Consider the following 57,115-nt stretch of genomic DNA (forward strand, 5'->3'; position numbering starts at 1 on the left):
ATCATTCATATTAATCATTTTCTGCAAATAAAATCTTAATTTTTAAAAAGTTATTTTTAGAAATCTATAATGAAAACCAAAAAAATTACCCTATTTTTTCCCTGTTTGGAAATTGCCAGCATCGTTGCTGTGAGACAGCACCTTATTCTATCTTCTGGAAAGAATCCACTGCAATATTTTGGCTTCCCCCGCATAATATTGCACAGAAAATGCCAGTTCCCTGGGTTGCTGAAAGGCTAACAGGACTTTCTCTTGCAGGGTGAGGTGGAGACCAGAAAGTAACGAATTTTTTCATACATTGTTCAGTTGGCCTAAAATCAAACTTATTCTCTTGTGCCTGAAGTTGGCTAACTAAAAGCATGTAAATGGAACATGTGTAAACTTCCAGCTTTGAAGCAGTTTCTGTTTGATGTTGGAAATAACTGTCTAGTAGTAAAAAAATCCAGTTGAGAGTATCAAATTTACTTCGATATACATATATATAGATATATACGCACAGATAAATGCACAAAGATCCTCCACAATCCTGGGAAGTTTTGAGCAAGATGGGGAGCTTTATTTGGACTGCTTTGCAATTTCCAGGTTCATGGATACCTGGGAGCTCAGGAGTGGGTGGTAGTTCAGGAGAGCACAAGTTAGGGTTCAATTAAAAATGCTAATGAAGCCAGTTCTCAGGCACTAAAAGCATACCCTGGCAAGATTTTGCTGTCCTCTCAGGGTCCCTTGGGGATTACAGGGGGTAAGACAGTATTCCTGGGATCAAAAGCCAATACAGCATGGCTAGTGCATGAAATCAGTTCTAGCACTTGCAGTAAGTGGAACACAGAACTGACCTGAAGAAACAAAAACAATAGTAGAAAAAAAAAGAAACAATAGTAGAAAGTAGAATTTCCCAAGGCTTTACCTTGCAACAGTACATGACTTTACAGCTAAAAGCTTTGCCAAAATCTGAGTGGATAAAAATGCCAGATGATTCTTACAACCTAACATTTACTACAATTACACTGAAGCCTTGCCATGTAATCCATCATCTTTAGCTATGGCTGCTGCCTGCTAAGCTGCTTCATTTTTATAGCAATCCTGTCTGGCAGGAAAGAACTAGAAAAAGAGATTTTATTGTTCCTCCAGAACTAAAAAAAAATAAAATAAAAATTCCACAAGCCATGATGAGCCCAGCTAAGATTCACCTTAACTGCACAGTGAGCCTGGATCAAAGCCTATTCCCATTAACTATCCTTCTGAAGAAGTGAATTATTCCAGATGTTTCCAACTACCGTGGCAGGAGCGAAGGTCAAGGATGCAGGAAGACCAAGCTTTATTGTGCTATACAGCCCAATCCACTTCTCCAGTGGTGGAGCTTGGCTATTGGTTTTAGGACCCAAGGTGGTGCAAATGTATATGTGGCTGTACCTGCCGGTCCATATGTCAGCAAAGTAGGAAGCAGAGATTTTTTAATGTTTATTTTTATTTTTAAACCATTTACAATGCCAGTTCCAAGCTGCTGCAAAGCCTGAGTAGGAAAGACAGCAGTCTGGAGGGACACTGGTGGATGGCAAGAAGATGCTCTGGTGACAAGGTCTAACTACACCATCTCAGGTGAACACACAGATACAATAACTCTTGAAAGATGTTGATATCAGTGGTGCAACTAGGACTAAGGGAAGCATCACCTCCCTGCTATAACCAAAGTTCTAATGATAGCTGAGTATAGCATGATACTTATTGAATGTGGAAGCTCTAAAAGCAACCTAAAAGAAGACTCTTAAGGTCCCAGGCTATTTAGCAAACATGTAACTTATGTTCATTTTTGCCCATTCACTCAAGTACAGACAGTGTTTGGTGTCTATGGGAAAGGTAATGCATCATGATACCACGACTCTTTTTGTTCCTACATACTATCAGGCCTCTCCCACTCCTCTCTTTCACTCCCCATTGGCATCTAGCTCCTGCCTTAGGAAAAACAAAATAAAAAAACCCAGACAACTAAAACTAAGAAACAACTTTATCTTGCCAGGAACTTGAGGCTCCTTATTCAGCTAGTAGTCCATAATTGCTCTCATAGCACTTCCCATGTGCTCCTATGGGAAATCCAGAAAAATTTGTGTGACTGACATTTGTCAGCTTCTGAATTTGCTCCTTTAGATGTTCTCATTGATCTCCTAATCCTCACCATTTGCTCACAACACTGATTTTCTTCAAAGCATGCACTGGATTCAAATTCTCCTTACATTTTAAACAAGTGTGTTTTCACCACTTCTCCTGGAGTCACTCCGGGTCAGAGCATCATGTGTAGACAACTTTGCATTGGACAAAGAAAAACCAAACATTTTCAGCCCATTTCCTTTATTTAGCCTCATATTTTCCCTTTGCAACTTCTCCCAGCTATCCTGTTGCTGCCCAAGGTAGACAGCTAGGCAAAACAAACACATTCCCCCAGACCCAGCAGCCACCCTGGGCATCCAGAACTCCCTGGTTCACCAGGTGCATCTGGAATGTGTGAAACAAAGGGCTGCATTATGCATGTCCCCAGCCTGCCAACAGAACAGGGATCCACAGAGCTATCAGCAACTTAAACACCTGATGTATTAGCAGGTGAATGTTCAGGTCTCCTAATGGAACCTCCCACTGGATTAACTCTACCATAAAATATTTTGCTGGTAAACTACTAAAGCAGAAACAGGCTCTGAGACAAAATGAATGGAGCCCTAGATACTGCTTTTTCTGTATGACATGGTTATCTATGTACCAACCTTGCATTTGAAGTAACTGTGAGGACAAAACATAAAAGTTGCCCTCAAATCACAGGTGCATAATCATTAAACACCAGGGTAGCAAACACAGGCCAGAAAGAAGCAGTAAGCCTATTCACAGCCCATCTGGAGAGGCCAAAGAATTGATCTCAAGTTGTCTGGGCATTTAAAAAAAAATTTTCAAGTGCAGCACTTTTCTGAGTAAGTTATACATGATAAGTAAATTTTGCTCATTTCAGAACAGCCTAGGCTCGCAAAAGTTTTAGTGAAGTAAATGACTTCTTCATTTTTGTATTATAAAAGTATATGGAAATTGTAACAAATAGAAAAAAAAATTCAAATAAAAACCCCAAACCAACCAAACCCCAACCACCATGTATATACCTATAATTTAACAATAATTCACACAATTTCACATTAGGTCACATGGTTGCTATTCTGGAATACTCCCCACTCTTCTTTCATATTCATAAGGCTAAACTATTAATTAACCATAGCACATGCTCATTTCCAAACAGCATAACACAGGTGAAACTTTGGCTTGAGCACTTCTGCATTGTGCAAACCATATGGTGCCTTAAATACTTTGGGTCCTAAGAAGCAGTCATTTCCCAGCCTTCACTTGAAGGACAATAGCAGATTCACAACAAGACCATTAATTCAAAGAAAACTCTCAGAGGTAAATTCCATTCCTATTCAGAACAAAGCCCAGTTCTCCAAGGAGTTGACCCTGCTAATGATTGCACCCTCCCCAGCCATAGAAGCCAAGCCAGCACACTGAGCACACATTTGCCATTGAACAGGGTGAGCATCACCTACCCCAAGGCAGGGGGAGGAAGCAGAGGACAGCAGATCCAGAGAACTGACTGCTGACAGCAGGGCTGCTGATGGGCACACCCAGCCCAGCACTCCTCCTACGTGGGGAAGTGCTGACAGCCACAGGCTGGATCAACAAGTTTATTCTGGCTTTCAGTACTAATGAATTCCTGTCTCAGCAGCAGAAGTCATTCAGAGTTGCCATTCTCTCTTTTTAAATGTATGAACAAGTCATTTAATCTCTGGTGCAAAAGAACTAAAGAGCCTGTGACCATCCTGCCCCAAATCCACAGTAGCAACCCCACTCTCATCTCATCTCTACACCCCCACCACCACAAACCATAGACTGCCTGATCTCCAGGCCCCAGGCAAGGCTCTCCTTGCCTCCCAAACACCAGGCACTGCCACAAAAATCACTGTCCTTAACTCCAGAACCCCATGCCCCTCTAGATGCACTCACCTGCCACACAGCTCTCAACTGGCTGATCTCTCCACAGCAACTGCCAAATTTCATCTCTGGAGGTCCTTACTGAAGCTCCCTTTTCAGCACCATTTTATGGTCAGGGAAACCTTTCCTCTTTAGCACCATACCTTATCAGCACCTTGCCCCACCCACTGCCTACTCTGGCTCAGCTGCTGCTCAGCTCCTGGGCACCTGGGTCTCCTAAACCAAACATCCTCTGGCACTATAGGGCCACGAATGTCTAATGTCCAGCATTTGCTGCTGGAGGTTATGCAAGGAGAGAGTAGTGTCACCATCAGTTCTGGGAAATGGTCTTATATTTAGGCGGCCACAACAGATCAGAAAGCAGATCCAGAAGGTAATGTGTAAAGATGGAGCTTTGAACAAGGTAAGACAGATACCAGGAATGTCTCATACAAAACATAAGCCCAGTCCTGTGACAATTCTCCCATGAACAGTTGCACAGGATTCTCCAGCCCATGCAAGCTGCAGGGGTGCATGCACAAAATAGCAGACTTTCCTTCATAGAATCGTCAAGGTTGGAAAGGACTTTTCAGATCATCACGTCCAACCATTAGTCCTGCCCCACCATAACCACTAAATCATCTCCCAAAGTGCCACATTTCTTGAACACCCCCAGGGATGGCAACTCCACTGTCTCCCTTCAGTAATAATCAATTTTGCTTGTACTGCAGAGCCCATGAAATTTCAAGCCATTTAAATCTTCAGAAACAGCTTAAGAAATAAAGCAGTGATTTTCTTACAGGGCAGTTTCTCCTTAGCAATCAAAAAGCCATCCAGACACTGATCTTCCTCTGTAACACAGTTAATGAACTTCAGCTGTAAAGAGAAACCCCTGAAGCTGTGGAGTTTCCTAGGAGATGGGATGCATGGCCTCGTTTACTTTCGAGGTCTCTACCACCAACTTCTAAAAGCTCATTTAACTGCTTAGTTCACTAAATGAGGGCACTTTATACATGGAAGAGATTTTATATATGGCTCTCATCTTCATAAGACACTAGAAATGCTTTTCAGGCTAGAAGGTACACTTCAGCCAGAGCCAGTAGTATCAGAACTCCTGCTATTCCTTACTGCAAAAAAAGAAACATGCTACAGAAAATAGGCAGCATCATTAACAGTGATTAGCATTTGTGCTCATCAGCTGCTTTATAGCTGTAGCAACTGGTTTAAAAAATCATAGACAGGTGGAATTCCCCTATGGTATGTGGCTGAAAGTAGCCATGTTCTTCAGGCAACACTTTCAACTACTTACAGGAAGTATTTGCTTCAGGTACTGACAAATGATAGCAATAGTTTTGTCACTAAAGCTCTGTATTAGCAGTTATCTAAAACCATACTAAATGCTTGTAAACGATCAGCCAGCTAAGAATATAGTGCTCACTCAGAGGTATCTGCACAGCATGGCAAGTGGGAGAGGGCAGTTTTGATGTAAACAAAACATTTTCTGCTCTGGCTGATGAAGTCACTGCAGCTGAAGTAGTTTCAAACCCTCTAACCCCAGTGTCCTCTAATCCTGTGGTTCATAGAATCATGGAATTGGCTGGGTTGGAAGGGACCTCAGAGATCATCAAGTCCAACCCTTGATCCACTACCGCTGCAGTTACCAGCCCATGGCACTGAGTGCCACATCCAGTCTCTTTTTAAATATCTCCAGGGATGGAGAATCCACTACTTCCCTGGACAGCCCATTCCAATGTTTGACCACCCTCTTGGTAAAGAAATTCTTTCTAATAGAAAGCATTGTTGGTTGTTTAAAGGTTATTTAGTTGTGCTTTAGTTTCTCAGCTCAGACACTTTTTCAGCTCAGGTAAGAGTCAGCAGGCTGGCACCAGCCTACCTAGAACTGACAGGAGCAAGGCATCATACAAACACTGACATACTCTTGCTCTTTTCTCTACCCTAGGCTTTCGGGGACCAGCAGAAGATGTGGGAGGAGATTACAGGAGGTGATTGTTCAGGTTTTGAAAGATCCTTCTGTACCCCCATACTGATCAGCTCACCCCCATCACTGTATGTGCATTCTGCTCACTGCTCAAAGTTACACTGATGTGTAAGGGAGAATCTGGCACATCTCTGCAGCTGCAGAAGTACTGGGTTGACTCACAAATAGAAGACGTATGCTTCTGGTCATCACCAAGTCTATAACCAGCTGGGAAGCAGCCTTCTGCTTTTGGGGCAGTTTCCATTACTGGTGCCATCTTCACTTTCCTACTGAAAATGCAGAACCAGAAGTCCACATTTATAAAAATGATGGATCAGCATCATGAAAAATAATGTGCCTGTACCCTATTTTTATTACAAGGCTAATATATGCTAATTTTAAGAATAGTTCTCTTTCTCCTAGCTGTACCTCCAAGAATGTCCATAGCTAAAATTTAAAAAGCACATAACAAATACTTTAAAACTTCAAAAGTTTATTGCCCAGAATAGCTCACTTGGTGCAGTTAGAGGGGTGTTTTCCGTTACATGGAAATCAAGCAAAACAGTAGAAAATGTATATATGGCTAACAGTAAAACAAAATCCCAGCCTAATAATAGCCCTTTATATCCACCAAGATATATTTAAGAAAATAGATAGCCAATCATAGAGAAGTAGAGAATCTGGAAGATAGAGCTTTTCAAGTTACAGTAATTTCTAAGCCAACATTAAAGGCATTTTCTGTCCATATTGTTCCTTTTTTTTTTCTTCATAATAGCAAACTGAGAAAGGTTTATGTGGAAAAAAAGTACTACTGCAAGACTTTGAAACCTCAGTTATCATCACCTTATGGGTTGACGTTTACAGATAACAGAAGAAGGCACATAACAGTACTTAAAATATACAGAGACCAATTAAAATCCAAACACTAAAAGGAAATGGGAACCAAAACTCAAAATTCACAAATACAACTTTTGACATACCCTTATCTCTATTCCATAAATCTGCATTCAAGCATTTTTACATCTTTTTCCATAAGAGAAACTGAGCACACATAGAAGAGACAAGGGGTTTGCTTTGGGTTGATTTGTTGTTTTAGGTTTCTTTTTTAAGAAAGGGGACATAGAATAATCTAAATGATATTCAAATGCAGACACATTCTTTCACTTGTTATTAGCGCCCCACAGACCCACTGCTGAAGGTTGAGTATGAGTAAGAATATGAAGAGCTTGCTGATGCATCAAAACTTCCCCTCCTAGACCCACTGCGTGAGCCTGAACGTGAGCCAGAGCGAGAGCCAGAGCGAGAGCCAGGTGCTGAGGAGACATTGTAGGGGCTGGATATGCCTTTAGATGAAACAGAGGCGGCTTCCAAGAGTTTAAGCCCAGTGATGTCTTCCACCATTGACCGATTCATTGCATCTTTGTAGGATATTTTCAGCTTGGTCTTGGGGCAGGTCAGGATTTTGGGATAGCTGTTAGTGTCTTGCAATTTCTGGGCAGCGCGGCCATCGATCAATGAATTCCTAATCGCTTCTTCAGTAGTTATTCTTCCACGCACTTCTGGGTCCACAAGACCTCCAGTGAGGTACTGGAACTCAAGGAACCGCTGCCCAGCCTCATAAGGCAACCATTTCTCCTTCACTGCTTCAGCTGCTGACATCCTCTTGCGTCCACCTTTTATGCCTTCAAACCCTATGAAAGCTTTCTGGGCTGGTTTGAGCCGTGTGGCCATATCCTGATCAATGATGCCTTGACTGGTAGCTTCCTGAAGGGAAAGCCTCTGGCCCGTAGTAGGGCAAATTATACCCCCTGTGCAGGCCTGAGCTTCAAGTAAGCGTTGCCCGGTGATGCTATCCACAATGCCCCGCTGTATAGCTTCCGAAATGGATATTTTCTCCAAGTTTTCTGTGTCAAATATGGCTGCAATAGGACTGCACTCGTCTGGGGTATCCGAGAAAGAGCCACTCCTGATCACTGAGGAAGAACTCCTGACGCTCAGCACAGTGGGAGACCGAGTCACTGACTCATGCCGGAACACTTCGTCAGTGCCATTACGGCAGGAGATCATGTCTGCAAACTGGGTCAGGCTTAAGCTGCCAGAACGGTACTGGTCAAAATACTTCCTCTCAACCAGGCCTTTATCAATGGCATCTTGGATGTCATACTGGCTACCTGTTTTTCTGTCGACAAGGACTACTCTGCTGCTACCATCTGATCCTGTAATAGTTATTTCTTCCCACTCACACTCCTGTTCAGCTAGTTCTGTGTAGGTGTCATAATCTATGAGGCCTTTGCTGTACGCCTCCTGCACAGACATCTCCCTGTTGGTTTCTGGGTCCACAATGACGACCCGGCGCTTCCTAAGGGTGTTCTTCTGCGAAGTGTGCACCACCTTCTTCTTCTCTCTGAGGGGCAGAAGGCAGAGCCCTGTTGCTTCATCTTTTATGCATCTCTCTTTGAGCTGCAAGTAGGTCAAGTTCTCCTCTGTGTTGGGATCAAAGAACCCTTTGGTGTCATCACTGGGATCACTAAGGATCTGGTTAAGCTCTTCATTGAAGTAGCCACGTTTGTAGGCTGTCTCTACTGGCAAGCGGTAGCTCTCTTTGGGATCAATGATTCCTCCAGTAGCAATCTGAGCCTCCAGCAAGCGGATGCCATGGCCCCTCTCTATGAGCTCTTTGTTCATTGCTTGAAACAGAGAAATGATGCTTCCAGTTTCTGGGTCTTTGTACCCAGTCACAGCTCTTTCAGCAGAGAGAAGCTTCTCTTTAAATTCAATTCCAACAAGGCCTCTCTTGTAAGCTTCCTCGACGGGCAGCCTCAGGTTGCTGACAGGATCCACTATGAACCCTGTGGCCGCTTGGGCTTCCAGAAGTTCAAGGGCTGTCCCTGGTCTAACCAAACCTATTTTCATAGCCTGGTAAATGCCCAATTTCTCTTTAGTAGCCTCATTGTAGATACCTGCAATACAGCTAGAGCCCTGAAGGAAATCAATAATTCTCTCACTCACTTCTTCCACTGTAATTGCACCTCTTTCCAAATCATTTCTTGTTGATTCCTTAATAATTCCAGCCTCAAGCAGGGCATCTGCTGAGACAGGCTGCCTGATCCCTTGGAATGACATACTCCTCTTCTGCACTGGGAGGAGAAGAAGACCAGTGTGTGGCTCAATCCTACATTTTTCCTTCAGCTGCATGTAAGTAACTGCCTTTTTGGTGGTGGGATCAATGAAGTTCTTTGTAGCACCTTGGCAGTTGTTAAGGATCCTGTACAGGTCTTTGTCAATCAATCCACGGGATAAAGCTATTTCTTTGGGTAGGAAAACACTGTTGACAGGATCAACAATCCCTCCAACAGCCAGCTGGGCTTCAAGCAGACGAATCCCAGTCTCTCTGTCAACCAAGTTTTTCTTGATGGCTTCAGATACTGGTACAGTTTTGCCCGAGAAAGGATCTTTAAATCCTGTAATAGCCTTTTCTGCTGTATAGATTTGTTCTCTGTCATCGAAGTCAATCAGATCTCTGGCAATAGCACTGTCTACTGTTAACATCTCATTTCGGTGTGGGTCTATCACACCTCCTGTTGCTGCCTGGGCCTCTAAGAGCAGGACTGCGTTTTCTGCTGTAAGCAGCTGATTCCTTTTGGCCTCAACAAAAGAGTACTTCTGTCTGGGGGAAAGAGACACTCCTGCAATAGCACCTGCCCCTTTGAGGTAGGGTTCAATGTCAGCTGTGACTTCTTCCACTGACTTCTGCCCCTTCAGCAGTTTATCCAGTGTGAGTTTGTCTATCAGCTGACACTCATACAGCTGCATTGCTGTAATCTTCTTCCGCAGCCCACTGAACAGCAACTTTGAAGCATCAATACAAAAGTCTTCCTCAGTCTGTGTAGATCTGTGGGACCCATACGGGCGCTGCTTGAGTTTTTCAATCTCTCTTTGCATCCTGAGACGCTCAGACTCTAACTCTGACTGGTTTTTGACAGCGGTCTCTTCCAGTCGGCACCGGTATCTCTCCTCAATCCGTTTGATCTCCACCTGCAGCCTTTCGATCTCACTCCTCAGGGCGTTCTTCTCCCTCTCGCTCTTCTCTCTCTCACACTGGATCTTCCTTATGGATTCCTCTGTCCGAGAGTGCTGGCTCTTCCACTGATTGAGGTCGTTCAGGATTTGTTGCTTCTCATTTTCCAGGCGTTGCTTCAAACGAGACTCCGATTCCAAGGTAACTTTCAAACGGTTCAGCTCCTCTTCTAACCTCTGCAGCCTGGCCTTGTCTTGCTCCAAAGCACTCATTTTTATCAGCAAGGTTTCTCTTTCTTGCATAATGTGACTATACTGATTTTTGGACTCTTGAATCCTATTGGATGCCTATAAGTTTAAAGAGGAAATAAACCAAGAGATGATGGTTAGAGTTTATGCCAGTTATGCTCTCCACTCACAATGCTCTTGGGCCTGTCATGCAAACTGCAGCAAGCTGTCCCTAGAAGACATTTGAGTCACAGCAGTGCCTTACACAAGACCATAGATACACATAAACCAGTAAAGGTACATTGTCCCTTCACTGACCAGTGTCTTTAGTACTGCCAGAGAATTCATTCTGTTACACATAGTCTTGATTTTTTGCTGATTTACTTAGCTCTTTATAACTTTTTAACACTTTGCATACCACACCTGCACATACACAGAGCATTCAAGACTCATAAAGAGCCTGATGCTCAGCAGATACACCTTAGCATAGTACTACTAACCTAGGTGAATTTGTATCAGCTAAGGACTGGTCATACATGAATAAAAAGAAAATATACATAACTCAATTTTTGCTTTCCTAAGAGTTTTGCATGCCATTCCAAACAATTCTACCTGTGCTACTTTACATTTTAATTCACTTAATGTCTTCATATGTGTATATACAGACTCAGACACCTACAAGCAAGCACATTTGTATGCAGTCCCTATGAAATGGAATACAAGTTTATATATTCGTAATACATGCATACATATACATGCACAGATGTCAGACAATCCTAAATGTTAGTATTTTTAAAAAATAAGGATTAAGATTTTTTTTTTAAATAAAGGAAAGAAAAACTGAATAAAGGAATAATAGAGAGAATGAGAAAAAAAGGGCAAATATAAGAAAAAGAAAAGACATTTTCACAAGTGCTCACTTGTATATATTTAAGCAGTAGCTCTTGAGATGAGAAGCCAGGTAGAAGAAAGAAATACAAAGAAAAGTTTTCTTTAACTTGTTTATGTTGTCACCTCAAGTTTAAGAAATAAGGGCCAATGGTAAAATCTGTAAATGCCCTTAAGTGACTTAGGAACATGAATCCCCAAAACAGTCAAAGAAATGTAGGCTTTAAGTACCTTAGGTATAGCTGACAACATCATCTTTAATCATTTCTTGTAGTCAACACCTTACCCAGCTAAGCAGCACTTTGACAGCTTGTTGGTTCTGGGTTTTTTAGCTGGTTTAGTTTGAGATACTGCTCAGGTCATCCTTCAAAGACTTCTTTAACCCATCCTGGCCAGAACTGCCTGGGGAACCACACAGCCAGCAGGGTCCAGCTAAAGCACAGAGCTACTCCATGTACTCTCACCTGCCCCTAGGCTGGTTTGGCAGAGGCTGCCACTGATCCAGGTTTTCTCCTCGGGCAAGGGCTGAGGGCCAGGCTCAGCCATGTGGTTAAGACAGATTAAGGCTCCCTAGGACAGCTCCCAGGAAGTAAAGAGCCTAAGAAAGTGGCCAAATCCTGCCATTTTTGTTTAAAAACAAACAAGGGGAAGGGTCATAAAGGGGATATTAGTCACAAGTACAGTGAACTTATAAAGCGAAGTGTGAATTAAGTTGATTCAAATAAACACTGCAATTAATTATACATCTGACAGACAGTAAAGCTGGGATCAAAATATGTGTGAATACCTCTAGAGCTTGCTTTTGGAATTTTTCAATTTCCTGTCTCAATTTTTCCCTTTCTTTCTGTAAATCATTAATCAACCCCTGAAGTTCCAGGGTTTGCTTGTTGCTTGTTTGAAGCTGATTCTTTAGTTCAGCAATGGCAGCATTTTTCTCATCAACTTCATTCCTGACCATTCTGAGGTCATCATACTCCAATCTAACATTTCGCAGCTCTTCCTCCAGTAACAAATGTTCCTTGGTTAGGTTCTCGGTGAGAGACTGAAGCCTTTCAATTTCTATTTTGCACTCATTCAAGTTTTTGCTTTTCTCCTCAGAGGATTTCTGTAAGTGCTCGTATCGTAGGTGAGCCTGTTTCAATTGCTCCTGTTCTTGGACCAACTGACGTCGCAAAGTCTCAATATCAGAGGTGAATTTCCTTATCTCCTCCATGTATCTCTGCTTCTCTCTCACATGACCGTCTAACACTTCTCTTTGGTGTCTAAGATCATCTTCATTCCTCTTCTTTATAATAGACAATTCCTCTATCTGCTGTGTGAGATTAGCTATTTTAACCGATTGCTCTCTGAGAGATCTCCTCATGCCTTCTACTTCCTCCTCCAGTTTCTTCCTCCTGGATGTCTCCTCCATTAAATTTTTATTCTGCCTGCAAAGCTCCTCCTCCAGCTTATGTTTCTGGATCTGCAAGTCTTTTACAGTGCTCTGGAACTTCGCACTTTCTTGATCCCTGCCTTTTTTCTCTTGCAAAACTCTTTCATAGTCAATTTTCAGTCTGGCCAGTTCCTGCTCCTGGATCCTCAGCTTGTTAATTGTTTCAGTAGCACTTGTGTTTGCTTTCTGCAGGTCAAACTGGACTCTCTTTAACTGACTGTTCTCATCCTCTAGTTCTTTTCTCTGACTTGTTTCTACATCCAACAACTTTCTCAGCCTTTCAATCTCTTTGTTTCTTTCTTTAATGGTCTTGGAAGCATCATCAAGTGACTGTTTGTATCGTATGCTTTCATCAGAGTGCCTCTGAATAACTTGTTTTAGCTCAATCTCCAGCTGCTGTTTCTTCTGGGAAAGCTCTGAGCCAGCTGCCTTCTGCTGCTGAGCATTCTCCTCTATTTTCCGTAGATTATCTGTTGTCTGACTTATTGTATTCTTCAGTCTCCTAATTTCCTCACACAAATTCCTATTTTCTCTCATGGCATTGTCAAGCTGTGTTCTGTAATTATTTGTCTCCTCTTCCTTTTGCATGGTGACCTGGTGAATTGTGGCCTTTGTGATATTAATCTCAGTTTCATATTTGTTCTTTAAACTAATTATTTCCTCATCATAACTGTTCCTTACCTTAGCCAATTCATTTTCAAGTTCCCATCGGCTTTTAGCCTCTTCCTGAAGCTGAATCTTTAGCCTTTCCAGCTCCTTAGTTTTCTCCTGAATAGTTGAGGCAGCCTCCTCAAGAGCCTGCTTGTATCTTGAGTTGTCTTCGCCACGAAGCTGAATGATCTGTTTCAGCTCCAGCTCTAACTGATGCTTTTGCTGTGACACCTCAGAGCTGCAAGCCTTCTGTTGAAGGGCATCTTCTTCTGCCCTCCTTCGTTGATCTGTCGTCTGCAGAATGGCATCATTCAGCCTCACAATCTCATCCTTAAGGTCTCTGTTTTCTCTTGCCAGTCTGTCAACCTGGGCTCTGAGGCCTTTTGCATCATCATCTTTCTGTGCAGCTATCTGCTGGATTGTGGTCTTCTTAATATTAATTTCTGTTTCATACTTGTTCTTTAAATTACTCATCTCCTCGCTAAACTGGTTTCTTACCTTAGCCAGCTCATTTTCATATTCCCTCTTCCGTGTGCCTTCGTCCTGAAGAAGAACCCTTAATCTTTCTATCTCGTACTCCTTCTCCTTGATGACCTTCTCAGACTCTAATTTTTGCCAGCCAAGGCTGTCTTTCTCATTTTGCCTTGTTTTCTGCAGCTGGTCATAGTCATTTTTCTGCTGCTCATATCTATCCTCCAGCAACTTCCTTTTCCTTTTCTCATCTTCAATCTCATAAGTCAGTCTGGTTATTCTATCATTTAGATCCTTTATTTGGGCATAGCATTTGTCCAGGTTTTGCTTAGCTGAACTTCCATCCATTTCAGCTTGTCTCTTCATCTCCTCTAAACTCATCAGCTTTGCTTTGAGCTGAGAAATATCAATCTGGTACTTCTGCAGATTTTGTTCCAGGAATTTATGTTTGTTGCTTGTCTCTGAATTTGAATCCCTGGCAAGCCTGAGTTCTTCTTCCAGGAGTTCAATTTTGGTGTTTTTCATCTGCAAAATGATGCCAGAAAAAAAAAAAAAAAAAGCAAACACATGAACGTTTGTAATAAGTGCTTCAACATCACCAAGTGCAATACAATATATATTTGTAGCATTGACAACTAATGAAGAATTTTTCAACCCTGTTTCAGTGAGGCCTCAAAATTAATTTTTATTCAAAGTCATGAAGACAAATGCTAGAATGATTAGAATCAAACTTTAATCAACATGATGACTTTTAGAAGAGAAATGGTACTTATCAGGGCCAGGAGATACAATACAGATAGTAAAATATATTGTACCAAGAGTTAACCAGACAAGTATTAGATAGTCTCTTACAGAATCTTCAGTTTCCGAACAGGTGATTCATATCCTATATACAGAACCTCTTAAATAGGATTCTGTTTTCACTGAGCTGAATCAAATCAGGTATTACTCCACTTGAAACACTGGATACCAGCACTGTAGATATGGCCTGAAATGAGGTGTGGCCCCTTAACCATGAGAAACAGGTTTTCAACTCTAAGATAACTGTACTCCCTCTGAGATCAAGGTCTGATGGGCAGAGAAGGACCTCTTGCATGCTTTGATGAACCCCTCTTATTTACCAAGGTTGTCTAATGCTCCCCATTTCACAAAAGACCTTGAAGGTAACTTTGCAAGAATTTGTACTCTAACAGAAGAGGCATGAAACTGCTTATATGACTTCTTGATGGAATATCACTGAGCTCAGGATTTAGTTTTGGATTGTTTTGCACTGCGCTTAAGCAGAAAGTCTTTGGTCAGTGATAGCTTGCTAACCTCTGATAAAAATACAACATTAGGAAAATAAAAAAGATAGATTACCTTTAAGTCCTCCATGCTCTTTAACATTTCACTTAAGAATCTGTAATAATCTCCTGATCTTGTAAGAAGCTCTATGTAGCGAGACTGAGCCTCACTAGCCTTGAAAAGAAAAAGGGAACTGTTAGCAGCTTGTACTGTAGAGTTAGACATGAACATACCTATGTCTCAGATCCTTTAAAAGATTCCAGTCCACCTGAGAAAACGTGTCATTTGACAAAGTAAAAAGCAAATTCTCCCCCTCACAAATTCACATGACTTTCTGAGGACCCCAGGTGTGTAAATGCTCCCTTCTGATTAATCCACATTACCTTTCTTCAAGACTACTTTCCCCTATGGCTCATGTGATATTAAATCCAGGGCTTCGGCCCTGGTTCATCATGCTCTCCCTGTCTGACAGTCACAAGTAACACAGGTTAAACTTTTAATAGTGGTTAATTCCTAGGTTGAAAGTGACTGAACCACCTGGGGCATGAATCTCTCTCACAGTATGTACGCAATGAACATTGAATAGGAATGAAGCAAACTCCTATCTAAATAAGTACAAGTATGATTTTACAGCACAGCAACTATTCTGTACTAATGCCTTGTGATTAATACACATTACCAATGACAGTGCTAGTTATTAGAATATAGTTGGTTGTAACTCAACTGCTCACATGGATAAACAAATGTATTCAAAAGACTGATGGGGAAGAAAGAAATATACCTCTTGCAGAATCAGCACTGCAGGAGACTGAACCACACTCTTCTTGATAGGTATGTTGAGCAATGTTTCTAAGCTGGAACTGTAAGAAGCAACCTGTAGCTCATAATCCTGTAAAACAATACGGGAAGGTAAGACCCTTTTAGCAGCTACCAAGGAACTCTATGGGAATCTGGATTTCCCAAAATGCAAATGAAGTTTAATGGGGGGGAGGGAGGAGGTGTCATTGTTCTTAGGTTTGGGTTTGCTGTTGGGGTTTTTTTTTATAGAAAAAGCATTTTCCCTTGCTTATATGTCTTGCTATGTATATATATGAGCCTCTATCATAAACAGAGGCTCATCATAAACAGAGGCTCATCAGTTCAGATTCTACTGTGGAGACTCATGGAGGAAAAGAACAAAAGGAAAAAGAGAAAAACTTTCTACAAAACAAGGGAAAGTATTGTTTCTATTAGCTGAGGGCTATACAGAGGTGGAAATGATTTGTGGGAGCAACTGGTCTAGGGAGTGTTATCAACCAAAACATCACAAGAAATAACTGGCTCTGCCTCTCTTCATATCACACAGGCCACACCATGCATTCAGCAAGATCTTTGTCACAGAAAGTAAGACTGAGCTGGAAAAGGTGCTGATATTAAAATGCAAAGACCACAAAACAACTCTCAGTATAATTTCTTGGCTTTCATGTCTATTGCACACCATTCCTTCTACTAATCTGCATTTGTCGTATCTCCTACACCAGATCCTAACCAGACCCAAAACCTAAGCAACAAATCTGTTCTCTACTCTTTTTTTTTTTAACATGTGACCTGGAAAGTTTGGTCTGGCTAGGAGAATGCTTTGATTCTCCCAAAGACACTCACTGGTGTCTCCTGCATTATCCTGTGGTCTTCAAGTGGCAAGTACACCAATTACTTTCATTATATTTTGTACACACAACTGCTTCACCTCAGCAATTTCTGCGCACACACATGGGGAAACCTGCATTTCACTTGCCAGCATAGCAGAGACAATAGGATGCACCTGACCATGAAAACACACACCCCATAAAAATGCTGAAATCCAAGTACCTTAATTGCAGCTGAGCACTGATCTGCGTGCTTGAGAAGCTCCTCAACCTTGTCTCGCTTCCCACAGATTTCATTGTGCAAGTTCTGTCAAGAAGAAAGTGGACTGTGAAGCATTCTCTCAAGATTTGGCAGTATCTCCTCCTGTACACACTGCCTCCACATCAGAAAGCACCCAAGGTATGAGACCACTGCAATCCCAGAGTGAGACCTGAAAGGACCTGCAGCCATGCAGCTTTCATATCAACAAGCTCTCTGTGCATGGGAAGGTTGTTCTCAGAACAAGCACCTAGCAACTGAACAACCCCCAGAGCGAGGGAGAGACAGTTCCTTGACTTAGATGTTTTCTCTGGCTGAGATGCTTTTCCTTGCTTTTTATTTTTGTGTATAATTTGCCCCATAAATTGGACCAATATACAGTCCCTTGAATTAATTCAAAGACGTGTAAAAGTGTCAGTGATCGTGTAGCAGCCAAATACAGTCTTATTCATAATCTGTAGCAGTGCTGACAGGAAGAAATAAGAATAATAGTATTTTCTCTCTCCTGTCTTCTACATAAGTGGCATTTCTGGTTACCTTGTATACCTTATAGCTCAAAACAGGCCACTGTACTGCTGCCTGCATTTATAATGATATTTTCTGAATATCTAACAGTTTAAAATCCAGATAATTAAAGACAACTCATTCAAATGCTTCATACCTTCTGATCATGTAGATATCTCATTATAGTGTTGCAATCACACAGCTTTGTGGACTCAATAGAATCCTGCCTGCGCTTGGCATCACAGATCCATTTGCACAGAGCCTGGTAGAGATCTCGGTAAGTCTTCAGCTGTTTGATCTGCCTTTCTAAATCCCATGATCTAGAAAAAGAAAAGAACAGGGAAAACAGTCAAAATGGAAAGTACATTCTCTTTCATTAAAGATTTTTTTCAGAAATAAGACACAGTAATAATTTAGGTAAAAATATGGAAAGCTCTAAAACGAGATTCTGAACAAAAAATTCAAGTAACTGAGATTTATACTGTTACTAGTCACCCAACATGGATTTTTAGTGTCTAACTTTTGAGTAACTCTGCAATACTCAGAGACTGGCACTTCCGATCAACTACATGACCATGGAAAAAACCTTCTAGCAATAGGAATAAAATTAGCACTTTTGCTGTTGATTTTCATCAGAACAACCAGCAACTGGTCAATTTTAATTATTAGGACTAGACTTTGGCCTGAATTAAAAAAGAACAAAACAAAATCCACCCCAAAATCCCACAAATAATCAGAGTATGCCTTCAGTTCAATAAAGCATTAGAAAAATAGCTGTTAAGGTTTTTTTTCCTTAAGTCTTCATGTTTATTTTTTAACCCTCAAGTATAAGGTTTTAAGGAATAGGCATGGTTTGCTTTATTTGAGGGGAAAAATGCTGACTGGAAGTACTCAACCCAAGAACATTAACAAGAATAAAAAAATAATTAGAACAACTCCTCAGAACATAGATTATACACTTAACATGAATAACTACATTTTCCTGCTTGGTTTTACACAGTCCCTCTTAAACTATGTTCAACCTATTCACAGTTGCTCTAGGATTATTGCCCCAAAGGCATCATTTGTCTTCTGGAAGTGATGATTAAGGCACACCAGTTCATTCAGAGTCACTGCTAAGATGATCTTAATAGCAATTGCAATAAGGAAGAAGCTATCAGGAAATGTGAGCAAACCTGTTATCTATCTGCTTATCAGCTCTCTGCCAGCGGTCTATTAGCTGAGTAACTTTGTCAGAGAACTTTCCAATGTCCATGTCATACAGTGTATATGACTGGCATGACTGTGAGTGAATCTGAAGCGTTTTCTGCAGCTCGTTTTCCAGGGCACTTAGTAGTGATTTCTTCATGTTTAGATCTGCTTTCATTTTCTGGAGAAAACACAAAATGCTGTCATACACTTTATTCTTGAAAGGATACTAAAATTTAACCATCAACAGTATGTACAGTAAGTTGGGATCTAAAGACTTTGTTTCTAATTCAGTAAGGCATGTACACTAATGTCAGCTGGATTTGATATATGTAAAGTGAAAACACTACTTTGACAAAGTTTGACTTAATGTGCTTAGACTCATTCTTAAATAATTTGCTAAACCAAAGCCCTCTGCCACCATATACTGTAGCTAATATTTCAGTGTCTCAGACCTATGTAGAACAGCAGTCAAAAAAGAAAAAAAAGAAAAAAAAGGGAAGGGCATCTGCCTTGCTTGTTCTTAGAAACATTTGCCTAGAAAATTTCATTGAAGTAGAAAGGATGCCTAGGCTTTTAACAGCTGTAAAATCAAACCTCAGGATTGGCAGTTATTAAATGCTATCTAAAAATCTGTATAGATTTTTTTTTCTGCTTACATTTTTATAAATATCTTCCATAGAGATGTTCCTTTAAAACACACACTTGTTTGTGTGCACACACTTGCATACTGTGGGATATTGCCAAATGGCATATACAGTGCAGACAGTGGTGTGCCTCATATCCCCCAGTCACAGCAATGACTGCATCCTTTGATACTATGCTGGAGTTTGTTTGGGGTTTTTTTGTGTAGCTCAAATTTACACCAGCTAAGAACAACTCGGCAGGTGAACTGCAGCTTTCATTTAACACGATAAAAGGTAACTTCATTGAGCTCCATTGGTGCAGCCTACGTGGTTTTTTCTGTGCTACAGCTGAGAAAAGCAAAGAATGAAAGAGACTTCATTCTCCCCAAGGCATTCAGTATACAGAAGGACTTGTTTAATGCCAGATCAAGGCTGGTTCTGCAAGGCAAACCTGCTCTGCTCTCAGCAAAGCAGGTAAACTTTGCCTTCTTCCCTTGTCTAGGATGGACTGTTCTCACTGTAAGATTTGAAATGGACTCTATTACAAAGTCAGGACACACTTGAATTTTACTTGCTACAACTAGATGACAGCAAGGGCAAATAACAAGCCTTTTTCCAAGAAAGGATGTATTGATGTCAAGTCTAGTTTGGTAAGCAAAACAAATAAATGCAAATTATTTTGTTGATGTGGGGTCAACAACAACCAGGTGATGGAAGAAATAGTAACCCATACTTTCCTTCCAGTAATCTGAAAAAGCATTGTATGCATATGTCATAAAATACAACAGATTAGCATTTTCACCTCCTGTGGTCTTAAGGGTTTCACCCAGTTCAATAGACCAGTGCCGACAACTACAGATTTGTTCTTGCTGCATCCTTGGGTCTTTGGCCTCTCACCTTAAGACAAGCCCGATAAGCCTCCACTTTATCAATATCCAAAGGAATAGTCTCCTCTTCAGACAGTCTGACTTCAAAAACTCTGATCACATCTTCTGTCTGTAGAATAATCTGGAGCAGACACCTCAGGGCATTCAAACTAAAAAAAATAATACAATACAAATTCATTATGGACTGGGACAGAAAAGGTAATATTTCTAATTAATTGCAGATCATTAATTAAGGAGAATAGGCAATACACAAGAAATTTCAGTAATACCTATCGTTCTCACTTTTTTTTTTCTTTTTTTTAAATCTTCCAGAAAAGAGAAGAAATTCTCAAGTCTCTTTCTACCAACATATACAGCAAGGAAATTGTCATTTTACACTAGTAGCAACAAAAGTCAGACTTCTAGACAAAGAGTTATGGAAGAAAATTAATTTATTTATTGCTCAATTTTCTTACCTGTCTAAGTAGCCAGCAGAAACACCATTAATATTTTCCAGTTTTTGAAATAGGGCATTTATCTCTGACTGTAAGTACACATATTTTTCGCAGCCTCTGAAGTTAGGCAGCAAGTCCTTATGCTTATTGAGGGTTTCAGCCATTATTTGAGAGTCATTCTGCACACCCTAAGGAAAGAGAATGCCAAATTTACACGTTCGGTAAGGAAAGAGAATGCCCCAAATCCTAGTGGCTGAATGATCATTCTACAGCACATATGCAATGGGCCTCCTTATCCAAAGTTTGCCATAACCCAACCAGCTTGACTGAGGACTGAGCTTGCAGTAACATCAGGAAGGTTTTTTTGCACAATTTACAACAGGTAATACACCTCTGAGCACCTCATCCACCCTGAAACTCATCTCTGTTGAAAGCAGAGCACTTTACTGACAGATGTCTACTGCACACAGTAGACATCCCAAGGTCCTTCTGTGCTCAGGACATTTGCAACCTCATCGCCTCAGGGAAATTTCTCATATACCAAGCCTGTTCTCTTTTCTTACTAATCCTGTTTCTCCAGTCTCCTTCAAAACTCGAGAGTCTGTAGGGCTCATCTATCCACTCTGCACTGCACAGACAGCACTTGAGGTACCTAGTGTCTCTGTAAAAGGATTTTACTACTAATTTTACCTGGATTAGGATTAACATGAGCTCATGTTCACTAGACATCAGGCTTTCTGTATTCTTTGCCTCATCGAATTTGATTTCTAAAATCCAAGAGTCAATTTGTTCTACTGAGGACCTAAATCCAATCCAAATCATCATGGTCAGCTGCCAATTGAGGATTTTCTGCACAGGATGTATGTCTTTCCCAGTTTATCAGAAATACAACTACAGGATGCTCTGCAATGTAGAGTTATATTGAGCTTGGGACTCCTGAAGAAAAATATGCAGTTACCTCTAAATCCTTTATTCTGACTGAAAAGTCATGCATAGCCCCTTGATCCACTCCTAGAGGAGCTCTCTGAACCATCCGAATCTCAGAAGCTTCAATCTGACGCCGCAGTTTCTGCAGCTCCATCAGCAGCCAGGCCTCCTGCTTCTCATACTCTCGGTTTCTCTCATTAACAATAACAGTGTTTGAGGAGCCCACAGGACAGGTCTCAGTTGGGACTACTGAAAAACAAACAAGCTAAATGTCAACTGCCAGGGAACTGAACATGCAGAAAGGTAGTGCCAAAGAGACTCAAGGACTGAGCTGATCTGTAGAACTGGGAACAGTAGAACTGGGAACAGGAAACATGCAGCTGTTTCAGGGGATGACTTCTCTCCTTCACAAAGGGACAAACTTCCTTCCTCACATGTATCAGTGAGATTTTGCATTCTGATTACTGAAAACATACCAAATGGGCTAAATTACCCTCATTTCCCCAGCAAGTTCCATGAAGTTCTGAGGGCTATTCTCAGATTCACAGAAGGAAGAACAAACTGTCTTCCTCCACGTGGCCAGTTTTGTTATGTTGTGAGACAACCGTACAATTCTTGAACATGCTTCTGTTCACATGTTTGAGAACCTTTTCACATATAAAGAATGCACCATCATCAACCCCCTCTGACAAAAAACCCAAGCAGTACAATCTCTATAAAAAACAGGGAGGATAGCAAACCTATTTGTGGCTGCCGTGGTTGATTGGGCAGTTGTATGATCAAGGTTTGGTAGTGCTTCTGAGCATCAGTGAACTGAGTCTGGATATTCCGTTTGTCTTCATCACCAAACATCTCTGATCCTTGGCTGTTCCTGAGGAATTCTTGGTAATGGATCTCCAGGTCAGTAATTATTTTTTGGTAATCCTCCTTACGCATTGTTTTAAGCTGAAATGAGAAAGAAGAGATTTTTGAAAAACAACAAAAAGAGGCACTTGAGGAAGATTTATGACTAGATAATCATTGAGGAATAAACTAATACACCTATAGAAGAAAACAAAGGAATCATACCCTAGAAAAAAACTTACCCAGGCTGCCTCTAAAAGTATGATTCTAAAATGCTCTCTGAAGTAATCTATTCCTATTATAACAATTTCATAACCTCAGAATAGTTTGAAATTCTGCCTCTTACTCTGTCTATTCATGGCTTCATACGGTAGGAAAAAGTACAGCAAGCATGCAATAAATCCCCTTAGCTAATCTTTCCATTTATCCATATCATGATTGAATGGGAAAGCATTTTGCTTCTTCTTTAATAAAAGAACTTCTGTAAGTAAAACGAAGGTCCCCAATTTTGCAAAGCAAAGCTGCACAGGACACAGCAAGCACTTCTTGGACAGCAGAGATTAGGTCATGGATGTTCCTGCTCTACAAGTAAGGCCAGCTGGAGTCTTACCTTGGCAATAGTCATCGCTCTGATCTTCTCAATGTCAATCATGCAATACTGCCAAGACACCAGGCTCTTCATGTTGATATACAGCTGGTTCCACAAAGCCAAAATAGCTTCATAGTACTGCTCAATTCTGAGATAGCAAAAGAAATTTAATGGTCAAAACATGTATGTCATTGTAACATAGATACCAAACACCCTGAGAAACACCCACAAGATGTCAAGTGTGTTAAGGCTTCCCCTTTACTTGAAAAAAAAAATCTTTGAAATTAATTAATCTATTACTTTCATTATAGACAAGAAAAACCTTGTAAAAGTCAATTTTTAAATGTTTTCATGCCACGGCAAGCTTCACTAAGTGATCAGTCAAAGGTCTGGTCTTTAATTGTCCACCCTTAAGGGGGCAATTTGACCAAGGTACAGCCCAAATTCTGTGGCTGATTCCTAGCTTGAACAAACTCTTCTACCGACTCCCAGTGGTAGGTGTCCAAACCCAGGCAGCAACTCACTTGGTAGCAAGATCCACTGCTAATGGATTGGGAGGTGGGATGATAAGGCTGACAGATGGCACCAGCATATCCACCCCTCCAGGGCCAGTCACCAGCCACTTGCTGCGCTCGTTGTTGTCCTTCAGGATACATTCATCTCCTTTGCGCACCGTTTTCTGTAAGGAGTACAGAACAACATTTTCTTCTTCAGTTAAGTAGGGTGGGGTTTCTAGGGGAGACAGACAAGGAAGATGCACCAAGATGACAGAAAAGGGAGTGCTTCCCAGCTGCTAGGTCTGCACGTGCATCCTGGCTTCATACTGGGCCAAGAGATCAACACAGATCCACTCATACGCCCTGAATCTGGTTCCAGGTGAAGAAAAATGAAGAAATCCAAATGAAGCCACAGAAAACTCTGAACAGTTGTTAGTCCCAGTTGATCACTACACTTGGGGCTTTCCATGACAAACATCAAAGACCGAGTGTGGACACATGCTCATGGTAAGCTATGCAACTACATATGGCTGTAAGCCAGTGAGCTGGAGGCATGAGGATGATTAGTGCTACATCTGTATTTGAAAAGGGACTGGAAATAAGTGTGGCAGAGCCAGATTCACCAGTCCCAACCATCAGAAACCCTGGCATGCTGCAGCCACGGGTGTGGCCACAATGTAGGTTACAACCCACTCACATCCAAGAAGGGAAGGCTTTTCCTGTCATTTCTCCTGACTGGACTCACTCTGCATTACCCCTCTACAGCCAGCAAACATATTTTTAATAAAAACTAGTATGACCTGACCAAGCAGAGACTTCAGACTTGTCTGAGCATACCTTCACCTGAGCAGAATTTAGTTTGCTTAACTGTAAGAGCAACTACCAAACAGTCAGGTAACCATTGCCTAAACTTATTTAGTTTTGCTTATACTAATGGTGGCTAGTTACTCTGTGCAGGCTGACCTTCTGTGACTCTGGAGTAAAAAATGGTATTGAAGAGCACCGAGTGGATAACAGAAACCCCAGACTGTAAATACAAACCACAGAAGTCAATTACTGATCACTGAGAGGTAAAACAAGTTAAACAGATAACATAACAGAAAAAAATTAGAATATTAATGCTATTTAGTAGACTAATAATAAGAATGTTGGCTAGACTTATCAACCAACCAGCACCTAGCTTTTTTATTCATAACTGAATGAGTCAGCCTTTTTGACAAAAAAAATAAGGTGCTGACCAAAAGCAGACAAAGGGGCTACACCTATCAGCTCAACACTTTATTTACTAAATCATTTGCCACGTTCTAGTTTACATGGTGTTTATTCTTAGCCAGAAAGGGATACAATACCAGATCCTGTTTGTAGTCACACAGAGCCTTGAGGATAATGGGCTTGTTACTCCGGTAGTCTGGGTTACGTGGCTTCAGCTGCACGATCTTCTTGGATTTATTCACCAAACTCTGCACTTGCCTCTTGTATTCAAGAATTCTCTCTCGTTCATTCTGCAAAGATTCATTGAATGTTAAAAATTCATTCTAAAAAGAAATTGCACCTAGTTCCCATTCTATTAAGAGGGATATATGTGGAGCACAGAGTAGGCAAAACTTTAGCTCCAGAAAGATGAGTCTTTGGCCTGTAATTTAAAACTGCAGTCTTAAAAAAAGGGAAGAGAAACATCAAACTAAGTAACTTTGCAGCTCTGGCAGGCTGCAAAGTTTGCAAAACTTGCAAAGCAGGTTTTTCATACATATCTACAATGTAGTCAAAGCAATATCTAAGAAACATAGGAATAAATGGAAAGAATCTATTGTAACCTGAATGCTGACCAAAAAGACATACTTACTATACTCTCAAACCTGGCTTCATCAATAATCCTTTTACTTTACTGACATTTTTTCTCCAGTATATTGAATTTGGAATTGTGAGATCTAATTCACGATGAGCAAATAGTTGGCTAAAAAAGCTAAGCTAAGTCTCCTTTCAAAGAGACTACAGTGATACAGTGACATGATACCTCAAAGGTCTTTTCCAACCTAAATGATTCCATGATTTATTAAAGGTACTTTTCCTTTCAGTCAAAATCTATTCTACCACCTATGGAAGTCCCTATTTTTAATTTGTTAGCATGTCAGAAACTTAGGCATTTGTTGGGCTCCTTCCAAACTGAAAAAGAAATCAGAGTTCCCAAACACTATTACACAAATTAAGTAACAGTGATCCATATGTAGGCTTCCCTAAGAAATATAAGCATTGCACTACAACTGGGTTTGCTTTTCAGGATCTGAAGAGGGCAACTGATTTCCAAGGAATGCAGGACATAACCTGTGAGGTGGGAGCAACAGTACCTCCAGCTCTTTGATCTGCTCCAGTAAAGATTGCAGTGACATGCTCTTATCACAGATGAACTTCTTTCTGATGGAGTCTTGCAAGTTCTTCAGGTAGCATTCCGTGGCTTGGGCCTCTTCAAAGAACTACAGGAGAAAAGTTGTGATTTGTTTTTTACACAGCTCTTAAAAAATGTTTGCTAAAAATCAATAGATTTCTTTCATGAGAAATCTCAGTACACACCTGGCAGAATGGTAGCATTTACACTAGGGTAACACTGTGTTGTCCATAATTGTGCATGGATTTAGAAAAGATTTTGGTATATAAAACAGTATCTGTGTGATGGCGTTCACACATTTAACAAAATCTGGGTGAATTAGCTGCATCACTACTCACCTGAAAGTAAGCTGCATTCTCTTTCAGATGAACATCAATGCATTTGGTGATCTGAAGAATCCAGCTCCACTGAGTTTGTAATGTATCCATGTAGGCCTAACAAAAATAGTAATATACACAACTAAAACCACCACACAGACTCAAGCAAAATTATTTAAGCTACACATAAATGCAAATGAAAAAGCTGCTAAAACATTCACGTACACCAGAATAATGTAATTCATGCAAATAGTTCCCCACTTTCTAATCATCCACCTGACTGAAAAGAGTTAAATACCTGCTTGTGGAATGAAGAGAGAAATTTGTTCATGACTTGAATTTTGTTTGCTCAGCCTGAGGTGCATGAACAAAATGGAGTGAAATGCACAAACGGTAGTGCAAATGAAGTATTTCAATTGCAAATTGCCATGTTCTCCTCCTTCCAAGGAACACTGTCAAGCATGATCTTTTTATAATGGCTATTTTTTAATTCAAACTTATGAAGTAGTCCTCATACCCTCCAGAAAATTATGTACTTTTTAGTTCACTGCTGGAGTTTACAAGGATCTTTTTTTTAAGGCAGAAATGTGACAGTTAAAGTAAATAAACTGAAAAGGAGAACAGACTATTTTTTTTTCCTATTATCTTCTTTCAGTTTTAGGGTCCATAAGCACTCTTAAAACTGTAACAACTATAGTATTTCCTAATTAAATGAGATTTTCCAATTTGCTGTAGCCTTTGTAATTGAAAGGTAAGTGTACATCAAGCTGTGAAAGCAATAATGCCTTGGCTAAGCTGTAGAAATGCACTATGAATTTGAGTTGCAGAAAGTATTTTGACCTGGGTTAAATATAAACCCTCGTGGAAGGGTGTGGCTTTCTTCAAAACATGCCTGCTAAGATAGCAGAACAGTAACAAGCCTTCCCACCATAAATTCCACTGCAGTGTAGGCAAGTCAAAATAAGCAATTTCAGTACACTCAGAAAAATCTCTAAGCCTTGTATTAATTTTTACATGCTTTTATCATCAAATTTGATAAAAATGAGAGCTCCCTCATAGCTCTTATGAAGCCTGCAGCTGTTGTGAGGAGGCTTGGGAAGAAAAGTAGTAATATGTGATAGAACAGCTCATACAGTTGGGTGAGCTTTTTTATCAGGCAAACCCTTCTCATGTCCAAATGCAGCATTTCATTTGCAGACTTTCACTGAGAACTTTTTCCATGTAGCAACTAAAGGATTAAGTGAAATCACATGAAATCTAACTCACCTCAATTTTGTCTGAAGCAGGGTGCTGGTTAAGCACTAGCTGGTCACTTTCTTGCTTTAGCTTGTTGAGCTCTTTTTCTTTAAGCTCCAGTTCACTCATGCGTTTCTAAACAAACAAAACACAAAATTAAACAAGCCCCCAAAACCTACACTGTGCAGGATGATTTACTTAAACTTTTCCAACAGTTGTCATAATGTAAATTAAAACTATTCCTGCTAATTCAAAATAGTAATTCTTGTAATTGTACTATGAAGACAGGTTTTTTCATTTGGTTGGGTTTGGGGTTTGTTGGTTGTTTTTTTTTCAGCCAGGTTGGAAAGGACCTCCTGAGATCATCAAATCCAACCCTTAATCCACCACCACTGTGGTTACCAGACCATGGCACTGGTCTGGTAACATCCAATCTCTTTTTAAAAACGTCCAGGGATGGAGAATCCACCACTCCCCTGGGCAGCCCATTCCAATGTCTGAATTGGAATCAAAGTACAGTCACCTCAGATCTAGTCTCTAGCACCCAAAGTTCTGCCTTGCATAGGAATGACAGAAGCCAAAATGACTGCATCTTGCAACATCCAGAATAACTGAACTAAAAATAATTTTTAAAAAGTACATCCTAACTGTGCAAAATTTTATTCCTTTTAATTTGGTGTTTAGCACCAATATTGATTAAAGAAACACATTTCTTTAACATTCCCTCTAGACAGTTCTAACAGGGAGAATTAAAGTGCTTGATTCAAGTCCTTTAGTTTCGTATGCCAGCACAATGATTGTGGTCACAGGAGACTCTACTGATAAGGCCAGCTTCCAAAGTGAAAGGAAACCATTACAGCTGGTTGAATAGGAGCACAATCTTCTAATAGATGTCCAATCTTGACTCAAAAGGTTGTCACACAGTAGTTAAGTGTTGATAAAAACCCCCAGGAACTTTGGAAAAGTGAAGAAATGTCCATCCTGTAATGAGTGCCCCACAAGGCAGGCTGTTACTCCCTCACTATCCCAAAAGAGGGCCCATGGAAAGCACAGAGAAGCTGAGCTGTCTTACTGAGAAGGCCTCCTGCTTCCTGGAGATGTCAGTGTTCCTGTCACTCCAGTCATAAAGAAGCTCCTCTTCCTCACAGTCATTGATCCACATGATCTCTCTGCTGGTGGCTTGGATGAGGTTCTGGAATTGACGGAGCTGATCCATTCTCTCAAAGGAGTATTTCTACAAGGAATTCCAGAAATGAAAAAGCATTAAGACAAAAATGCCTGTCCTGGATGGAGAAGAGGAAGCCAAGAGCACAGCATGTGACTTTTTTTTTTTTTTTCTTTTGGTTCCTTTCGCCTAAAGTAACGATAAAACCCACAATCTGTATAACCTGTTGGCAATGGACAGCAGATAAAATGTTTTGAGTTTACAGAGCCATGAAACCTGCTGGCAATGGACAACAGGTCCAGATTTATAGAACAATGGGAACTGAAAAGTAAGTTGAAACACAAGTGTAGCAGACATGTAGGCAGGCAAGCAAAAAAGGCAAGGGGGAATATATACAAAATGCATTTAACATCACTTCTACTTGCACTTGCTGCTCATAGCACATCCTTTGTGTTGTAGCAGCACCTTTTGGATAGATGACACTTCATTAAAAGATTCCTTCTCTGTCCTCACATTATAATACACATCGTGTTCCTTAAAGTGTCTACAGGAATCAGCTTCCAATACAAAGGCTTAATCTACAACTTGCTCAGGATTCCCACTGCATTTTACATTAAGATCCAAAGCAGAAAAGATGCACAACGCCTACATAGATTTTGGTTCTAATCTCACCTCTGAGTAATTTTTTTAAGCTTCATTTGCAGACTAAATTTATCAGTAGATTTACTCTTGTTACAAAGGCAGAGTTCTACTCCTTGCCTGCTTAGTGAGCGACTTCCTTCATGAGGAGCAAACTAGAAACTTCCTTGTGAAGGTAAGTTAATTATACACCAGACAATGAACTAATCTCAGGTTCATGACTCAAACTGAACCTCATAGAAACTACAAGGCACTGTCAGTTTACTGCTGAATAGAACTACTTAAATATGCATCTGTTACTCTGTTGAAACGCGAAGTGTCCCTTGACCATAACACTGGTGTTAATAAAGAAAAAATAGCATTCAAACATGAATACATCTCATGCTCACCAGCAGCCCCTCATATTCTTCCTCCAGCTGATGAACTGCAGCCTTCTCCCGCTACAATAGAGAGAAAATATTTAGTAAGTCTTTTAAAGTTGCCCGTTTGCTGGTATTTCCTTTACAGGGGTATAATGGTATAGCTACAGGTGGTAATGCCTACAAAGCAAGAGGCAGAGGTGAGTAGCAGATCTGCACCACTGGAGGACCACAAGAAGTATAAAACCAAGGCTTAGACAAACTTACTTCCCTCTGGGATGGTCATACATAAGAAAGGATGCACATAAACCTTGCAGTAGCAAAACAGATCCCAAAACTGGATCTTCTGTACCAAACACCTACACATTTGTGGGGAATCAGCTAACCCTAGAACCAGTTTTGGAGATTATGAGCTAATATAAACTATGACATGACCATAGGCTCCAATTTTTATGCTCACTTCTGTGACTGGGAAGCTGCACAACCTTGGAACTGGGATTCCACAGAGCCAGGTGTTCCTATCTGAACAAGCAGTAGAAAAAAAAGCAGGGGAAAAAGAAAAAAAACAAACAACAAAACAAAACAAACAAAAAAGACCCCACAAACAGAAAAAATACCAAAAACCACGAGAAAGCCCACACCTCAGAAAAGCTTTAAGTTTACCCCAGAATTTGGGCCTTTTTCACAGAAATTCCTTCATTACACAATCCAGTATCTAATCACGCACCTTACACTTTCACTTTCTTGTTTTAATGTAGCTAGACAGGAAGTGAGAATAGCCACTTGATCACATTTTTCTCATAAAAACGTTCCAATATTTATTTGCCAGCCTTGGTACCCAACAAAGTTAAATAGCTACTAATTTTTCATTTTAAAATTCTGCTGAAAGAAGTAGGACGCAAAATAATAAGGAAATAATAAGTACTAGGGTTGAAAGAAGTTGCTATTATGACAGTGGTTTCTGAAGAGATGACGAACTATTCAGTATTCCTTTTTGCAATGGAGAGCCAAATGATATAAATCTAGCCTAGACAACATGTAAGGGAAGGCAGTAATTACCAGATCTGTTTTGACTTTGTCCAGGTGCCAGCGATAGTCTCCAATGGCATTATGTGTTCTCCTGTGCTCACTGATTTGTTGCTCGATGGATGCTGCATCAACCCCCCATTTCACTAGCTCCATTTCAGCCTATGAGAAAGAGGCAGTATTTTTATTTTCATTTCCAACATTATTATCTAAATTAGAGCATAAAGGAACTGAAGTAAATCTAATTATGCAGTAGAGGGAACAAGAGGGAACCGAACAAGGGAAAGTTCAGAATAGGGGGTTGCAATTTCATGAAACTATAATCACTTAAACTGTGTGACAGGCTCCCAAAGCAGAAGAAACAAAGTAGGGAAAAAATGTTTAAGTTCATTAAAGTAAAACTAGATGAAGCACACTCAATAGTGTATTTTCATCTGTTTTCTTTGGACCAAGCTGTTCTTTTATGTTCTACAGTATAGTTACATTCTTATCACTCTGAAAAAAAAATATGGCTTTACCAAACAATGCTATTCATGAAATTCATGTGAAAACACCCAGAGTCAAGTTCTGTAAACTAGTACTCTGCATGTCCATTTAAATTAGTCATGTAACCTCCAATAAATTCAGTTTAATGCAAACTAAATAAATAAATAATAAAACAAGATAAACTGAAATTATTATAGAACATGTTGTTTGTCTTTCATTTTCACAACGCAGGACGCCAAGTGGAAATTTCTAGGACCAGCCTTTAATAAACAGTAATACACCTGGATAATTATCAACTCAAAAACTATCTGACTGGAATTCTTTTTTTATTATTTTATTAAAAGCCACCAAATTCACAATCCAGCTCCTCAAACTCAAAATCTTCTTTTATGCTGTAAATGTACATTTTGTCTCTGTCTTAATGACAGTTCATGGATGCACACAGGAAAGAAAAAGGTATCTTCATCTTGGGATGAGACTGGATTTGGAATCACCAGCCCAAAGTCAAATCTTTATGAGTCAATAATGACAATAAAGCCTGAACCACACCCAAGCCTATGGGTTCAAAGGCAGTGTTGCAAATGATCCAAAAAAGAAAACCATTTTGGTTCAGCCTTCTAAAAGTTACAGGACTTTGACCCTTCTCCTCATATTTAAACAGTCTAAAGATTCTGTAGCAACAGCAGCAGTCCTGGCTGGCTCCCAGCACACCAACAAACGCTGTCTGGATTTCACTGCACTTTCTGTAATTCTGCACTGGAAATTTGACTGACCTTCCTACCACCTGATTCTCCCGTCAGCAAACCATCCACATTGAACACACAGAAACAACAGCAGAAAACCACAGCTGCTCACAGATTTTTGCCAGATCTCACCACTTTACAAGGAGAAACATTATCCTGGTCCCAGTGAAAGCAGGTACTGAGACATAGCAAGGCATGGAGGAAAGTTCAAAATAAGTTTTCTCTAAGAAACTTCAAGACCCAGACAGGGAGCTAAGTGCTTTCTGGGCCCACCTCAGCTTTGCCTTAAGGACTGAAGAAGGGAGAGTGTACAAGCCTATTACTTTCACAGGAGCTATTGTGTGGGAACAAAGCTATAAAGAGCTTTCTTGTGCTTAGCGAGGTGTGTCCGAGCAGGGTGTTGTGTGATGTCTTTGGAAAGCCCAGTCTTTCACTGCTGGAAGTGTGCCCAGTGCCTGTCTAACATCACTCCTCAAACCATGGCAGGACTGATGATTAGCCACAGAGTGTACAGAGCAATCATATCTGCTGCTGCTGTCCAGACACAATGCTCATACACATTACCACGCAAGGAGTGCATCTCCACTCCCTCCTCTTCCTCTAAAACATGCCATACTATGGGAGGGCAGTGGAAGACCACACTGTGACTAGCACTCAGTTAACCGTATGAGAAATGTACAGAGCTCTCCCTTCCTCATCTGGTTTGCATAGTAGCCAGCTGGCGAACACTATATGCAGATAACAATGGCACAATCACTAAGCAACAACCTAATAAATAGAGATAAGAACAATGCCATTGCAGTTTGCAAGGAGTCTGCAAAGTATAACTTCAGCCACCTTGTTCCATCCTCCCTACCTGTCTCTCAGAAAGGGCTGTCCAACCACAAATACTCAGCTTTTACTTCAGCAGCACAAAAACAAAGGACCCTCAATGTCTGTTTTCTGCTCCTGGTTATACCATAAACAGCTGTGCACTGACAATTTTTTTCTGGGAATGCAACAGACAGCAACTTCAACGTTTCCCTGTCTATTTTGGTAGTAACTTCTGAAAGCCTGTGGCAGTCAGCTCTACCTCTGGCTCCCACTGTGATAAGAATAGATTGGAGGGGGAGAACAGCTGTAAAATACTGGACAATGGTTAAATCTGTGAAGCTGGTCCTATCTGTGTTAAAGGGTTGAATAAATATGAATCATAAATTAAACCTGTGGAAGAAAGGAAGGAAATATAGAGCATTATAATCTCTAACACAAATATGCCAATGTCTTTGTTATTTTAACAGCTGTGCCTCGTTTAGCTTTCAAACCTAACTTCCCCACTTTTTCCTCTGCTAAAGAAGACCCCAAATCCATGTTCACAAGGGAAAAAAGGAAAGAAAAAAAAGGGATCTTGGATATACGAGCATTCACATATCCTTTTTAAGTTTCTATTTAAGCTCTGCACAGATTTACCTTCTGCTGCCTCATCCAGTTTAAACATTCACTTGTGACACGTTTCGTGTACTCATCCCAGCCTGAGCCACTCTGGGAGGAGTAGCAACCACCACCTTTGGAGCTGGCCCTCCTGGCACGGGGGACACTGATGGCTTTGTACAGGGCACGCATTTGCTCTTGAAGCTGAAGCAGCCTGAAAGGGAAGGAACAACTTAGCATCTATGAGAAAAAGAGACAGAAAAGATGGAAGCATCTCTCAAAATCAATTTCACCCAGCAGACCACCAATTATTTGAAACAAAACATGCTGAAGGTATGAACTGTGGAAAAAATACACTGAGTAAAATTTCAGAGAAAACCAAAGTAAGGCATGTATTACTGCAAAGCTCTTCTCCATATTAGCATTCCCCAGATTTAGTTTCACCATCTGAACTTCTGTCACATTCTGCAACACTAGGGAAGGAGAGCACTTGAGACACCACAAACTTCTACCAATCACATTCCCTTCTCCAGCAATACCTTTTCTGATACATCTCACAGGGCTGGCCCATCTGCCTCAACTCTCTAATGAGCCCATCCAGGATATCCATTTGGTCATTTGCTTGTGCAAAACACTCCTCCAGATCTCTGTTCCCTCTAATCTGGACACCATCCCCATATTTCAATTCCTAAAACAAACAAAACAAAGAGATGAGAGATTAAATAAAATATTCACTACCTAAGCTTCAGCTTGTTTTAAAAGAGATGCTATGAAGACTTCTATTTTTAAGAAGCATGAGAGGTTTCAACTGCTAGGTCTCTTCCTGTTTTAGCTGGCAGAAGGCCACTTAGAGTAGTTTTAAAGTAATTATTACAAATAAAATATGAAAGAAAATTATTACAACATATTAGCAACCAAACCTTTCTATAAAGAACAGCACATACCAACTTGCTTGTTTTAGCAGAGTCAAGGCTTCACATGGTGTGCTCTGTTTTTAAGACCTTACCCGTTTGTGTTCAGAGGATGAGAAGCAAACACTTGTGGGAGCTGGTGGATTTTGTTCATGATTTTTCAGAAGTTTCCTTGTGGTTCTAAGACATTCTTACCCTGCAGAAACACAGACTGTGCCCTGTCTACCTGGGACCAGCTACATGCCCTGTCACATTCGTATCCTACCATATCACCCAAAGTTTAAGTAAATCCTCCATACACCCTCTCAGCACACTGGACAAGCACAGTTATGGTGCTTCAAGCTACAAGAGATGGCTTTTTGATCTCATCCCACACTGACACAGCTATGCTGAACAAAACATAACCCAGCTGTGATTTGATTTTAAAAATAAAATGTTGGTAGACCTCATTATTTTGTCTTTCAGAAAGAAAGTATAAAAAAAAGGTAACCAATTTATTTTGTGGAACCAAGCTGGAACTAAACATCACTTTCTTTCAACTTCCCTGGAATAATATTAATCCATAACAAGAGGCAGTATTTACTCTGGCATTGATTTTTATATAAACATGCTCACACATGTTGTATCTCTGAAGAGGACAGACTGCTAACCACAGAGTTCATTCCTGAACGAATTTTCTGTCCACAGAGGGTCCAAAGTGTGCATTAAATCACATCTACTGCCAGAACTGGGAACAGGGCTTGCATCCCAGTGGCCTCAACAACACCATGCACTCACAACCCTGCATCGCTTCTGACTTCAGCAGGAACAGAGGACATTCCAGGTTCACCAGGACTGATTCTAGCATCAGCAAGTAATCCCCCTAGCAGGCACTAATCAGTGTTATGTATCAGCCAAGATCCTCTGCATGCACTTGGGATGAAACAGTCAAGATTTTAATCCAATTTCACATACTTTAGAAATCATATGTTAAAGTAAAAGCTCTTCCTATGGTGGTTCAAGTTCACATTATGGCCCAGAAAAATATGACAAAATCCTACAGGACACTCCAAGGAGGGTAAGTGGTCAATACATTACTGAGAGCTGTTTACACTGGCAGTTTTCTTGATATAAAACTGAAAGTATGAAAATAAGATGCAGTAAAATCTGTCTGAAGGATGGGATGTTTAGGGGGTTTTAAGTGATTTTTTTGTTTATTTGGGGGGGTTGTGTTTTTTCCTTTAATTCAACAAATGCCCCTTTACTTAATCAGATGTACATCCGTCAGTTTTACGGAACAGAGTGCCAATGGAACACAATGACCTAGAAAAAAGGCATGTATCACAAACAGCTGAAAGGGGAGAAAGAAGATGAAAAAGCAGAGCCCGTGAGCCCAGAAAGAAAACACAGCGTTTATCTCCTGTAATACTCATTATCACTTTTGATAAGAACAAGAAGCACTCACGGGTTGTGCTATGAGCTCAGCTCGCATCAGGCAATCTGAACAGTTTTGCAAAAGCTCCTGGATGGTGTTCTGGCGTCTGGACACTGTACAGGTTCCATTCTGACTGTTGTGGAAGAGAAGAAGAACATTAAGTAAGTACAGTGCAGTTGCACATTTTGAAGACATGAGAAATAAAACACTGGGAATGGCTAAGGAAAGTCATGTGGAATATTCCATGTCCCTCCTGCGTAACTGCACTGTGAAGTTCTATGCTGATTCCACCCATGCAGAGCCACTTCATTATTCTATAACAGTAGGCATTAGCCAACTTCACCACAGCATAAAGCAGAAGGTGGAAACAAGTATGCCATAAAGAAGAATTTTTTTTTTCTTCCAGTACAGGTATTTGTAGCTTTGATCACAAAACTTTAGCAGTATTACTGCCAGCATGGATTGTTCACAATCTTTAAATCAGGACACTAGAACATAGCCTTTACATGATATTATGGTATGTGTTATCACACCAGCTGTTGAATGTCAGAGCCTAAAAGAAAAGCAGGATCCTCTACTACACAAGCACATGAGCACCCAAGTCCACACAGGCACATGAAGGGCTCGTTTTGTCAGCAGACATGCATGAAGCAAGAGCAGTGTCTTAAATAGGAATGGCAAGATGCACAAGCTACTACAAAAAACAGAAGTAGGACCTAGAGTTAGAGGACATTAAAGTGGGAGTTCAGGGGTTCCAAGTAAAGTTCCACAACTGCAAACACCAGTGGGGGAACATCCAAGCCAGATAACAGGGTCATTATTGCCTTGCACATAATCTATTGCATCCCTACTGCCAGAAGGTTGATTTTCCAGCATTGGGATTCAGCCACTAAAGCGAGCCACTGCTAGTTTAACGTGGGTGAGGTGCTTCAAGCAAGGAATCATTCTTAACTGATGGAATCAGTGCTTCCAAGCAAGCCCAGGCAGCTCTAAAACCAAAGCACTTGCCAGCAAAACTAAAATAAACCACTACTAAGAGACAGTAAGAAACCAAGACACTTCCAAGATTTGCCTCGTTTTCTAAGTTCTGTGCTCACAGTAGATAACCTTTTCCATTACAAATCACCTAATCTTCCATACCACAGTAACATCAAAAAGACTTTTGGTGGAAAATCGTCCACCTCAGAACCAGCAGGTCAGCTGGATTCAATGGAAATATTTCCACTGACTTCAGAAGATTTGTCCATCCTTCACAAAAGGAACTGTGACAATGTAAAAAAAATTGGCAGAGCTGTCCTTGGGAAAATCACTACAGTGCTGAGAAATGCCCAACAGTATATTTTTAGGAGCACCTCTGCAATGCTTGCAGCTGGTGCTTTAGCAGCCTGGCATTCTCCTATCAGCTCTTCTTGAGCAAGTGGAAAAACTTAAAGCAACATTCACCAGCTTCCCTCAGTACAAGGGAGCAGACCCTCAAAAACAGAGACAGGACTGGAGAGGCACTGTTTGACTCAAAATACGATGTACACAAGCAACTCCTGGCTTCCACTGTGACCCTCTGGCTGCACAAGTGCTGTGCCCTGCACCACTGTACATCTTGGAAACAGCTTAAAGAAAACAATTGTGAAAAATAACATGCGGGTCTAGTTTTGTGCTAGGCTTCCCATCAGCTTCCTTTTCTAAATAATTCCTTCTCCTGAGGCATCACTGTTATGTTGGGATCAAGAAGTATCTGACTGCATCTAAATTTACATTTAATTATACCCCCAATTATTCTCATGAATGAAACATAAGAAAGAAGAGAGAGGAACCTTCCAAGCAATTTTCCTTTTTAGAAGAGTGTGGGTTTTTTTCTTCAGTCACTTTTTCAGTCATTCCCTGACAGATATAAATACTGGATATCCGAAGCCAAAAGAACGGTAGATGAGGACCAGACTCCTATTGTAGAAAATCTGAATTATCTCCACTGGCTTCAGGGTAATTTGACTGACCTTCCATGCATTACTTCACTTTACACTGAAAGGAGTTTTAAACAACAGCTGTCATAATTAACAAGCTAAGAAATTATGAAGAAAAGCCATTGTCACATAAATATAAATAACAAAACAATTAAAAAGATAGGAAAAGTAGAATTGCAAGTATTTTGTGTTCATCTCAATGACATTTGAATATCACATCCAGAATTATTGTCCATATAATAAAAAAGTTGGAAAACTGAAATAGTTTTGTGTCTCTATATTAAACCATCTTCAAAGACAAGAGCAGATGCCTTGAAGCAGGAGGCTTAAGCTCACCCTACTTAGATCTTCAAATAAAGATTAAAAAGTATTCGTTTACAGTTCACAGAGACCTTCAAAAGAAGAAAGCAGCAAGCATTTAAGACTCTCCAATCTAACAGATAAAGACGCAACCAAATAATGGCAGAAGCTGGAACACTACGAAGTGAAACCTGAAAAGAGCACCGTATTTCAGCAATGCTGCTTTCAGCACTTTGGATGTCGGGTTTGCTGTTAAGCAACTATTTTGCTAGTCAAAATACTGAGATCAACACCAGGATAAAGAGGGAAATGGTGATGGCCTATTCGAGGCAGCTGAGAACACTGGGCAAGCTAATGTCTTTCAAACCCATCAGCAGACCAAATGGAGCTGTACTGTGCCACGGGGCATAGCCATAGCCAGCAGACGCCAACACAGGTGCTCATGTTTGATGGCAAAGCTCCACCAAGTCAACAGGACTCAAAGACTTCATATCCGAAGAGGATTTAGCTGTACAAACATAGTCAAGAAGATTATAAAACAACCTCTGTATTTAGAAAATAAAACAACACCTCAGCACAAAACAACTCAGCACATACTGGCTGGTACATCAGATGGCACCAGCACAATTTAGCGTGGACACATACTCAGTACTTTTCACCCATGTGACAGGAGAGTACTTCATAAGCTGTTTCAGAGGTCCTCAGTGTAATATTCCTCTAATTGAAGCCAACAGGCCTTTAATGGGAATGAGTCGATCAAAGTAGAAACCCCAGCGCGCAGAGTAAGCAGACATCCAACCTTGAGGCAGAAGGAAACAGCCAGCCAAAGGAAAATCATATCCAACGCAATGGCATAAGGTCAAAAAAAAAAAACAACCCAAAAAATTTAAAAATACTGGACTAAAGAAACTGAGGCAAACCCAAACTCCTGAACATGCTACATGGCATCACAATGTGGATTTCTGAAGTACAACCACAAACCACATAAACTAGACCATAAATAAAAATGTGCCTGAGAAAGATGTAAGACCCCAACAATCCTCACATGACACAGGCTAAGACTGTTACTACAGATGGTATTTTGTCAGTGCAGCTCTTGCTTCATTTGATTTTGTTTACATGATGCTGAGTAAGTTTGGTCATTTTAAAGCCCCCTGCTGCTATGATGACAATTTGATTTGGTTTTAACTCTGGCAAAATGTTAAGCTTAAACCTGTGAACAGGAGCCCACTACAATTAACACTACAGGTACCTCATGTAATGTGGACAGGTTTTTCACATGTTTTCTGGTTTTCTACTCCTGTAAATAATAAACACTTTCCAACCATTCCATCAGAAAGGAAAAGAACCAGAGCTTGGTCTTCAAGACTTGCAGCACAAGAGTGCAGGGGCTCCTACTAATAAATGCAAAGATTTGCAAGAATCAGACTATTTGATGTACTGCTTTGATTTCATAAGCCCTGCAGAACAGTGCTGAATGAAGCAGCCTGGGCTGCTTCAGACCTTAACTATCCATTTGTCCCAACAACTCAAAATTTTAGACCATTATTTTGAAGGCAACTCATGAATTTCAAATGGATACTATTACACTGAGTTCTTTATTAGAACAACTTGGTTTTAATAGTCATTAACTATTAAAGGAACAAAGGAAAGCAAAGGTGGGTAGCACCTTTGCTTTAAAATTAGGAGACTACTTCAAAATGCAGAAGAATGTCTTTTATTGGGGATATTAAAATGTAGTCCTGTAACTACACTTTCTCTGCTGCCAGAAGAACCCTAGGAAAAGCACATCATCTGCACATCACTGTCATTCCATACAGGAGCCACCCTGCTTGCTGCATGTCAAGGCAGAACACATTGCTCCCTTTCTATACTGCGCTCCTGCTCTCCCAGAGGAGGGAGAGGACAACCCAGCCCTTGCTGCCACCAGGCTTTGGGCAGGATGTTAGCTCAGACAACACTTCCCTGCTGCAATATAACCCACCTGAGCTAAGCTCAGCTGTTACCTTAATTGTGTGTTCTCAGTTTCTCAATTAGAACTGCACTTTATCAGTACCAGTGAGCCCCACAAGACTCCCAGCTGTTCAAAACCAAGAAATAACTATTTCCTGATTATTTTTTTTTCTAAATGGGTCTGTGAAACACTCTGGAAGCCACAGAATGAGTTATGAGAGACGAGACAGACATGGCAATCCCAGCTCTGCCCACGTCTCTGGAACACAGCAGGGCTGACTGACTACTGCTGCCACTCACCTCCTCAAGCAGGCAAAAGATTTCCTCAGTAACACATTTCAAATGTATGACATAACCTCAGCTAACACCCCACTTGCACCCGTGCAGGCCCAGTCGAGCAGTCTGTACTGCAGAACCAGAGGGGCAAGGAAGAAAGCCAACTCCCTTCTGGTTTCTCATTTGCCTCCAGCTGCTGAAGACCTGCACAACCCCAGCATAAATGCCTGCAACGCTGGGGCTGCTCTCGTTTCTGCCCTTTTTAGCACACATCAAGAGGCTGCTGTGTTATCCAGAGGGTGATTAGCGTCTAGAGAAGCAGGGCAAAGGAGACAGGCAGCAACACATCCAGCAGCTCTGCAGAGCCTTTCAGCAGCCTGACAGCTCTCTGAAGCTCTGGAAGCACAAAGGAACAATAATCTTGGCCCAAAGATCTGACTTAAACCAAATCAGAATAATCCTTGTTAAATTTTCTGATTCCTCCACAAAACATTTAGCCTTTTAAAAATTCAAAGGTTTGTTTTGGTTTGCTTTGGTTTTGTTTTATTTTTTAATTCAAAAAGCAAAGAAAGCTTTAAAAAAGGTCTTTTTGCAGGCCTCAAGTATCCAGGGACTCCCATAACTCAACAATGAGAGCAAAACAATAGCACTTTTTTTTTTTTTTTTTTTTTTTTTTCCCCTCATCCACACAAACTTGTTTGAACAAGCAATAGATTCATCAAAGGATTACCTGCTATGCCCAGAGTAGGCAAGTCAGAGGAAAAACCTGACCTGGAGTATCTATACCCAGAACACGGCCTGCACACACCCATCCATCAGTGCCTGCAAGTTGGGCATGTGTGCTCCTGGAAATCCACAGGTATACATTAGCAAAAGGTGGAAAATCACAATATCCATAAAACTCGAACCAGAAATTAAAATACTATAACACAAGCTTTTTTTTCCTCCCCTCAAAGAAAGTGAATGGAAGAGTCAGAAACTACCAAGAATTTTCTAACTGGGTTCTCCCCATATGCCTCTGTTCTTCCTAGGATCAGTTTTGGCATACAATAGCCTCGCCAAACCAGTCCCTTCTGCCAAGTGTGCACACAAGACTAAGGCACAATAACAAGAAACCTCAAGAGCTGCCCACACCTTGCACAACTGGGCTCTAAATACCATTAGAAACGTGCAAAAAAATTAAGCCACTGCTGAAAACTTAAGATCCCTGAGGCTAAGTGACTTCAGAGCAATCTGTTTCACAGGGGATAGTGCCACACCTATTCATAGAGAATCCTTGCGCTTTTTCCCACTGATATTAATCATCAGGAGCAACAGCACCGTTTCAATAGGCCACACCTGGCCAGTGCAGTGCTTTGCAGAGATGCTGCCTCTCCCACCTCCAGCTGTGGGAGAGAGAGGCAGGTGCAAATTCAGGATCCATGGAAATACACCTTTGCCAGGGATCAGCTGCTTGGAACACCAGCAAATACTTTGCCTGACAGAGTCCTTCCCACCTGCAAAGCCATCTGGCTTGAAATCTCAGGCATCTATCTATGAAAAGGTGAGTTGGGATAGGTACAACCAGACACCTCCCTCTTTGGTTGCCCATGTTTTCGTTTGTCACCAGGGCATTTTTTCCCCCTTGGTGTAAAGCTGTGGCAGAGGAGCTCAAACGGGACGTTGCCACACCAGCCCTACCACCACTCAGCTTAGCCAGGACCCTGCAGATCCCTGCAAAACTGATGGGAAGGGCAAAAACATGGCTTTCCATATTTTTTTTCTCCAAATTTACTTTGTCTGTCATTCCCTGAAAGTAATGTCAGGGTATGGTATGTGAACTTCTAACTCTTCTTCTGACTTAAAAGCACAGAAATCACAGTAACTCTTAGGCAGAATTGTGTAAGTGGATTTATTTTCCTATCATGCAGTGACGATGAATGCAGGGCTAATTTTTTGCTAGTCTCAGCAATAACAAAACTGCTAAACTCACCACTTTCTTTCCTTCTCTCACAGCATATCAGATTTTATCTCTCCATAGCAATGACATTGACAAATATTTGACTGATGAACTGGCAGTTTAGGTACGTGTGACTCACTGTCAAGCTGAGTATCTGTACTCCGGGCCAAGCTCATCCTGAGTTCCCAAGCCAGAAGAAACTGGGAATGTTGTAAAGGCACCTTGCTGAGCCCTAAGGGTGGGGAGTGTCTTATGTTGCTCTGTGAGTAATGCAATACCCAGCACAGACTTGTTTGGCAGAATACGCCCCAAAACTTCCAAGACTAGACCCTAAGTTGAATCCTCCGGCATTTAAAATTAAGATACAGTAATTTTTTCCATTAGAAAAAGAAATCTGAGTTTTGTAAATTCAGTAAGTGCCACTAAAATTTGGCACAGAAGGTATCAGGCTGAATGCAATAATTTAAAAAAATTATATAAAACAATAAATTTTTTTAAAAAAAAATATTTAAAAATACAATTCCATAGATGATGGCCCTGATCCTGCAAGCACAATGTGAACTCCTGGGGAGTCCACACTTTAGTGGACCTGGCTGCTCACAGTACATGTGCAAAATCAGGTGTGATTCCTTTTTTTTCATTAACTGGCAATGAAACACTCATTTGTATTGGGGAGAACATTCTAATTCAAGTCAGCACAAATTAAAAACAAAAACTGTACAAAGACATATACTGGTTTGCAAATAATTAAATTATTTTGTATGATCAGGTGTTTTCATATACAAAAAAAATATATAAGTATATACATATGCATGCATTTTGATAGTATTAAAAGGGGCATTCAGTTCCATGCAGAAGACTTGCAATAAAGCAAAGAGGAAGTTTTCATCCCAACCTCCTTGCCAGACACACCTTTCAAAAAAGGATATATGAATATTACATGATACAGAGTAAATGAAAGGATATTGATACAAGGTTGTTAACCTCTTGATCAGCTCTATCCTTTCCTTTCTTGCTATACCAGCACTGAATATGGAAGAAAGAAGAGCCTAACTATAGATTGGTATAAAAACATGTAACAAAAAAAAAAAACAAAGGATGCTAAATTAGAGGAAAGTATTTCTTTTCCAGTGAAATACAGCTACACCAGAGTAAGCCTGGGAAAAGAGACCAGCCTGGAAGTAGTATGTTCGGCTATTAATTTTTCATGTCTGTCTCTTGTAAATAGTAAAGGTATTTGCACTGGAGCACCACTAGCAAAACAGATCCTCACAAATGCAATATGACAACATTTAGGAGTCCAAGTGTGTGCACACTTCCATGGGAAAGTATTGGATTTTTCTAATTATATAGCAATAAATAGGTATTCTCGTACTCCTGTTGTCATAAGTAGAAACGTTATAGATGTGATTCATCATCAACTAACTTAGCTGTGCACAGACCAAACCAAAAGTCAAATGAAGAATTAAAACTAAGAACCGAACAACATAATTAAAAAAAAAGAAGTAGAAGAAAATTTTTTCACTCAGTGGCTATCTAGCAACAGGTCTGACACACCTAAACAGAGCACTCTGTGGTCTCTAGGGTAATCCTAATTCTCTACAGCCATTTATAGATCTGCTTGATTTAATAAAGCCTGACTGTTCTCAACTGCCTGTTTATTTACTCTATATGATTCTCATCTTTCTGCAATTCAGTAATGTACCACCTGTATAATTAGGGGTTAAGTTCTAACACATATTACACAACAGCACTTCTGAATCAATTCTTAAGTCAATGGCATCGATAATTAGATGAACAGGTTTAGTGAAGCCATTCCAGAGGTTTAAAAAAAAAAAAAAAAAATTGTCAGCAGTGTTTTGTATAGGTCCCTTATCATAAACCAGTGCTGTTTCCTTCAGTGACTGTAAATGCTGACTGCTTTTCAGTACTGTGAGCTCCCAGCTGAGGGGATTAACGGAGAAGTCTTCACGATCACTGCACTTATTTTGCCAGAACAGATCTGCACGGATTGATGGTACAGCAGCATCCACAAAAGGAAGAGTTCTCCAAACCAGGATCCATAGCCAGTACCCTGCCCACAAGCTTTCCACTGTTCTTTCAGCAACACAAGGAGCAGAGAGCTAAAGGGGGTGGCGGGGGGGGAGGAAGAGAAGCAAACTATCTTTGCTCCCCCGACACCAAATATCAGGGACGGATGCATAAAAGATCACGGCCTTAAATGCCTGGGCTTTGCACAAGCTAGAAACAAACTAAGGAATTAATAAAAGAACGATTGCCACAAGTTAAAACTGTCTTCTAGCCCTAGTTATACAACTGCTGGTGAGGGCAGTGAGAGCTGGGCCTGGGTTTGTGAGGTATAAAGCAATTTATGACAGCACAGTTGGCTTTGAGTCACTCAGCAAAGTGGGGTTCAGCAGAGAAACGCTGGGTCCCTGCAGCCCGCACAGACACTTTTACACCTGAAGAGTCCATAGGGGGTACACCGAGGTTACCACTTTGCCTTTCATCCCACGACTCCCTTCAGAGGGATTCCCACCGAAACTGTTGTGTGTCTTTCCACTTGTAAATGTTAAAAGTTCTCTGCTTGCATTTAAAAGCCTTTCAGGAGTCAGTCTCCAGAGGGGAGGGGGGATGGGGAAAGGCTCGCAAGCTTGCACACCTGGGAGAGGGCGGGCAGGCAGGTAGGCTAAGGCGGGCCCGAAGGAGCGGGGCCGGGGGCCGGCGGGGGCCGCCGGGGCCCGCATCCCTCAACGGGGACCGCTCCCTCCCCCCATAGCCCAGCCCGTCCCGCACCTACCCGTATCCGTCGGAGGCGTAGTCCCCCCCGTAGGTCTTCTGGTAGTAGTAAGTCTTGTGGGTGTGGGTGCCGCCGCCGCCACCGCCGCCCCCCACCACATGGGAGCTCATCTCGTAGCGCAGGTCGGTGCCCGAGTCGGCCCGTGCCATCCGGCCCAAGGTGTTGATCCGCGGGTGGGAGCCGCCGTTGATGCTCATGGCGGCGGGGGAGCGCGGGGGGCCGCCGCCCGACGGGAGAAGAGACGGCGGGGAGAGCGACGGGAAGACTGAGCCGGAGCCGACGGAGGAAAAGGCATTCACCCCCGGGAGGGCCTGCCGAGGTGCCGCTTCTCCCTCGAAGCCCGCCGAGGGCCGGGAAAGAAGGGGTCGAGCGCCGCGGATCGGCGCGGCCGGCAGGTGAAAGGGGGACCGGAGCGGCGTGCGGTGGCGGAGCCTGCGGGCGGCAGCGGCTTGAGCGGAGGTCCCGTCCCGTCGCGTCCCTTCCCCTCCCCGCCGGCAGAGGAAAGGCGAAGCCACACCTTTCGGCGCCGGTTTTAAGCGGCGCTCCTGGGCGTGGAGCCGCCGCCGCCGCCTCGCCTGCGCTTTCCGCGCCTCTTCGGCGGCCGCCTCAGGTTCCTTCGGTGCCCCGGCCTCCGCCCCACCGCGCCCGGCCCGGCCTTGCCTCCCCGAGGCGGTGGGGTTGCTCCCCGGTGGCCGCCCGGGCAGCGCAGGTTCTTCTTCAGCCTCGGACAGGGTGTTTCCAACTTCCTCGGAATTGCGTGGACTGGCCTCGTAAAATACCAGTGGATGTTGGAGGCCATTAAAAACTTATTTTTTGACCTGTATCTACCCGGCTGGTGCTTCCCCCCTCCCTGTTACGGAGACCCTGGGGAATGGGGCAGCTCGCCTGAGGGCAGGGAGCACAAGGGGTGAGAGAGGCCAAGAGGTGCCCACCGTGCCCACCCACCCTCCTAACACTCTGGAAGGCAACCAGCACCCGAACAAGGCAGCGCCGGCTGAAGCATCGCCATTGCATCCAGGATGGGTCTGGGTAGCTGGTGGCAGCCTTCTCCCCCTTGCACCACCATGTAGCACATCGCAAGGGCCAGCATGCTCAGGAGGAAAGCAGCCTATGTGTTTGTTTAATCAGCTGGAAAGTACTTGGGTCCCCATGTTTGGGAAGGCTGTTGATACTCCCGAGTCCAGACCATTTCTTACACAGCTCTGAAACTTGTACAGCAGCCCTTGAAGTGTTTGAATTGTGACATGCGCTGACTGAGAGAGAGAGGATATCCAGAAATCAGTGTCTCAAATTACTTTTTCCCCTCGTTTTTTCTTGATTCTTGCCTTCTGGTGCTCTGAAAGTTATGCTTTGCTCTCAAAAAATAAGCCAAACCCTAGGAACAAAATAATTTCAATATATTTGTGTGCATGCAGTGTGGCAGCAAAGGCTGTTTGCTGTAGGATGCCCAGTGGTGCCTTCATTATCGGACATAAAATCACACAGAATCATTCTCAGGGGTCGATTGGGAACAGTCTCTTAGCTACACTCAGTGGCACTCCCTCAGCTGGTAAGGTCACTTGCCCATGGTGTTCGAAGACAAAAATAAAATGGCCAGATCTTAAGAAGCAGCAGTCACTCATTAATTACCAAGCTTTTCTGAAATAATCCTCAGGCTTTCATCCCAAAGTGCAGTATATGAGCCAGACATATTAGTCACCTGATGCTTGTGCTTTAAACCTGAGGGAGATACCCAGCAGCCCACACCATCCATGAATCCAAATCCATTTCTCTCTTCCCTGCCGTGTTCATTCTTTTCACATTTTAAGTGCAAGTGATAAGCCACAGGACAGCAAATAACAAGTACAAAAACAGACCAGAAGGACAAGACTTCCTGAGCTACCTGGTGCTGGTGCAGTGGTGGGCACAGCATAGTGGAGGCATAAGAGCTCCTCCAAGTAAACATGGGGCTGCCTGCTCCCGAAAGGCATCCTGACAGCACTGCCTGAAGCTGTATGGAGTGCTACAAAGAGGCAGAATGCAACTTGGCTATTATTTTTGAAGTCATATGGTGCCTTCTGTATTGTAATATATATGCTGTATTATATATAACATGAGTCATTATATACCAGTGCATATATATGTATACACACACATATATATGCATATAGGTACGTGTATATGTGGATTTGGGGTGCTTTTTTGAATACAGATTACATCTGCACGATTTGATGATTTGACATTACATTCCAAAGTCATTAGGGAGCGGAATACAAAAGCAGGATGAGTAAGAAAAACAAATACATAGGCTTAGTGCTATAAAGAAGGAAGTAAAAGGTAGAAAACAAATGTAGAATAGGAGGAAGATGCAGAATGAGGGAAAGTCAACCTTTATGCCTTGATAGTCCTCTCCAAACCTTTTGAAACATGAGTATAGATCTTTGCATTAGTGCCACCAGCATACCCAAAAGTCAGATTTTTTTGTATGGTGATGGCTTAAGGCTGGCACTTCTGATTAGACATATGAACACAAAGCGTATTTTTTCGGCAAGTCCCTTTGAGAACCATTCATTTATATGTATCCATATTTAGAAATCCAAAAGTACTACAATGATTTGGGGTTCTTGCTGAGATTTAGTCCATCTCCAATCAGCCCCACCTCTCAGCTTGGACTGGTGTGCCAGCTGAGTGAGACATCCATTATCTGTGATGGAGACACTGTGCGTGTGATACACCCAGAGCCTGGATGAGTCAATCTTACCTGGACATGTAGAAAAATGTACTTAAACAGCAATTGGATTCTGCTTGTCCTGTTCACACAATTCACCCCACTGAAATGGAGAGATTAAGACTGAACTGATACTGAAAACAGCTCAGTGCTCCTATCTGAACTGTTTCCCTACTAGGGCAAACAAAGTAAATACAAAGTAAGTACAAACAAATAATTTTAATTGCTGAAACAGTCAGTTTTACTTGCATGCTACTCTAAGTGGACTCAGTTATCTTGAAGCAGGATCAGGTCATGTGGGTATTGCTTAAAATTTTACTGACTACAGGAAAATACCGGCATCATAACTGGAAGATCTTGCCTAGACCCTGCTCCACTACTTCTGGAAAGGCCTGGTCCTGATGTACCTAAGGCCACATCCTAAGCTCCTTGGCTTTCTTGACTTCAAAGAGGCTTTGAGAGCAAATGTCCAGTAAATAAAAGCAGCCGAGTCTTATTTTCCTTCTAAGAAAATCTCCATGCAGAAGAAAATAACATGCAGTAATTTGGAGTTTCTTGCTCATCTCCTTTATCAGAAAGTAGTATTCTGCTTCTTAAGACATGAATGCATAAAAGTTGTCTGGGTCTTAGGAGACTTTCATAAAGCAAGTCAATCTAAAGAAGATACAATATTCCCTCAGGGCTCCTTAAACCAAGCTAGAGCCAAGGTCTGTGCTGCACCACTATATCCTCACTCACCTCCTTTGGAATTGCAAACACCATGAGGATATCAGGAGAAAGCAATTCCAAGGATGCAAAGGAGATACAGTTGTGCCTTAACACTGCTTTAAGTAAGAGAAGGAAGCTCATTTATACATAATACTTGGAGTAGGCATAATCTCTCCCTTAAAGTTTCATGGAAGAACCATTCCCAATCCCAAACAATGTGCTCAAAATCTCAACTTTAGGCTTAGACTGCTGGACAGCTAGTTTTTAACTATTTGGGGCACTACCTGAAGTTAATTTTAGAAGTTGCACTGGTCCCTGTTTATATCAGGGAGATGTCTGTGTTTTGAAACTGCATTTCCGAAGCCACACCGCAATTCCCCTCAATGACTTGTTAATTAACAACTTTTACAGTAGTTTCCATCCCCTCCTATTTGACATGCCATCTTCTGAGCTTACTTAATAACATCCTATCTTTAAAATCCTCCCTGCATGCAGAAAAGCCTTGCATGAAGAATAAACTTTAAATGGCTAAAAGAGGCTAATAACCAGTGACATCTGACAATCACAGCACAAATCTTGAGTATGACTGGGTAACTGATTTCTATTGCTGTAGCTTGTGAAAGACCAGGTCTGGCATTCCAAACAGAGATTGAATCATGCAGGTAAAACAGCGTGTGACTCCCATGTTCCCAGCTGCTTCAGTTTTGAGCAGTGAGGGCAAGTTTGCACGTGCAAGCCACTGATCTGGCTACGTGTCTGTGTAAGGCGATTGCAATGCACCACCACCCCTGTGCAAGGGCTGCCGGGGAAGCAGTAACTCAAGCTGAGTGTCAGCATTCACAAAGTCCATGTTTATTACCACATGAAGGTCAGTCCTGGGAGTTTCCACTTCCTCGCTTCACTCAGGCTGAACCCTCCTCAGAAAACTCAAGAGTTTTCACTCCCCGATCCACAGGCTGAGCTCCTCCCTGCATAGGCAGAGACGCTCAGTAGCTGGTGCTGTAGAGACAGCAGAGGTGGTCTGAAATATCACTAATAACAAACTGAGAGAGCTCAGGCAATTTACTCAAAGGTATCCCCGTCATGTGGAAGATAACACCTAAATGCTCTCAGCTGGTTCCTAATTATGGGCAGATTTACAGTACCCTGCAGCACAACCCTATTTAAAATGTAGATATGTCCCAGCGACTGTTTGGAGGGGCTGAGGAGGACAGGGAATGACTGACACAAGGTACACAGCATGTGCCTGTGACTGGTCAGGGCTGGAACTGCCTGCCAAGAGCTGTCATTCCCAGGTCCCTGAACACTCACTGCGCTCACTCGAGACAGTCCTCGGAATATTATGCTACCAGTTTCTGGCAGGGTTAAAAATAAAACAGTCTTTGAATTCAGCAGGAGGTAAGGCATCTTAGGACTGCACAAATCTCTCTGTACCATGCAAAAGTAGAGGGTGTGGTAAAGGATGTGTCAGCCTTGTCGAACCTGACTGACTACTCAGACAAAAAGTTTCAGGATGCCTCGCTGTTTTGCTTCAGGTGGAGAAGACCAACACATTACATCCTTTTCCCATCATGGTGCCACCATGACCAACAGAACATGCACATAGTATTTCTACACCACTCTTGATTTCATATTGCTGCAAGCAGAGCACCCTAACAATGACAGTACAAGGTCAATTATTTAATGTTCTTTTCTGTTCCTTTGAAAACTCCCTTGACAATTCTGTTTCATCAACACCTGGTGATATCTGCTGGAGCTTGACAAGTTGACTTATAGATGGATACTTAAACACTGTTGAGAGCAATACTAGCTGTTCACGTCTAGTGGGACAAAAAACTTTTCAGACACATGACATGCAGGCAAAATGCTTTCATCTGTGAGGATGGCTTATTTTAATAAAATATGAACTTTGGCAAGGTGCACCTCCTCCTCATTATTCAGCCAGTTTGATAATCATTGTTAGATACCACAGTGCAGCTGAGCCACATGCAGTAGAAGATGAGAAGTGAGACAGCAGAAACTCTTAAGGGAGCTTTACTTTTGCTTCACACTGGGGCTGCTCTAATTTACACCCAAGTATCTGCAAGCCCAAGGGGATAAGGAGCATGATAATTTTGTTAAAATCCATCAATTCTTGTGCTCTCATCCTTGAAAATGGGAGTAAAGGGTCAAATAGGAGCTGCTAGAGTAGCCCTGCAGACACCCAGGGTTCTCCCTCGTTACCCTTAATCTTCCACTAGCAAGGTTGCACATTGTAACAAGATTCTTGTCATCACAACATGGCAAATAACTGGGTTATGGCACTGGCCCCTGGCACTGATAGCCTTATTAAAATGTTACAGCCATAATTAAAAATACCTTGTAACTTTTAAGAGAGAATACCAGATTAGAGGAGTTACCAAAGATCCTAAGTAACTTTACCAACTTAATGGAGAGAGTATGACTTTAAAAAAAAATTTCACACACATCTCCCCTATACTGAAATTTTATAGTGTATAATGACTGCAGGCTGTGGAGGACAATGGGGAACTGGATCTAATATATACAAAAGAATGTCCATTAACTCTGCATTAGTTTTTGCAAGCAGACCTGTCATTTCATGTTGAATTTGTGGGCCATGCCACAACTATTTTGATAACAACCAGGGAAGATAATGATTCAGTTCCTCACTGTGCCAGAAGCTCTGCTGCTCAGAGCTGAGGAGTGGAGGTGTTACACTTACAGGTACTTTTTATTCTCCAATACCCCAAGGCTATGGAGGGCAATTTATCTCCCAGCAGAACTGAAAGCCTCCTTACCAAGATACCCTCTCTGCAAACTCCAGATGTTATCTCAGTGCTGTGTGCTACAGATGTGTTTCCTTGTACACCCAGCCAGCAAGAGCTCCCCATACCAAAGGGACCTCAGGCTACTTGATAAAGGCAGCATTAACTATTGTTTTGTGCATAAAAACCTTCTCAAATGTCTAAAACTTGACTTAAGAAAGTATCCTAAGAGCCTTTTTTATTCCTATCATTTAACAGAGCATTTTGTTACTATAAAGTTGGCAGTACAAGTAGGAAGAAAAGAGGCAGCCTCTCTTCCTATACACATTAAAGACAAATTCAGAAGTGAGAAGTAGAAGTTAACCTTCCTGCTCTCTCCATCTGTCATGTTGAACAGAAATGGCAGCTCTTCTATTACAACCATATTCTTCTCCATTACAAGAGCACAACCAGCAAGCACTATAAGACATTTAAAACTGGAGTAGTTGTCGTCAGTGGGACCAGAATACTACAAAGCAGCCACTGGGAATCATGAAACATCTATGATTATCACAGCTTTCAAGATGTGATCATATAAATGTGGAAGTGTTGTCCTGTCTGGATTACTGTCTAAGTTTCAATCAAACTTGCAATGGAATATTCTCCTACTGCTCAGTCCTCAATTATTGCTGTGGTGTTGCTGCTCAGCATCCAGAAGCTGCTGCACTTCACTTCCTTACCCCAAACACCTACACGAACCTTGTAGTTCAAACAGCAGAATCGATTGCATTTAGTTTTCTGCCTTCTCATTCTCTGCTCCATGTAATTAAAAAAGTCTGATAAGGAGAACAGAGGATTAGAGCCCTAATATGATATGAGATGCTAAAGAGGCTACTTTGCATTGATGTTTTCTTCCCAGGTCTCCATGTGATCTGGATGTGTCTGTGGGTATCTACAGTATCTTCTCTATGTAGGTAGGTCTGAATCAGACATGTAAGAAATAAAATTATCAACTGATATCCTCTTCTTCTGTCCAGATCCACTTTTCTGTTGGGACAATTAAAAATGCTCATCTTTTACATGATGGGCAGCATAAGAACCAGCAAGACTAACATCGATAAAAAAGATTTTGCTGGGAAATGGCAAAGATAAAGGATTGCTTCATGTTAACCATGTTGGCACAGCTCTGAGCTCTTATGCCAGTGCTGAGGGATTGAAAAGTCACCTTAGTTTTATTTTCTGTGTGTATTCCTGGGAAATCACTTCCAATTGTCATCGTAAGAAACTAGATAAACTTAATGTAAAAATGCCTTCTTGTGCATGTGTCAGTGAACTAAATGAGCTCAAGTAATCCTTAAAATACTTGTGAACAGATACTGGAAGAGCACTCTGTAGCACAATGTATAATTGATTTCCTTCTACATAAGCATAAATTTCACTTGCCCACACCACTCTGTTAAATGTAGTATGACTTTAAATTAAGATGAAGTCCAGTCCTGCCAGTTGCATGACAGGTATGGCCTTGCCTCCAGGAGAGACTCTAGCCATGTCCTTGAAAAAATGCCAGTTGTGTCTGCAAGAAAGCAATAAAATAATAATTATGAACTGGGCTACTGTTTACAGCAGTGTTCTTTCTTGTGCTGGTGTAACTTCTGCATTCTGTTGACACAGACAAGAACAAGAGGAACCACAACCTGGTTCTTCTGGGAGAGGTAGGAGCACTCAGGGCTCACTCTACCTGCCTCTGAACTGGTCAAAGAGCATTTGGGAAGTAGCATGGGACACTGCGCCCAAGGGGAGCTCCTGTGAAGCAGCACTGGGCAGCAGAAGGAAGGGACTCTCGTATATGTCAGACATATTTTGCCATAAGGCTTTGCCTACTTCATCTCATCAGGCCCTAAGTTTTTCTGAAGTTCTGTGTATGAGCACAGACTGGTGCTGGGAAGTTGCTGATATCACCAGGACAATACCAGAGCTTCTGAGTCACTGAAGTAATAAAGTCTCCATTCCCAGCTCTAACAAGAAATCACAGAATGGTTCAGGTTGGAGGGTTGTCAGGAGGTCTGTAGTTCAACCTTCTGCTCAAAGGCCTCAAGCTATGATAACAAAGTTGTTCCAGGCTTTGTCCAGCAAGGTGTTGAAAATGTCCAAGGATGGTGCCTGCACAACCTCACTTCCTGTTCCACTTCTTGTTGTCTTCATGGGGAAAAGTTCATCTTCATACCTCGTTGGCTCTTCTCTTGTTTCAATTATTGTCTACTGTCATCCTCTCACCACACACCACTGTGAAGAGCACATATACAGACAGGCTGCTTTCAGGTCCTCCTGAAGATGTCTCATCCCTGTGGTCCCTCAGCCTCTCCTCACAGGGCTGATCTCCAAATCCCAACCATCTTGGTGGCTTAGTAACAGGTTTATAAGCCAGTTCTGAAATCTGGATGCAGTACTCTAGATGGATCTAATGAGTCCTGCTTAGAGGAGGAAAATCAGTCTTCTCCACCCAGTGGCTGAGGTCCTATTGATCCAGCCCAGGCTGCATCAGGCTGTTGGCCTTCCTTGCTGCCAGAGCGCACTGATGGGTCATGTTGAGCCTACTGCTCAGCAGCACCCTGTGGCCTTTCCCATAGACCTCAGCAGCAGCCTGTAGTGTTGCAAGGAGCTACTTCACTCCAGTTTCAGGACATTTCATTTGTCCTCAACAAATTCAGTAAGTTTCTTAAGTTGGCTCCTTCCTCCAGCTGTGTGTCAGCTACAAACTTGATGAGGGTGCATATTATCTCCACTTTCGCATCACTGGCAAAGATACTAAATTGCCAGAATAGATGCCTCAAGAACTCTGCTTGTAAAGGCCTCCAGGTAGAATACAAATCCTCCCAGCTCAAAAAACAAGCCAGTTTTTCACACACTTACTAATCCATCTGTCCAGATCAAAATGTTCCAGCTTAGATACAAAAGTGCTGTTGGAGATCATGTCTAGCATTAAGTTAAAGTCAAGGCAGATAACAACTACTGTTCTTCTGCTATCACACAAAGCAATCAGGTTGGTCCAGCAGGGGAAATTCCCACCCAGTATCGGGGAAAATATGTTTACAATGAAGGTAAACACTGGAGCAGGTGCCCAGAGGGGCTATGGAGTCTTTACCCTGGAGACACTCAAAACCCAAGAAACCTGTTCTACCTGGACTTGCTTTGGATAGGGGTGGGATGAGAGACTTGTAAAGGTTCTGCAAAGCCTATGTGATCTGATGATCTAACCTTGGTAGATCCATGTTGGCTATTCCAAACCACCTTCTCATTCTTGTAACAAATCTTCCACATTCACCACTGTCCCTCAGAAAGTCTGACAGCAACATGAGCTACCATATCCACTCTGGAGTGTCCTTATTTCAAAGGCCAGAAGTCACCTCTTTCATTATTCAACACACAAGTTCTGACAGACGCAGTGAAGACACTGATACTTCTGTCTTCTGGGTGGATGAAGACAATACTTTCCCAAGGGGACCTTTTTTTTGAAAAAAAAATATTTTATTCTTGTTGCTAGATAATAGCTTTTAAGGTACAGTGTTTTTTAAATGGAGCATTGTTTTTTAAATAGAAGAATAAGAATATAAATGTGTCCAAGTGTTAATGATCTCCGTATTCAAGCATGTCAAAACATTAGAGCTGTTCACATTTTTCCCAGTAGCAATACTGATGAAATGCTTTCCAAAATCCTTCTCTGCATTTTGGCATCTCTGAGAGATGCCAGATGAGTCAGTCTAATAAGATGAGACAACCTAATGGCTGTGCTAACATTACAAAAGTAACAAAGAGAAAACAATGCAAAATTCTTATGATTAACTGGAAAACAAGCTGATTTACAGTTTAAGATTAATTTTTGTTGCTTACAAGAGTGTGTTGTAAGGCCATCAAGCGTCATCCTCAGGACACATGTACGCTATCATTGCGGTTCACTCCCTGTTTCACTCCTAGGCCCCTGCATTGTCCACACCACTTACATGCTGGTTTGCCTTCAGGCTCCTACATTGGGAAGATCAACTCACTCCCTTCCAGAGGGCACAGAATTCCCAAGTCCCAGCTTCAAGGACACAAGACTCTCTACTGCTCTGTAGGTCAGAGTTTTCTTCCCCAGGCGGTCGGGGTTTACTTCCAAAGCAGACCACGGATTGTGTAGGCTCAATTGTAGTCTCTCATCATACTAAGATATTAATTTTGCCATGTTGCTTCATCTGGAGCTGATCAGTAGTTTTGTACAGGGCTGCTGGAAGGCTGCTCCAGGGAAAGCTGTGGGAACAGCGGAAGGAGGTTCAGCACTGTATGGCTTAAATCAAAGCTCTCTCAGGAAGGGGGAAGGAATTACTTAGAGGAGCAGATTAAAGGAACCTGTAGTTGTATCATGGTTGTTCAGTGTTTTTAAGGAAGAATATATGTCTCTTTCCTGGCTCAGTGGGTGCTGCAAGCAGGGCCCACAAGTGGTTGCAGTGTACCAGCAGCAACCTGTACCATCAACCCTCTGCTGGAGCTGAATATTCAGCCCACAACAGCAGAATACCAAGAAGCCTGGGGGTTTGCTGCAGCTAGAGGCCAGCAGTGATGAAACTCCAGCAGCAGGGACTTTGCGTGGCCAGTGACCAGAATACGTGCCTAAGGTCTCGGGCAGCTATGTGCTGAATTTGCACTGCTGTTCCTATACTGTCATTACCACCTGAGCTGGCACCATGAAAATGGAGCCCAACAGAGTCCACCCATGGCACAGTTGCACCTTCAGCTGTGGTGTGGACACGCTCCGTGTGGCAGATGGTAATCAGCATAACAAGGAGTGATGCCAAGCCCTCCATTCCTCCCTCCACCACCTCCCAGCAAGGCTCTTGCATTCCCTCTGTGGGTCCAGCCCTTGAAGTGAAATAATCTCCCGTTTTTTCAGCAACAGCCTATCCCCAGGAACAGAGTTCAAGATTTTGTGTAGGCTGGCTGGCTCTGTTTTAACCACTGCTCCAAGTAACCTTGCTCTGAGCCAATTTTGTGGTAAAGGAACCCCAACTGTTTCCTCTAGAATCCTTACACCACTAGTAAAGATAGGGATCACCCTTGTAGTAGCAGCAGGAGATTTCCCTATAACTCTGTCATAAAATCTGATTTTCTGTCTGTTCACAGAAGGCTGAGTCCTTCATACGGAGATGCTGCCCTCTGTGGCATCACTGCTGTGAGATGTCTGTGGGATGCCCTGGCTTAAGAGGATGCCTGTTGTATACAAAAAGGTTTCATTTCTGCATGCAGAACTACCTTCAAGTACATAAAAAGTCACACCTAGGGGTTTCCAGCGTTTTCGTGTTCTTTATTGCTCTACTTTCCTTTCTAGTTACACACAGCCTCAAGAAGATCAGGTTTTGCCTGTCAAATTGATGGATGTGTTCTACATACACTGCTACATATTCAATGAGCAATAAGAATAAAAACATTCTTCTCCAGAAGGGTGAAGAGAACTAATTAATTCACTCTTTGGTCTGCATTTCCTTCTCTATCCCTTCCTTCTGTAGACTTTGACAAGTTTCTACACCTAAAAATCCTGAGTTTATGTCAACGGACTGAAAAATCCACTACTGCCCGCCCTTGTTTTTAATGGGAATTGCATATTGGGGTGCTTGTTCTGACATGCAAGGTAAGATTTTTGCACCAGCAAACAAAATTTTATCTAGCACGCAGAGTTTATTCAAAAGGTATTACTTCTGCTGGGACTAGAGGCAGGAATGAGTCACATCTGTTTAATACTCATGAAGTGCCCTGCCCCAAGGAGTGCCTCTGTTTTTCTCCCCTCCCTGTCTCGCGCGCTCTCTCTCAAGCCTTAATTGTACCGAGTTATAACGCTTTTGAGAAATCACTCTTAAAATTATGACTCCTGTTAAAGTTAATTAGACATGAACCACAGCCAGGAGAGAGGGGGTAGTTTCAAAATTGTTAGTGTAGTTCAAAACAGAAGGATTCCCTGACCACAGGAAGTTCAAAGGACCAGCAGCAGAAGGAGGAGATAACCTCTGTTCCCAGGGAACACTGGCTTCACTTGGGATGCCAGTGGATTTATGACATGAGCTTCACTCTAATTACTGTTTGGGGTGGGGCCTTTCACGTTGATAAACAATAGGATTTCTACAGGGCTGGAGTTTGCAACAGCACCACATATTTAGGCATAGGCATTACAGCAACACACATTCAGAGTACTTCGGAGTCTGCTGTCCCTAAAGCTGAGTATCACCCTGAAAAGAGGAGGTGCTGCCCCATGTGACCCATATGGAAAAACAAACAAAAAAAAGCACATTATTTTA

At 41.8% G+C, this 57,115-nt stretch overlaps 1 protein-coding gene across 2 annotated transcripts; it reads right to left on the reverse strand.

Moving 5' to 3' along the window:
* Positions 1–6,642: 6,642 nt before the first annotated feature.
* On the reverse strand, positions 6,643–45,086 carry DSP (desmoplakin). Of its 2 annotated transcripts, none has more exons than XM_030446262.1 (24): positions 44,637–45,086; positions 35,441–35,543; positions 33,625–33,773; positions 33,125–33,299; positions 30,480–30,608; positions 29,451–29,501; positions 28,330–28,491; positions 27,288–27,392; positions 26,043–26,138; positions 25,667–25,792; positions 24,671–24,823; positions 23,349–23,503; positions 22,846–22,972; positions 22,133–22,337; positions 21,424–21,638; positions 20,487–20,653; positions 20,042–20,180; positions 18,506–18,699; positions 17,488–17,650; positions 16,791–16,874; positions 15,724–15,831; positions 15,018–15,116; positions 11,892–14,183; positions 6,643–10,336 (listed from the first exon to the last, which is right to left on the reverse strand). In XM_030446262.1, the coding sequence occupies exons 1-24, from the start codon at positions 44,831–44,833 to the stop codon at positions 7,142–7,144; spliced, it is 8,589 nt and encodes a 2,862-aa protein (XP_030302122.1). In that variant the 5' UTR covers positions 44,834–45,086; the 3' UTR covers positions 6,643–7,141. The 2 variants fall into 2 exon arrangements, with proteins under 2 accessions (XP_030302122.1, XP_030302121.1); XM_030446261.1 differs by having other exon boundaries at positions 21,424–21,641.
* Between the last annotated feature and the right edge of the window lie 12,029 nt (positions 45,087–57,115).

This window comes from Calypte anna, chromosome 2 (assembly GCF_003957555.1).
Source record: "Calypte anna isolate BGI_N300 chromosome 2, bCalAnn1_v1.p, whole genome shotgun sequence".
Classification (NCBI taxonomy): domain Eukaryota; kingdom Metazoa; phylum Chordata; class Aves; order Apodiformes; family Trochilidae; genus Calypte; species Calypte anna.

Coding starts and splice junctions, on each gene's coding strand:
- DSP (XM_030446261.1), bottom strand. CDS start 44,833: ATGAGCATCAACGGCGGCTCCCACCCGCGGATCAACACCTTGGGCCGG. Junction 30,609..33,124: donor ACTGGATGAGGCAGCAGAAG/GTAAATCTGTGC, acceptor TCTTTCTCATAG/GCTGAAATGGAGCTAGTGAA. Junction 18,700..20,041: donor CTTATCGGGCTTGTCTTAAG/GTGAGAGGCCAA, acceptor TGTTTTCTCCAG/AAAATGAAAGCAGATCTAAA.